Below are 72,089 nucleotides of genomic sequence, written 5' to 3' on the forward strand. Positions count from 1 at the left end.
TCCTGAAATTGGAGCACCTTGGAACGCTCCTACTCATGACCACAGAATGTGAGCTCAGATCTACAGGGATGCAGAGGTCACATAGGCTCCTAAGCTGAATATGGGCCCCAGACCAGATCATATTGATGGGGTTTACAGTTGTTGGTGTGCTTCTAGTTCTGCTTCTGGGATCCCTTCTGTTACATTGCTTGACCTTGTGGTCAATTTACATGGTCATTCTGTTACATTGGTTTGGTTTCACTCCCCCTGCCTTCTGGAGATTTTGTTTTAGTCTTTGCCTTTTTATGCTTCTTGCTTCTCCCTGCCCCCTGCCCTACGTACTTCCTTGGTTCTGGATTCTGCAGCCGAAGGAGAAAGATAGAGGAGTCCATTGTGTGGTGATTAGGTTGTTGGACTGCTTGCCCACTCCTAAATAAAGATTAAACTGCGTTCTCAGCTCAGTCACGAGTTTCTGGTCATCTATGTCTCCCACCCGTGAAGCCAGCCCGGCGAAAACAACATACAGTCAACAATAAATTATACACCTTTCCCATATTTGGGGGCTACTCTCTTCACTGATCCAATTTTCAGGTCGTTTTTAAAGCCATGACATCTTCTCCCCAGACAATAACTTGGATCCACCTGCATATCAGATGTCAGGCTCAGAAAAAAAGAAAAAAAAATAGTATAGACATGGGCCCTCTTGGAATATTACTAAAATAGGCCTACTAACTATCTAAAAATGGAGACCCCCAACTCTTCATCTGAACTAGTCCAACCTTTAGGCTAATAATTAATCAACAATTTGTTTGGCTTTATATGTTAACTCTTTTCTCCACCACCAGGTTCCAGATGCTACCATGATGTCAACCGGATTTTCCTGGGCAGACGACCCCACCAGTATGTCCTGGAGCCCCACTTTCCCAGAGCCCCACCCCACTAGGGGAAGAGAGAGACAGGCTGGGAGTATGGATAAACCTGCCCAAGCCCATGTTCATCTGGGAAGCAATTACAGAAGCCAGACCTTCCACCTTCTGCACCCCAAAATGACCCTGGGTCCATACTCCCAGAGGGATAAACAGTAGGAAAGCTATCAGGGAAGGGGATGAGATATAGAATTTTGGTGGTGGGAGTTGTGTGGAGTTGTACTCCTCTTATCCTATGGTTTTTGTCAGTGTTCCCTTCCTATAAATAAAAATTTAAAAAATGAAAAATATAAATAATAAATCTATTTTAAGTTATGCAAAAATCATAATATTTAAAAAGCAATAGAAAAAGCTGCACATGACACTGTTTATATTATCCTTCCTTATGTAAAGTTCATTGTAACCTTGTACATACATACACATACAGTATGTCTGTTTATGATAAGAATCACACTAAAAATGTATAAAAATGTATAATACATTGTATTATACATTGTATAAAAATGTATAAAAATGTATAATACATTGTCCACTATGGGAAAAATAAAAGTTTAAAGAATTCAAAAAGAGAAGAGAAGATTTACTTTTCTCTGGTAACATTATGTTATTTTCCCTATAAATGCAAAAACAAAACAAATCCATGAAATAGACTACATGAATATAGAAATTATGTTTCTCTTACAGTGGTGATATTTTCCTGTTGATTTTTCATTAAAGTGGATATGCTATAATAATAAGGTATTAGAGAAATGGAAAAGAAAAGTTCTATTGAAGTTTCAAGTTTCTTTTTTTTTTCCTTTTGCCTCCAGGGTTATTGCTGGGGCTTGGTGCTTCTGGAGGCCATTTTTTTTCTATTTTGTTGTTGTAGTTACTGTTGCCTTTATTGTTGTCATTGTTGCTGGACAGGACAGAAAGAAATTGAGAGAAAAGGAGAGACAGAGAGAAGGAGAGAAAGATAGACACCTGCAGACCTTCTTTACCGCTTTTGAGGCGACCTCCCCCCACACACCAGCATCCTTGAGCAGGTCCTTGTGCTTCATACCACTGTGCTTAACCTATGGCCCAGCCCCTGAAGTTTTCATGTTTCTTTTTTTATTTATAAAAAGGAATCATTAAAAAAAAAAAACTGTAGGATAAGAGGGGTACAACTCCACACAATTCCCACCGCCAGAACTATGTATCCCATCCCCTCTCCTGATAGCTTTCCTATTCTTTAACCCTGTGGGAGCATGGACCCAAGATCATTGTGGGTTGCAGAAGGTAGAAGGTCTGGCTTCTGTAATTGCTTCCCAGCTGAACATGGACATTGACAGGTCGATCCATAATCCTAGCCTGCCTCTCTCTTTTCCTAGTGGGGAGAGGTTCTGGGGAAGCAGGGCTCCAGGACACGTTAGTGGGTTGTCTGTCCAGGGAAGTCTAATTGTCATCATGGTGGCATTTGGAAACTGGTGGCTGAAAAAAGAGTTAACATATAAAGCCAAAAAAACTGTTGACCAGTCATGAACCTAAAGGCTGAAATACTGCAGATGAAGAGTTGGGGGGGGTCCTCCATTTTGTAGATAGCTAGTAGGCATATTTTAGTTATATTTCAAAGGGTATGTGGCTATACTAGTTTCTTTTCTTTTTTTTTTTTTACATTTTGTTTTAGACTGGAGAATGCTCACTCAATTCAGCAGGTGTCTTCGTGTGAGATCCGGGGTCAAACCACAGACACCGCATTGGGAGTACTATTGCTGGCAGACTGGAGAATTTCCACTAATGGTAGAGTTATATTGAGGTCTCTCTCTATCTTTCTCCCTTTCCCCACCTCCTCTTCCTTTACTCTTTATCACTTAAAAAAAACTGCAAAATAAAAGGCTCTGGAGGTTGCTCAGCAACATTGCAGATGCATGAGACATTATGTTCATTTTTCCATCATATATATATATATATATATATATATATATAATTCCAAAGCACATTTTCTAATGTTCCTTATGAACTTAAAATTATTCTTAATGCAAATTAATAGAACACTTATAAAATACAAATGTCAGATAAAAGAGAATGAAAGCTTTTTATAATATTCACCAGTGGGAACCGGATAAAACATTCATCTATTTCTTGCTAATAGCGCTTGATGTGCAAATACATGACCCAGACTTGTTTTCAAGTTTTGTAAACAATGCAACAAGAACATTTTCATACCTGATGCTCACATTTAATCACTCTTTACATTTCTATTTGTGAATAATGACTTACCATTTTTGTTTCAGAAAAATCAGTTTTCCATTTTCCCTAAACTGTCCATGCTTAGATGTTCATTTTATGTGCTCTCAAAGAAGTTATTTATGCCATTCAAAGCAACTTCCTAGAAAAGGAAGCATAAGGTACCAAGATAAAGACACAATCACTTGAGAAAAAGTCCTAGCAAGTTCAGCTCAATAGAAGCAGTTACAAAAGTAATCACACTATAAAAATGTTACAGAGTAAACAACTCTTATAGGAAATCTATATAGAAATTACTAGGTAACAAAATTTTGTAATCTTGCAAGATATATCAACAAAAAGTCTTTTGAAATGCTTCGAACTCATATTCAGTTTGGTGATTTTATCTCCAAAAATGAGCAATGCATGCAGACATGTTTGGGGACTAGGTTTGCATTGCAGGGGATGTACTGATTCTCTGCCATGAAAAGCTTTTGGGCATGTATTCTAGACATTAAGTTATGGTAATTGAAATGTGAAAATGTCTGTAGCCTTCCTCAATGTGTTTGGGTTAGTTGCACATGAACATCTGCTTTCCCTTTATAATTTGAGACTGGAGAATAGCATCAATTTGCAGGCATTAACAACTTCTGTTCACAAAATAGCAGAACTCTGTTGGAATAGCACACCATCGAGTGTGCTCAGGGAATAGTCTCTAAGTGCTTATACCAGTGTCAAGTCAAAGAATGTGCTTGCTGCAAAGGAAATGATTCTTGTTCACCCATCTTGCGTCTGGCTTTCTTACTTCTTCTTTTGAATAATTAGTGTACGCTCATTGAATGGAAGCAAAAGTGCATGCTATAGTGAATTGAAATCATAGATTACAAGTCATTAAAAATAAATTTAAGTATATATATATATTAATTCAGCAAAAAATAAATAATTCACCGTATCTTCCAAGCCTCTCTTATTCTACTTCTTTTTTTCCCTTTTTTATTTAAGAAAGGATTAATTAACAAAACCATAGAGTAGGAGGGGTACAATCCCACACAATTCCCACCACCCAATCTCCATATCCCACCCCCTCCCCTGATAGCTTTCCCATTCTCTATCCCTCTGGGAGCATGGACCCAGGGTCATTGTGGGTTGCAGAAGGTAGAAGGTCTGGCTTCTGTAATTTCTTCCCCGCTGAACATGGGTGTTGACTGGTTGGTCCATACTCCCAGTCTGCTTCTCTCTTTCCCTAGTAGGGTGGGTCTCTGGGGAAGCGGAGCTCCAGGACACATTGGTGGGGTCTTCAGTCCAGGGAAGCCTGGCCAGCATCCTGATGACATCTGGAACCTTTCCTTTCATAGTATACTCTAATTCCATCTCGGGTGGTTCACTTTCTAACAAAGTCCCAAAACCTAGATATACACCAGTTTCTGTGAGAGAGAGCATATGTTCACACGTATCCGTAAACTACTACAAAATATATACCTGAAAGCAGGAGTACACTAGAGTTTGCAGTGAGTACCCCTGCCCAACACTTCCTCTCCACTATTCCAAGCTTTGGGTCCATGATTGCTCAACAATTTGTTTGGCTTCGTATGTTAACTCTCTTTTCAGTCACCAGGTTATTCTACTTCTTATAAAAAGCATGGGTATTTTGGGCAGGGGTAGATAGCATAATAGTTATGCAAAGAAACTCTCATGACTGAGGCTGTGAAGTTCCAGGTTCTATCCCTCACACCATCATAAAGCAGACTTGAGCAGTGCTCTGGATATATATTTATATATATACAAAAGCACGCATATTTTCACACACATATATTCATAAGTACTTTTAAATGTAAAATCTGTATTTTTTTTCTTTCTTCTCATCTTTCCTTTTATGTCTGTAGGTTGAGGGCATGTTCATGTGTATTTCACAATACCTGTGCTGACATGTTCATTTAAATTTTTTTTTTTAATTTCAGACAGTGTAATGGAGAGGAAAAGGCAGAGAGAAGGAAAGATACTACTGTACGTTTACATTATCTGATGATATTATTTAAACGCTAGGGTGCTTCCATGTAGTCCTAGGGCTCAAATGATTGACCTTACTGAGCAAGCAATTTCAGGCTACATGGAATTCTATCTGTTTCATTTTTATAAGTCACATATGATGACATTTGTGTGGTAAATGTTACTATAGCATATCGTTTCAAAGGAGAGACACTATCCTAATTGAGGGCCTAAAGTAGTTATGCAACTAGTCTGTAGAAAATATTTTCATAATATTAAAATATTAAATATTTTTATCATCTAATATTCATAGTGTATTAATTTTAAGGAAATGAAAATATCAAGGGTATATGTATATGTAAATTCTATTGATTTATTCTTTTTTTGGTTCTTATTTTTTAAATTTTTATTTATAAAATGGAAATATAAAAAAGACTATAGGATAAGAGGGGTACATTTCTACACAAATCCTACTCCCAGAACTCCAATTCCAATCCCCTTCTCTGATAGCTTTCCTATTCTTTAACCCTCTGGGAGTATGATCTAGGATCATTATGGGCTGAGGAAGGAGGTCTGGCTTCTGTAATTGCTTCCCTGCTGAACTTGGCTATTGGCAGATCAATCCATAATCCCAGTTTATCTCTCCCCTTCCCTAGTAGGGCAGGGATCTGGGGAGGTGGGCTCCAAGACATGATATATTCTAAAGAATTGACTTTGACTGATATTACACTTATAGATTATGAGGATTTCTTTTAAATGTCTTCAACAAAATTGGGCACCAATGAGATAACTTACTTGTGTGAGTGGGAGATGCCTGCTTTGCTATTCTTGTAACTATCGATTTCCAGGAGTTCTGTGAACACTGATAAGAAACTTCTGCACCATACTGTATCTTCTCTCTATCTCTGAAAAAGTCAGCCTTTAATGATAAAACTCTGAACGTGACAACTTTGTTTATTATTGTCTACTTTTCAGGACTTTTTGACATATTGAGAGAAAATTATATTTTTTAATTTATATTTATGTATCTCTTACAAATTAGTCAGAATTGGCATTTCAGTAACCAGCCTAGTCATTTGAATTTCTACTGTTTACTTTTTCTTCATAGTCCTAAGCTATATATCTCATTAATATTAATGAATTACACTAAGAAAAACTTCAAACATTGTACTAGTGAGTAAATTTTCTATTTTGTTGACCATTATTTGTCTTCAAAATTCTTTAATGGTGTTAATGGAGTAAATACTTTGTGCTAAATCTTACTGGTTGCTATAGTTTACTCATGAAATTTCAGTAGATTTGTTAGAAGCTGTGCATACTATATGTGTCTGTTCACATATGTATGTGTGTATGCATGTTTATACAAGTGTGTGAATATATATTTCTCTCCATAGTTCACTCAATCATAAAGCAGGAATAATAATAGTAACACTAACAATTTGAGAACATAATTATAGAATCTTATTTATTTTTCTGATGGGGGACTACTTACTTGTATTAATTTATTAATAGTGTAGATTCCTCGGCATATTTTGTTATTATCTGTATTTATGTATTGGGTAGAGAGAGGTAGAAATTGAGAAGGATGGGGAGGAAGAGAGGCAGAGACAGAGAGACACCTGCAGCACTGCTTCACTTGTAAAGTTTTCCTTCTGCAGATGGGGACTGGGGGTTCGACCGGGGTCCTTGAGCTTTGTAACATATGCGCTCAGCAAGGTGCACCACCACCTGGTCCCTTTAATTTTTCTATACTATAAAAAGGTTTTGTAGCATCTTTTGTTTATATATGGATGCATATTTTATGTATTTTTAAATTCATTTAATTTTGTTTTGGTATAATACCTTGATAGTATATTCCCTTTTGCAGCATAGAAACTTTCTTATGGGGGGCTGGGTGGTGGCACACCTGGTTGAGTGCACATGTACAATGCGCAAGGACCCAGATTCAAGACCCCAGTTCCCACCTGAAGGGAGAAAGCTTCACAAGTGGTAAGGCAGTGCTGCAGGTGTTTCTCTGTTTTTGCCTGTTTTTTTTTATCTCTCTCTCTATCATCACCTTCTCTCTTGATTTCTGGCTGTCTTTAATAAATAAAGATAATAATAAGAAAAAAATTTAAAAAGGAAGTTAAAAAATGAAACTTTCTTATGTTTTTAGTTGCTTTACTTTTAAATAAGTAATTTAAAATGTTATTATTTATTTATTTATTCAATTTTGTTGCCCTTGTTTTATTGTTGTTGTAAGGTAATTTAAATTTTCTTATCTCTAAAATAAAGACCTACAAACAATGTTGGTATTTTTTAAAATCTATTCCCTTTTATTGCCTTTGTAGTTTTATTGTTGTAGTTATTATTGTTGTTGTTATTGATGTTGTCATTGTTGGATAGGATAGAGAGAAATCTAGAGAGGAGGGGAAGACAGAGCGAAGGAGAGAAAGATAGACACCTGCAGCTCTGCTTCACCACCTGTGAAGGGACTCCGTGGCAGGTGGGGAGCCAGGAGCTCAAACCGGGATCCTTATGCCAGTCCTTGCACTTTGCGCCAAGTGCGTTTAACCTGCTGTGCTACCGCCCGACTCCCATTGTTGGTATTTTTAAAACTCCTAATTTATTTTTCCCGTCACTATTTTTATTCTACCCCTCCTTTTCCGTTCTTTGTCTTTATGCTTATATTCCAACCATTATGTTAGAATCATTTTTATTTTTTAAAAGATATCAATGTTGATTTGTACGAAGGCTCTTACTTTAAATAAATAATATCGTGTTACAAACCTCATTCAATTTCTGAACTTTGTGCTTCATGTAAATGTGCATTATTCCTCACCTCTGTTTGGGAAATCATTTTGTGCACATTTCACATTTAATTTATGTTACTCTGAAATTAATACAAAAGCATTCCTCTAATTGTAGTTATTTAAATGCTTGAATAAAATTTATTAGCATGTTTCCTAGTGAAAAATATGTAGGGTTTTTCTAGTATGCCAAAGAAATTACTAAAATGTGAGCTGTGTGAAGGCATAGAGTACACACTCTAAGAAACCTGATGTACTCATTTCAAAATTTCATTAGCTTTAGAAGAAAAGATTTGTTTAGGGAGTCGGGCACAGCAGGTAGCACAGCAGGTTAAGCACAGGTGGCACAAAGTGCAAGTAATGGCACAAGGATCCAGGTTCGACCCCCCGGAACCCCACCTGCAAGGGAGTCACTTCATAAGTGGTGAAGCAGGTCTGCAAGTGTCTGGCTTTCTCTCCCCATGTCTTCCCCTCCTCTCTCTGTTTCTGTCTGTGCTATCCAACAACAATGACGTCAAGAACAACAGAAATAATAACTACAACAATAAAACAGCCAGGGCAATAAAAGGAAATAAATAAATATTTTAAAAAAAGGAAAAGAAAGATTTGTTTATGAGGATTTTCCTAGTATGGCTTGTATTTTGGATCAACTTCTAAAGTGCTTTAACACCTGTGACATTTGTTTTGGTGTAGAATTTTCAGTGTTTCTGTGTCCTCATTTTTAAGGCTTTAATAAAAGAGCATACTTTAATACATTGCTCCAAATAATTAAACACAGAGCAATTCTGTTAAATGTAAAGTATTGAGAGGAGAGTAGATAAGCTCCCTACGTAATATGGATTTAGAATAGGAAGACCCAACAGTAATGTATGCTTGGAAAAAAAAAATTCTTAAGTCAGTGTGTTTTCTTAGTAAACTTTTCAGTGATGCAAACAGTATATGTAAATTCTCAGCAGTGTCATTAAACAACATAGTTGTTGAACATTCAAACTAGCAAGCTCTGGAATGCTGTCCTATTGTCCATGTAATCATAAGACTATAAACAACAGTTTATGATGGATGCTTGCAGCATATGCATCAGCTGTTTCCTAGAGTTATCACCAGTCTTACATATATAGATGTTTATGACCTACTGAAGATTCTCTCTAGTAACTGTAGAAATTCCATCAAGTGCGACGGACCACTACAGCGGAAGAGCAGCAGGAAGGATCAGGGAACTCCAAAGGCGACCACCCGGTGGGTCAGGAGTCGGCGCAAGAGAGAACAGAATACACCACACTCTGTTGGAGGGTGAATCTGAGCTCAATTTTTATTCATCCAGTGAGAGTTTATATATCTTTCAGTCTTACATAAACAATATCTGAAACAGAAAGTAAAGCTCATTTCTTGGTTAAATGGCCTTGCGGTTTTACACAGAAATGTCGTACTTCATGGGGTGATGCATTTCTGAGTAATAGGCTTAGCAGATAGTATTTTATGTAGAGTTTTAACATATTTCATAAGAGTAGGTGAGTAAGTATTATTAAGAATTTATCCTAAAACTTTATGTATTTGATTACCCATAACTTTGTCCACCTCATTTCCTGTTCATCTGTATCTAATCTGGGAACAGGGGTTGTTCATCCTCGATTACATGGCATCATTACCATGTACATAATGAAAACAATAATCAGAGTTTCCAATTTAGATCTGCTCAGGATGCCAAGACCCACCCCTAGAATTCTTCTTCCTTGAAGAGAGTTTTCTGGGGTACTGACCCTGTCAGACCCATTGTTCTGGAGTTGAGTGGGGCGTGGCAGTTTTCTTTTTACTTTCACTTTACTGTTACATTCTTTTAGTTTTATCTACACACTCTCAAGTATGATTATCTCTCTTAACTCAATTTTACTTGATTGGAACTTCTTTTATACAGTTTCACAGTTACATAAACATTGGTACGAAACGAAAGCGAAACATAAGCATCGGAGTTTCTGGTTTTGCCTAGAATCATAGTTCCTGCTCTTTATTGTACATGTAGTGATATTTTCTTTTAGTTAATTTGTTTTCCCTTGACATTTGTATAGTCAGCTGGCTTATCAGTGACTTTATTGTTTGTCCTGCAAATTCTTTTGGCTTGGACTTTTGGAGCATGAGTCTTATGAGTGCACACCTAGTATGTTTGTGTGGGGGGTGCCATCTTCTAGTCTTAGGGGATTTATCATGCATAGGGGCTGCTTCTGGAAAGTTACCAGGTTCCCAAGCTACTACAGCTAGCTCAATCACCAGAATCATCAAAACATTCCAACATAGATTCCTTTTGCAGCGTCCTAGCCCATTCCCGGGGATGCAGCTTCCTTGAAGTCTGTCATCTTTATGGCTGTGGCAGCTGACCTTGTCAAGCTCCATGGGGGATCAAGGCATGGGGCGCCGCGACCAAGCAACTGTGCAGATTTCCATCTAATTTGAAAAAAATAGAAATACAATTTTCATGATCAATTGGCATTCATTTTCTAAACTGTAATGGGTTCAGTGAACTTTTACCAAGTTCCATATCTACAGTATCCTTAGACAGATGTAGTGTATAGTTCCTACTGTAAGGTCCTTGAGACCAAAAAAAAAACACATAAGATTATCATTTTATCATTTTATTAACTACATTCTTTTCCATGCTTCTTTTTATATGTATGTATCACTCGTGAACCCAATAGTTTTATTAAAACAAAAGAAGTGACTTTATAAAGTGCATATTAACATTGATATATTTGGTGGCAAAATATGTTCTTAGAAGTTTAGATATAATTAAAGAAAGCACAATGTAAAGGACAAAAGTGGTATAAGAAGGAAAAGACAAAACAAAACATATATAAGGATAAATGTTTTCAGCTTGCAAAGGCATGAAAAAGTTGATGAAAATATCTCATTATTCTACATGAGTAAGTATATTTCATATTTTCAGTACAGAGTATGTGGTTACTTCTCTCACTTCTCTAAACATCTGCTTCATTTAATATGTGATTGACACATATTTTTCTTTTGGTTAAATTAAAATAAGCATGCATATTAGATTTACTTAGTTATATATTTGGGAAAAAGAGGTTTTTATAATAATTGCTTTTACATCTATTTTCTTTTTTTTAAGACAATAAGTGTTAGGGCTAACGTATATAATAACTAATTTGAGGCTATTTTACTTCAGATATGAAAGGATTCAGAATATTTTTTTCTAGTAATGAAAATTTCACGGGTGTTATATAATCTGGGATTTCAAGTTTCACTTTTTGTCTTAATTTAATGTTTATTTAACTATACCAACATGGTTAGCAGTTGGTTTTATGTGTATCTATCTAGCTCCTAATTTGCTTTTGTAATTAAGAGTGAGCTTACATACCAAACTCATCCTCATGTCAGAGAAACATCTCGCTGGGTAGGATAACTCTCTCGCCATGTGTGCAGTCCTGGTTGAAACCCCAGACAAACATGGGGGTCCTGTGTCACCTACCAGCTCTCTCTATAGTATCACTCCTACACTTTCTCTATCTGAATGAAGAATCTTCCAGCAAGGAGTGAAGACATGTGTAAGCGAGGTATTGAACTATTGATAAAACAAAGTTAGTTTCCATCCCTTTCATCTATTTTTTGTTATTGTCAGCACTGAGTATTTTCAAAAGTTTTATTTTTGAAGTTCAGATACTTAATTCACAGATTTTTGTAGAAGAATAAATGCGGTTTACACCAGAGACATGACATAACAACACATTTTAGGATGCTAAACATTATCAGCTCTAAATTTATGTAGGATTACATGCTCTAAATCTGTACTGATAAGTTCAAGTGTAATAGATTTAAAGTTTGCTTTAAATTTGCTTTACACTGGCGATAATTTAGAATTTAACACAATTCATGTAGGCTCTTTTTGGATACACATATATATATTAAAATATGTAACATAATACTATAAGGTTTATGTAGCACTGTAACACAAAATTTCAGTTTCCTATAAGACCTATAGTTTCAATCTGTGTAAACATAAATACTGTTGATAATATTATAAAGTTAATGAAAGAATAAAATAATAGCAAGACATTACTTTTAGAATGTCAGTAAGTCCATAGAATATTGCACATTTCAAATTTATTGAGATTAATTCTTCTTCTAGCGTTTGCCCTTCTTCCGTAGCCAGTCAACAGGTCAGGTTGAAAGCTTTCAGGAGCTGCTTGTTGCTGGCTTTGAAAGTGACTGGGATCCATGTGGATTCAGTCGGCTAGGAAGGATCGTCAGTTTCCCCAGTGAATGGGTACTCACGGGATGCACCATGAGAAGGTCGATCCAATGCATCCCATTGAGATTAATAATAAAAATAATAAATAAATAAAAACTAGGGGTTAGGCTAAAAAGATAGCCCATCTGTTAAAGCACCTTTCTTGTCATGAGAGCCTAAGTCACATCCCATAGTTCTGAGAACTATGTGGGAAGATTTGGTGCTGAGATGTCTCCATTTCTCTCTATCTTTTTTAAAAAAAGTCTTTATTTACTGGAAAGAGATAAAGAGAAATTGAGAAGGGAGTGGTAGATAGAGAAGAAGAGAGACAGAGTGACACCTGTAGTCCTGATTCACCACTTGTGAAACTTTCCCCCTGCTGGTGGGGACCAGCAGCTTGAACCCAGGTTCTTGCACATTTTTATGTGTGTGCTTACCCTGGTGTGCCATCTCCAGGCTCCTCCTTCTCTTTCTTTCACTTTCTCTTTCACTGTCTTTCTCTCTGTCTGAAGAATTCAGTTCAAACAGTAGAATCACTCCAGCACAATGTACCTGTGAAGACCTACACAAACAGACAAACAGCAAAACACTTACCTTTAACCTCCACCACTACCTTTTGCTTCCTAACTCTCAGAAAGAAAAAAAAAATGTGTTCCTCTTTATGTTGGAAATTATTGTTCTATCTATATAACTATACTCATATATCAGGCTATCATGGAATGTAGATCATGTTTTTCTTGAATGGCAACAGAGAAGTAGAAGAGAGAGAGAGAGAGAGAGAGAGAAACAGAGAAACAGAGAGAGATGCCACAAAACTGAAGTTTTATTCAGTTCATTATGATAATGTACAATTTGATATGAGGTGAAATTGTAGACCAAATCAGTGCCAATCTTTCATTTTTAAATTATTTTATTGTATCTATTTCACTGGGTTTGCACTGTCCTAGGCTGATATTTTTCTGATAGAAGGAAAGACAGATTGAGAGAGACAGCACAATGCCACAGTACTCCCATCTGATGTAAGGAGGCACACATTTGGGTCAAACTCATGGGAAACTGAGTATCTTCCTCAATGAGCTGTCTCACCAACGACAAGAATATACAGTCTTAACAATAAAGATTATCTTTATACAGAGAGGCAGAAATATAAAGGGAGTCAAAGAGACCACAGCACATCTTTCAATTCTGTGAGGACAGGAATCAAATCTGGGTAGTGCACATGTCAAAGCAGCAGACTGTGCAAGTGAACTATTTTGACATACAGTCCTATAAAGCCAGGTTCTCTCAATGAAAAGTTTAAAATACAACTATATTGGGCATTGCTTTGTTCACAGTCTTTAACGGACTTTAATTGCAAACGAAATTTTCACTTTTAACTTCTTCTTTTTTTAACTTCTTTATTAGACCTAAACAACAAAGTCCAGCAGGACCTTCTGAGATAACTCCCTTCTCTTTTGACACTTATTTTTTGACTTCTCTTTTGACACCCAGGCCCTGACATTTTTGTCTGCTACTGTGAAGACTTTATTTTTTATGCTGTAATAATTCATTTCATTCTACCAAAATTTAGTCTTCAGTTATTTATTTTTCCCATTCAAAACATCCTCAGAAGAATTTTATTTTTTTCATCTCTGGCTGTGATGTCTATGACAACCCACAACAAGTTGAGAAGAAATGAGAAGAGTAGAGGGAAAGGAAGAATACATTTGAAGGTAAAATTTTAAATGGATTTAAATGTTCAAGTAAGTTGGAAGAGATTAGGATAGTGGGGAGAGACATACACTCAGACCAGTATGATGAATAAGGGCATGAGCATAGGCAGAAGAATTGCTAGTTTGGGAAAACGGCAGAATCATAGTTCAAAGTCAGACTCCATCAACTGGCCCCTTAAGGTTTATAAATATTTAAAGAAATTTATTCAAATTACACCTTCTGTTCAGAGAAAATATAATGTCTTCATTTTCTTTTAGGCTAATCAAGTTTTGTTTCAAGGCTTCACAAAATGACTGAGGGAATAATAATTCAATTTTCAGCACTATCATATTCAAAATTGCCAATTTAAATAGTTTCTTTTATATATTATCCAGTCATAAATAGAGGGAGAAAAATCACTGTATCAGAGATTCAATTTCCTAATGTCTACCTGGCTTTTTTCCAGGGTGGTATCTGTTACATGGAGGAATGTTTTTGTTTGAAAAGTGGCTGGTAAGACTGACTGTTTATAGTAAGCGGTGCTAGACTGAGGTGAAGGTCTATGAACGTCTAGTTGTTTCTTACCCTGTAGAGTCTGTGGCCATATTGTTTGTAGAATCTCAAGTGCAATCTATGGGTAGTTTAGAACTGAGAATTGTTTCCTGATAAAAATGTGCCCATCTTGTTCGTAATCTTTGAATAATTCACTGCTTTCATTTGGATACAGGTTTCTTTTAATGAAGAATACAAATGAGTACAAAAATATTACCTGCTTGGTAGCTTTTACTGAAGCCTTTACTGGGTACCATGGTAACTATGAGGTTAGTGAAATAGTGGTTTTACAGGTAGAACATAGACTTCAGGAGAAATAATTATGCTTAAATCCTGACACAAATTTATGTGTATTTGCATTTTTATGCTTCTTTTTTTAAAAAAATATTTATTTATTTTCCTTTTTGCTGCACTTGTTTTTTATTGTTGTTGTAGTTATTACTGTTGTTATTGATCTCGTCATTGTTAGATAGGACAGAGAGAAATGGAGAGAGGAAAGGAAGAGAGAGAAAGAGAGACACCTGCAGACCTGTTTCACTGCTTGTGAAGCAGCTCTCCAGCAGGTGGGGAGCCAGGGACTCAAATTGGAATTGTTGCTTTTTACTATGTTCTCTTAACCTGGTCTGCCACCTCTTGGCCCTCCTAGGTCATTCAATTTATAAATTTAAGATGATTATTTTATTCAAATAATCACCGGTTATAAATATCTGACATGAAGAGACTTCAAAGTAGTAAGTACTATACTCTGAAGTCAAATTTCTTATAACTGTGGCACAAATCCTGTTTCCTGATCAATGAGAGACAGAAATAGAGATAAAGAGAGAAAAGGGGAAGAGACCAAAGGGACCTCCTTGCTCCCTCCTCACTCTTTTTCATGTCCTTGACTCCCATGCCACAGACGTGTTCACTAAATTAACATTAATTTCATTCTTTGATTTCCTCAGATTCTACATTTACTTGTACTGAATGATTTATTTTAATTCAATAGTATTATCGTCTAACTATTCATTTTGTGATAAATTTATGTACAGTACCTATTTAAAATTTCATTTTTAAATATCTAAATATTATCTCATGGTATAACATATTTATTTCAAATTCCTGTATTTTGTGTATTTCTATCACATGTCACAGCTTTGCTTAAGAATCTAGCAACCATCAGTTGTCTACTGTATTAGGAAAGAAGTCCCAAATAACTGACTAGAAATTCTCAGTATAGGGAAAGAATTTTTCAGTAGCATGTGGCACTTTAATTTTTAAAGGCTGTCATACAGTTGTTTTCAAAATTTACAGATTTTTTATCGTTGGGATGGAATATTCCTCTGAGAAAATTCGTTAATTTTATTTATTTATTTTAATTAAATTTTTTTTTTATTTAAGAAAGGAAAAATTAACAAAACCATAGGGTTGGAGGGGTACAACTCCACACAATTCCCCACCCAATCTCCATATCCCTTCCTCTCCCCTGATAGCTTTCCCATTCTCTATCCCTCTGGGAGCATGGACCCAGGGTCATTGTGGGCTGCAGAAGGTGGAAGTTCTGGCTTCTATAATTGCTTCCTCGCTTCTTCTTCTAGCGTTTGACCTTCTTCCGTAGTCAGTCAACAGCGTCAGGTTGAGCCTGATGTAAAGTTTCGAGACGTCCTTTGAATCTGGAGAGGTGGCAGTCGTTGACTATGTGGGTCATAGTCTGTCTGTAGCCGCAGGGGCAGTTCAGGTCGTCTCTGGCTCCCCAGCGATGGAACATAGCGGCGCACCGGCCATGGCCTGTTCGATAGCGATTGAGGAGGGCCCAATCATAACGTGCTAGGTCAAAGCCAGGTTGACGCTTGCAGGGGTCTGTGATGAGGTGTTTGTTCTTTACCTCAGCTGACTGCCAGCTCTGTTTCCAAGAGACTGGAACAGAGAAGTTCAGTGTAGGCGTAGGGGACCAGACTGGATGAGGAGACGTCAAGCGTTGAACAGGGTGGGCGAAGATAACGCGTTTAGTGAAGGACAGCCCCTCAACATTAAGTTGGAGGACTCGAAGAGCAGGACCAACAGCTTGAAAGCTGTCAGGAGCTGCTTGTTGCTGGCTTTGAAAGTGACTGGGATCCATGTGGATTCAGTCGGCTAGGAAGGATCGTTAGTTTCCCAATGAATGGGTACTCACGGGATGCACCACGGGAAGGTCGATGCAATGCTTCCCCGCTGAACATGGGCATTGACTGGTCAGTCCATACTCCCAGTCTGCCTCTCTCTTTCCCTAGTAGGGTGGGTCTCTGGGGAAGCGGAGCTCCAGGACACATTGGTGGGGTCTTCAGTCCAGGGAAGCCTGGCCGGCATCCTGATGACATCTGGAACCTGGTGACTGAAAAGAGAGTTAACATACAAAGCCAAACAAATTGTTGAGCAATCATGGACCCAAAGCTTGGAATAGTGGAGAGAAAGTGTTGGGCAGGGGTACTCACTGCAAACTCTAGTGTACTCCTGCTTTCAGGTATATATTTTGCATTAGTTTATGGATATGTGTGAACATATGCTCTCTCTCACAGAACCTGGTCTATATCTAGGTTTTGGGACTTAGTTAGAAAGTGAACCACCTGGGATGGAATTAGAGAATAATATGGAAAGAAAGGTCTCACCTGTGTAATGAAGCTGAAGGGTTGTCATTCCACACCTGTAGTCTCTGGACACAGTCTGAGCTGGAGCACATTGAGGTGGCAACCGTTGAGTTGATTAGGTTGTGATAGGCAGATGCAATATTATTTGATATGGATTGGGAAAGGCATGCAGGAAAGTGGCCCTATCCTGAGGTTCGAGGACTGGGGGAAAGATATGCTTTATAGTGGAGATGTGAGGTTCCTGCTGTCTTAGGGTTCAAAAAGACAATGGATAGTTAATGTTATCATCACATTATTTGGTAGTTGGGTTAACTTTGAAAAGTCCTTTTGTTAGGGTTTGCTGTACAGTACCCAGTATCTTATATAGAGGTGTCACTGGTTGTTTCTGATCTACATGGTCTAGGCTTTTGAGAGAGTCCACATATCAAATACACAGCCTATATATTAAGAAGACTCAGTCTGTGTTTTAAAAACTTTGAGACATACAATTAATTTTCCCCCTCTCATATTAATTAACTAGTGATTTATATGACTACACTTTACTAGGAGTGTACATAAACACCATTCTCACCACCAAAAGACTATGTCCCATCCCACCCACCAGCCCAGGAAGCCGCATGTCCACCCTCCCCCTCACCACAGGGTTTTGACTTTGGCGCCCTACTTTCAATTTAGTCAGAACCTGCTTTTAGTTTCCCTTTCAGATCTTCTTTCTCAACTTCTGTTGATGAGTGGGATCATCCCATATTCATCTTTATCTTTCTGACTTAGCTCACTTAACATAATTCCTTCTAGCTCTGTCCAAGATGGGTCAGAGAAGGTTTATTAATTTTATGTCTGAAGGAAAGGGTCTTGAAATATAATGAAAACAAAACTGTGGAGAAAGACAAGATTTTTGTGAATCATAGCTCTTCAATTAGTCTTCCTGATTTTTAAAAATTTTACTTTTATTAGGGGGATTAAAGGTTTACAGTAAATACATTGTTGATTTCCCTCTTTTAGTGTAGCTTCCAAATCCCCCAGATGACCTGGTATCCCTTGGTTCAATTTCTTGGTTTCCATATCAACAAAAAGCAAGCTACCAGTCTTTACCTGAATTTTTCCCTCTCCTCTCCTCTCACCTCCTCTCCTCTCCTATACTCTTCTGTCCTCTTCTCTGTTCTCCTCCCCTCTTCTGTCTTCCTCCTCCCCCTCCTTCTCCTCTTCTTCTCCTTTTTCTCCTTTTCCTCCTTCCTCCTCCTCCTTCTTACGTTCCTTTTTTTTTTTTTTTTTTTTGCCTCCAGGGTTATTGCCAGGGCTCAGTGCCTGCACCAGGAATCCACTGTTCCTGGAGGCTATTTTTCCCTTTTGTTACGCTGGTTGTGTTACCATTGCTGTGATCATTATTATTGTTGTTATTGATAATTAGTAGCCCTATTTTAGTTATATTACAAAGGGCCCATGAGTGCTTATCTCTTTTATCTTATCTCACTTAACATGATTCCTTCAGATTCCATCAAAGATAAGGCAAAGGAGATGACATCAACTAACAGTTGAGTGTTCCATAGTGTATATTCCATAGTCCCACAATTTTCCTTGGACATCTGTATTGCAATATATATCAATTATAATATATATAATATTGTATTATATATATTATTGTCATTGTTGGATAGGACAGAGAAAAATGGAGAGAGGAGGGGAAGACAGAGAGGGGAATAGAAAGGCAGACACCTACAGAACTGCTTCACCGCCTGTAAAGCGACTCTCCTGCAGGTGGGGAGTTGGGGGCTCGAACCAGGATCCTACCGCTGGTCCTAGCGCTTTGCACCACATGTGCTTATCCCACTGCGCCACTGCCTGACCCCCCTTAAGTTCCTTCTAATTCTCCTTCTCCTTATTTAATGGTTTTGTCATAAGTTGTGCGTGCCCTTCAAGTAGTCCAGATACTGCATTGTAAATCACTATGTTAGATTGCTGGTTTACACATTAAAGTTTTAAATCCTTTATATTTTTCTACTTAACATAATTCCCAAGAGGAAGGCAATAATATATATATAATATATATAATTGCAATATATATTATAATTATAACATTACATATTATATATATCATAATTGATATATATTGCAATACAGATGTCCAAGGAAAATTGTGGGACTATGGAATATACACTATGGAATACTACTCAACTGTTAGTTGATGTCATCTCCTTTGCCTTATCTTTGATGGAATCTGAAGGAATCATGTTAAGTGAGATAAGATAAAAGAGATAAGCACTCATGGGCCTTTTGTAATATAACTAAAATAGGGCTACTAATTATCTACAAAATGGAGACCCCAAATCTTCTTCTGCAATATTCTAGCCTTTAGGTTCCTGATATGTATAGCTATACTAGGAGATGAGAGACAGGCTGGGGTATGGATTGACCTGTCAATGCCCATGTTCAGCAGGGAAGCAATTACAGAAGCCAGATCTCCTACCTTCTGCATCCCATAATGACCCTGAGTCCATACTCCCAAAGGGATACAGACTAGGAAAGCTATCAGGACAGGGGATGTGATATGGAGTTCTGGTGGTGGGAATTGTGTGGAATTGTACCACTCTTATCCTATGTTTTTTGTCAGTGTTTCCTTTTTGTAAATAAATTTAAAAAGAGATAAAAGGGAGCAACATGAATGTTGGATGATATCACTCAGGAAAAAATTAAGAAATAAAGACAGAAAGAAAAAACACAAAGTAAAACTCGCAGGGGCTTGATATATTGCATCAAAGCCAAGGACTATGAGGAAGAAGAGAAGGATTGAAAAGTGTATTGGTCTGGAATTGTATTGTCGGGGGTCCTGGTTCATGACGGAAAAAAGTGATCCAAATTAGTGGTAAAAATGCTTCTTTGCAGATATTTACCACAAGAGGATGACAAATTGTAACTATATGTGAATAACTATTCTGTGAACCTGACTCCCAATAAAGTTAAAAATAAAAAGATTCAAATGTATATTTTAGTTGGTACATTATTCTGCATTTGTGTTCATGATCTTTATTGTCTGGCCTAAGCCTGCTATAGAAGTGATGGTGAACATGAACTGATCAGATCAAAGCAGAACTTTATACAGCATAGGACCTAAGGCCAGCAGTCTTTTCAAGACCTCCAGTGAGTTTTAAGCAAATATTGTGCAGAGGATCTTAATATTATTGAGATAAGTATGACCCACATTAATGGAACATAAAGGAGAAGAAAAAGATTTTTCTAAAGTGATTAAAAAGAAAAAAAAATGTAAGCACTGGCACCAAGAGGAAAAAAAAAAAGGTTTTCATAGAAAGAGTTAACCTGATGTGCCCCAGAAAGGAAATTGCAGAATCAGTGCCAGATTGGTGCACAGCATGTTCTCTATAGTCTTCAAAGAAGTGCAGTCAAGGATCTAGGACCTTACACATATTTGCATTCTTAATCCAGCTTTCAGTTAGAGCTCTCCTTCTGTGAAGACAGGTGGAGAGAAGATTGTACTTGACTAAAATTCTAATAAGACATTACCAAGACCTCCTCATTGGCAGGGGGTGTAGGGAGCTCAAAACCAAAAACTATTTTGTCTGCTCACTGAGTTAATTTTCCACGTTCTCACTACTAACCTCTACTTTTCTTTTCCTTTTTTTTTTTTTTATTTATTAAAAGGAAACACTGACAAAACTAAAGGATGAGATAGGTAAAACTCCACACAATCCCCACCATCAAAAGTCATCCCATCCCATCCCCTGATAACGTTCCTATTCTTTAACCCTCTGGATATATGGACCCAAGTTCATTGTGGGGTTTACAAGGTCTGGCTTCTGTAATTGCTTCCCCGCTGAACATGGAGGTTGACAGGTCAATCCATATTCCCAGCCTGCCTCTCTCTTTCCCTTGAGGGGCTGGGTTCTGGGGAACTGGAGTTCCAGGACATATTGGTGGGGTTGTTAGTCCAGGGAAGTCTGGTTGGCATCATGCTACCATCTGGAACCTGGTGATTGAAAAGAGAGTTAACATATAAAGCCAAACAAATTGTTGATTAACCATGAGCTAAAGGCAGGAGCAGTGCAGACAAAGAGTTGGGGGGGTCCTCCATTTTGTAGATAGCTAATAGGCATATTTCAGTTATATTTCAAAGGGCCTGTGGCTATACTAGGTTTTGATTTTGATTTTTGTTTCTGCCCTGAGCCTGAAATCTGATATGCAGGTGGGTCCAAGTTATTGTCTGGGGAGATGATGGCATGGCTCCCAAATATGGGAAAGTTGTATAAATATTGTTAACTCATCAATCAATTTGATCTGATCTGAGGCCCATATTCAGCTAAGAAGTCTATGTGACCTCTGCATCCCTGTAGATCTGAGCCCACATACTGTGATCTTCCTCAGGTGTAGCATAGTCTGTGTAAGGCCTCCCTTTGGAGGATAGAACATTCTCTACCATCGTTAATACAAATTGAGGGCAAGGTCCTATGGGAGCTCAAGAGATAGCTCAAGACATTACAGTATAGGGCTTGTGTGCCTGAGGGCCAAGGTTTGATTCTTTTTGTTGGTTGTTTTATCTTCATTTGTTTAGTTTTAGCCATAAATTCAGAAGAATTGGGGTAGTAGAGAGGGAACATGATAGGGAGAGACCATCAACCCTACTTTACCATTCACCAAGCTTCCTCCTTCAGGTGTGGGTCAGGGGGGTCCTTGCTCATTGTAACATGTATGCTCAACCAGGTGTACAGCCCAGGGTCTGAATCTTCCAAACTGCCATATTCCTAAACTGAACAGTGCTCTTATCTCTTGTCTATCTCTCACTAAAAACAACAACAACAACAAAAAAAAGTCATAAACTAAGAAAGAAAAAAAAAAGTCTGGAGAATGATACGGCAATATCTTCACTTGGTTGCAGACTAGCAACTTGAGAGACTACTGATATAGTAAGAAAAGCTGAGTTGTCAAGTCAAAATCTGACCCTGACCATCTTGTAAAATCTCTGTGGCACTGACCTAATAAAGGCTCAGTAATGCTGAATGTTATTAAAGTCTATTATTAGAGTAGGGTGGCTTTCCCTCCACTCTGCTAGTTTTTATATGGACAGAGTTTTGTTAAGTGCACTCCTGGACTCTACTGATACCATTACTCACTTTGCAACCAAGTATTGTGTAGTGATTCTTGGAAAGTGAATATCAGAACAGGACTATGGTATGAATTACCCTACTCTTCCATTATCCCTCTTGAGAATAAGGTGCTTGCAGTGAAGTTAGTTGAAATGTTCTTCTATGTAGTTCTCTGACATTGGAAAAATTGTCCTAAAATAGCAAGACTTGCCCCAAGAAACATAAATTGTTTCCCCATTGTGTTGTGTTTCTGCATGACCTGTGTACAAAGATTAAAAATATGAAACTTAAAAATAGTGCAAGTCGTATGTTGACCGTTATTTTTCAGTCTTTTGTGGGAACAAAAATAATGGGAAACTAGAAGTGCATTTTATTTTTTATCATAATCCTAAGTAGCATTATAGAGGTAAACATACTAGCTTCTAAACTTTGTGTGTGCAGTGGAATATTGGACAAAATAGACTTTCTTAAATTATTCTCTATGATATAAATAGAACACTATTTGTTAGTTAAAGCAAGCACTATTTGTACGTATTCATTAAGGCATTTTAAAACTCAGTGCTGGCACTAAGAATCCACTGCTCCTGGCAGCCATATTTTTGTTTGTTTTTATTGGATAGGACAGAGAAATTGAGAAAGGAGAGGAAGAGAAAGATGGACACCTGTAGAGCTAATTCACCACTTGTGAAGCTACTCCCCTGCAAGTGGGGAACAGGGACTTGAACTGGATCCTTGCCTGGGTCTTTGCACTTAGTACTATCTACATATGCCACCACCTGGCCCCAATAACCATTCTTCTTTACATGAAAACAAACAAACAAAAACACAATGGTATTACAAAAGTGGCAACTTTTGTTAAGACTGTCAGAAAAATGAGGTAACAGAATAAGTGGCAATCCTAAAAAGTAGTGTGAAAGATTAAAACTGAGAACCACAATTCACTAGTGTAGAAACTCAACTATAAGGATAGAACGGTCAGTTGGAGGCTCAGCTTGGACAAGATGGTGCTACACATTGGTGGTGGAGAAGGGTCTAGGACTCCACGCTTCTCTCAGTTGCTTCCAGGATTCCAAACAGATTTTGGTGGCAGAGACTAGGAGACAAAACAAAAACTGATGTCTCAGCACAAGGAGGGGGGAAAGTAACTATATTGAAATTTACAGGCACATTTAATTCTTACTAACAAAATCTTCAACTCCAAAGACATTCTTTCAGCAGATTCTAATTGACTTGGATTTTATCAGGGAAAAGTAAATTCAATAGAGAAAGAATAGTCTCCTTGCCAAATACAACTGAACGTTACAGTGCTAAAACAATGATTCTGACCATTTTTCACACATATACACAAATTAACTCAGGATAATTTTAAGATTAAACAAGATTTTAATTTGAATCCTATTGATAGAAATCTATTTTGCTATATTTATTCAAAACAAATAACAAAGATAAGACACTGTATATATGTGAACAAATAGTTTTAAATAATTGTCTGGAATCTGTGTACAAAAGCAGTTTATATTGTCATGCTAAAAGTCAATGATTTGTCTTTTAATTACCCTCTCTTTAATAGTCTAAAAGGTGAATATATTTTATTAATGAAATTGTATGTGTGGTTGTAAATGCGATGAATTGCCTATGCAATGCTCTTCTTAATTGCTAACCAGGAAGCAGAAAGCTTCATTAGTTTTTAAACTTCAGTCTGTCGCCACATCCTATTAAAACTCCATTTCAAGTGGTATACTTCTTAACATAACATCAAAACCTAGATAGAGACCAGGGCCCATGAGATAGAGCATTTGTACAAGTGTATCCATAAGTTAGGGGAAAGTATATATACCTTAAAGCAAAAGTGCACAATAATTTGCAGTGAGTCAATAAATGAAGCAAGCAAGTAGAAAGACTAAAAAAGAAGGGGTCGGGCAGTAGCACCGTACATGGCACAAAGCCTCAAGGACTCATGTAAGGATACTGGTTTGAACCCCGGCTCCCGAACTGCAGGGGAGTTGCTTCACAGGCAGTGAATCAGGTCTATAGGTCTTTCTTTCTCTCCCTGTCTCTGTCTTCCCCTCCTCTCTCCATTTCTCTCTGTCCTATCTAACAACAACAACAACAATGATAAAACAACAAGGGCAACAAAAGGGAAAATAAATAATAAAAAAACTAAAGACCCAAAAAGAAACCTTAAAGTACCTAATGAAACAATTTATATTTAGACCTAGATACCCTCCTCACCTACCTCCTATTACACATCCCCCAATCGCCCCAGAGCTAACCTTGTCAGACAAAGTAAGGACTACAAAGGTTGAATTAGAGCAAGAGACTGGCAGACTTTAATGATGACTTTTTAGTCATTACCAGGCCACCCCATCACTTTGGGGCCCTAGTCAAGGAGCCTTGGGTTTCCCACACAGACATGATGGACTTAGAGCTCTAACAGATTCCTCCTTCCACGGTCACTGGACACTTCCATCAGGAACAACAGTATGGACCTTTTTGTGGGCCCCCAGAGGACCTTGCCCTCAACATGGATTAATAATGATAGGGAATGTTCCATTTTCTAAAGAGAGATTGGACAACATACTCTACTTACTACCTGAGGAAGATAGATCCCGAAATCAGTGCAGCCTGGAATGTGAACTCAGACCTACAGGCATGCAGGGGTTACACAGGTTCCTGTGCTGAATATGGGCCCCAAATCAAATCGATGGGGCTTAGAGTTAATATTTATATACTTTTACCATATTTGGCAGCTACTGTGTTCCCTAATCCAGTTTTCTGGTCCTTTTTCCAATTATGACACCATCTCCCCAGATAATAACCTGGGTCCACCTGCATATTAGATGTCAGGCTCAGGAAAAAACTAGTAAAGTTATGGGCCTCTCTGAAATATACCTAAAATAGGCCTACTGACTTTTTTTTTTTTTTTTTTTACAAAATGGAGACCCGAAATCTTCATCTGCAATATTCTTGCCTTTAGGTTCATGATTGGTCAACAATTTCTTCTGTTTTATATTTTAACTCCTTTTCAGCCACCAGGTTCTAGATGATACCATGATGCCAATCAGACTTCTTTGGACAGAAGACCCCACCGTGTGTCTTGGAGCCCCACCTTCCCAGATCCCTACCCCACTATGGAAATAGAGAGACAGGTTGGGAGTATGGATTGACCTTTCAATGCCCGAGTTCAGAGGAGAAGCAATTTCAGAGGCCAGCCTCTCACCTTCTGCACCCCATAATGATCCTGGGTCCATAATCCCAGAGGGATAAAGAATAAGGAAGCTATCAAGGGAAGGAATTAGATATGGAGCTCTAGTGGTGGGCATTGTGTGGAAATGGACACCTCTTGTCCTATAGTCTTGTCAATATTTCCATTTTATTAATAAAAATTTAAAAAGAAATAAAATAAAATAAAATAGTAAAGTTTTATAAATAACAGAAAAAAATATACTCTGCCTTTCCGGACTTCTCAATACATTTATTTATTTATTTATTTATTCTTTTTTTTTGCTCTGTTTTATTTTTGTATTTATTATTATTGTTGTTACTGATGTCATTGCTGTTGGATAGGACAGAGAGAAATGGAGAGAGGAGGTGAAGACAGAGAGGGGGAGAGAAAGATAGACACCTGCAGACCTGCTTCACTGCTTGTGAAGTGACCCCCTTGCAGGTGAGGAGCTGGGGCTAGAACCAGGATCCCTATCTGGTCCTTGCACTTTGTGCCTTGTGCTCTTAACCCACTGTGCTACTGCCTGACCCCCTATTGTTAATTTTAAAAAATATTCATTTATTTTTTTATTCCCTTTTGTTGCCCTTCTTGTTTTTGTATTGTTGTTGTTATTGGTGCTATTGTTGTATAGGACAGAAAGAAATGGAGAGGGGAAGGGAAGACAGAGAGGGGGAGAGAAAGATAGACACCTACAGACCTGCTTCACTGCTTGTGAAGTCATCCCCCCAACCCCCGCAGGTGGGGAGCTTGAGACTCAAAACAGGGATCCTTGCACTGGTCCTTGTGCTTTGTGCCACCTGAGCTTAACCTGCTGCACTACTTCCTGGACTTCTCAATACTTTTAAACCTACTTCTGCAGCTTCACCTCAGGCAGGCAAAGCTCCTCTTTATTTCAATTTTCTTAAAAAAAAAAAAAAAAAAGAAAGAAAGAAAAGAAAAACTCTTCTTTTATCACCTTGATAAATCTTTAGAGTTTCTGAAACTGAAAGATCTTCTTGTAATTAATTCATTAATTGAGCATATTGGTAGTAGAAATACTTCTCCTCCACCCAATCTTAATTGAGATATTAATATTTCACCTTACAGGAAGACTAAAACTGTAAACTTTTTCTTTGAATATGTAATTGCATCTAAAATAATTGAATAAGTTGACTCATTTAACTTGAAATATATATTCTTGAAAAATATCTGACCAAATTAAAAAAAATCTATCTTCAGATAGGTAATTTATATCTAGTAGATTATTACATCTCTTCATGTAGGTATGTATATAATTTCTCATTTTAAGAATAATATATAGAAAGCAATCTTGTTATAGGACCCTTGTCTCAGATAATATATTGAAGAAATTAGTAGAATTATAAAACTTATTGATTAGAAGTGACTCACCTAATTTAACTGACTGCCTCATGGATTGATGCCTTCTAAAAAGTTCAGAAACAGATATTGTGCAGTTTCTTCCTGAATTTCTCTGGAGAAAGGAAACTCAGTCTTGGTCCAATAAGGCTTTTCACTTTTGGTGAAGATTATAGTTATAAAGGCCTTTATAATCTTAAGGCTTATTTTGTGACTCAAAGTTAGATGTCCTATATCTTGATAAATGATACCATTCTTGTCATAGCTTTCAAACTGGAATCAAAACATACATCAAAGGACCTCATTGTGAAAGAATAATATTGAGTCACAAAGGTTGGTTACATTTGACATTACTCACTTTTAAGACTGAAGCTTTTATTTTTCCTATTTCTCTCCTCTTTTCTTCCCTCCTTTGATACTTTCTTACTTCTTCTTTGAAAGTAGAGATTATGGTGAGCTAGTGACCTTGCTATACATAGATATTTACACTCCCTGTTATACCGTAACTATCTGTGGGCTAGAACAACAATTGGACTTCACAGAGATTTAAACAATCAGGTTGAGGAATATCCCAGTCAAATAATATGTAGCTATAGTTGTGTAAGATAAAATAAATGTTTTATCTATGTGAATGTGTTTGGTAAGGTGTTTATTGGTGGCCTGAAAATTTTTCTATGTGTATGATGTGTACAAAAGGAGTGAAAAACAGATTTTTAACTAGTTGATTCTACCTTGAATTAGTCTTTGCTTTTATTTGACTATACAAGTGCAAAACAGAAATTTATAAGCATCTCTCAGAGAATTATATGACATGTATTCTCTTGGTTCCTTTCCGCCAAAGTTCTCTCTGGATTTGATCTAATGTATGTATGTATGTATCAGTATTACATATGATTCTCTGAGAGATGCTTATGAATTTCTGTTTTGTGCTTTTATAGTCAAATAAATCCAAAGATTAATTCAAGAATCAAATGACTTATGAAACAACCCCCACCTCTGCAGGTGGGGAGCCGGGGTCTTGAACTAGGATCCTTGCACTTTGTACTGTGTGAGCTTAACCAGGTGCGCAACTCTGGACCCTGATTTTATTTACTTATTCATTTATTTTTTTTTCTGTTCTGGATAGAGATTGAGAGACATTGAGAACAAAGAAAGGTAGAGAGAGAAACCTGTAGCACTGTGTCACTTGAACCAAAGCACCTGCACAATGTAATGTTTGTGTGCATTCAATCAGGTGTGTCTCTACCTGGACCTCTTCTGGGGAAACTGATACATGCAGAATAAATACGAACTCACTTTTATATCATAGTTCAATAAAATGTCCTTAAAATCCTGGCCATATATAATATTCCTGGACCTAGTTTTTGTTGCTGTTGTTTGTTTGTTTTTTTTAGTTGACACCAGGGCTATTGTTGGGACTCAGTTGCCTGAACTACAAATATACCACTCTATATAACCATTTTTTCTTTATTCTATTTTATTTGATGGGAAAGAGAGAAATTTAGATGGGTGGGCAGAAAAAGAGAGAGGAAGATAAATACCTGCAGACTTATTTCACTGCTCCTGTACCCTTTCCCCCATCTTCAGGTGGGGAGCAGGGACCTGGCACACATTAATGGGTACACTCCACCTGGAATGCCACCTCTCAGCCCTTTATTCATTAACTTTTAAATATTTTGGCATCTATTATATGATAAATGAAATGTTTTATATGCAAAATATAAAGATGTAGATAATAGGCCTTGTGAGCAGATAATGTTGCAGTTTGGACACCAAGTTTGAGGTTCTACAGATAATATCTATAAAATTGTAATTGTATATTGATTCGATAATTAAAGAATAAAACTGAGGAAGCCTTGAAAACAATACTGCTAACTTTGCTAATTAAAGCTCTCTATATAAATCAGTGGAGGCTAAGATATAGGACTTCTAAAATGCATTGATTTGACAAAAGCAAAGATCTTATCGTCTGCTTGGTTCTATTTTTTTGCTAAAACTACCAGGAATCTTAGATATTGTGTCCATTTCATGATTTTGATTATAGAAAATTAAATTATACTTACAAAAATGATAATTTCAATTTAGTTTTGTCTTCTCCATTGTCTGAGTTTATGCTGTTGTATACAATTTATAGATATTTTGGATATTAAAGACAAATTAAAATAATATATTTAAAAATATAGACATTAGAGTGACTTTTTCTTGTACTCTATTCAAAATTTTGTTTCTGCTGCAAAAAAGCTTCAGTTATATGTCTTGGAACTGATAGTTTCTGATGAGTTCTGGTGGTGGGAATTGTGTGGTGCTGTACCCCTCTTATCCTATGGTTTTTTCAGTATTTCCTTTCTATAAATAAAATAAAAAGAACCAAATAAATAAACATCCTGACTTATCAGGACTCAGGTGTCAAAAAAATTTTTCTATACTGGAGTTCTATGCTATTTTATTATTTTTTTTGGGGGGTTACTTAGCCACAATCATCTGTATGAGTTGGATGTAAATCCTGAAAAATAAATATTAATTAAAATATTAAAAATTAAAACATTTCCATATATGTGGGACTCTTGCAAATGAATAACTGAGAGGCAAATAACTAGTTGTTTTGAAGGTGCAAAACAAGAGACACTTTTAAAAATATTAAAAATGTTGCAGCAGTCATCATATAAAACTGTTCAATGTATGCATTCGATAGGAGAATGCAAATTTAAAAAAACAGTAAATGTTGTTGTCTAAACCTTTGACTAGTCTTGCAAAGAGGTTTCAGAGAGCACGAATAAACTGAATCAAAAATCAAAAATGAGAAGTTACTGCAGGTACTACAGAGATACAAAGAATTATAAGAAAATGCTATCAGCAATTATACTACAACAAATTAACTAGCCTAGTAGAACTGTAAAATACCTTTTTCCAGTTTATTGGGGCTGAGTAGTAGTTTGCCACACAATTTTTTACACATAGATATAAACTTCATCTTCCCATTGTAAGTGTCTGCCACTCTCTCTGTCAACATGTCCTTTTCCATCATCACACACAAGGACCTGGAGGCTCTCTGTCCCATAGCTTTCCTCCCTCACACCCTTTTGCTTTAGTGCAATATACCCCACACATTCTCTGTTTTGAAATGCCAAGTTTTTGAAGCAATCCATATTCCAAGACTGAATCTGTGTAAAATAGAACAGATTAATTAGCAGTAACAAAACTGAAGCAGCAATCAAAACCCCTTGGTTGAATAACTTCAAGAGCAAATTTTACTAAGCTTTAAAAATGTATTAATATCTGGTTTTGTCACATGTTCTATAAAATTAGAAAAGAGGAACAGCTTCAACATTTTATAATATCAACATTACCCTAATTCTGATTCTGAAACAAAACAGGGGCATCACAAAAGAGAAAACTTCTTATCAAAATAGAAAATATCTCAGCAAAATGCTAACAAACCAAATCCAACAATAGTTTCTATGAGTCACATGCCATAAAATGTGGATTGCATTTTCAGGAGTGCTGAGGAGAATAAAAGTGATACACCACATAAAAGAAGTGACAAGAGTATGACTACAGTTTCTGACTTTCTCTCGGCAAAGCAGGCTCTGAAGAGCTGGGAATATAGAGTGTGGGCAGGGAAAGCAGATTAGCATAAGTAGAAAGCAGAATTAGCCAGACATAGGATTAGTTAGAGAAAACTAAGAAGGAGGTAAAAGAGCTAAAAAATATATTGAAAGATAGTGAAAACAACAACATATGTATATGGGATAATCTCAGAATAAGTAACATTTGCATAGTTGGCCTACCAGAGGAAGAAAGAGAGGAAGGGGAAACATCCTAGAGGAAATAATAGAGGAAAACTTCTCAGCCCTAAACAACAAAAAGAACATTGATGCCCAGAGAATCCCAACTTAGACCTGAAGACACCAACACACCTCATAGTTACAGTGAAAAGAAGTAAGGATTAAAGAAAGGATCTTAAGTCTGCAAAAGAAAAACGAAAAGTCACCTACAGGGGAAAAACCCATAAGACTATCAGCAGACTTCTCCACTCAAACTCTAAAAGCCAGAAGAGAATGGCAAGATATCTATCAAACCCTCAATGAAAAAGGATTTCAAGTAAGAATACTATATCCTGCTAGACTTTTATTCAGACTAGATGGAAGGATAAAACCCTTCTCAGACAAGCAACAGTTGGAGTAGGCAACTATAACCAAGCCTTCCCTGAAAAAGGTTCTAAGAGGCCTTCTGTAAACAATAACATTGCCAAAATAATAGCCATTTATTAAATAAAATGCAAACTTGTTGTATGGCACTGTAATAAATTAAACCTATAATATCAATAAATGTCAATGGCTTAAATTCATCTATTAAAAGGCACAGAGTGGATAGATGGATCAGAAAACACAACCCAACCTTATGCTACTTGCTAGAACACCACCTGACCCAACAAGACAAACATAGACTTAAAGTGAAAGGATGGAAAACTATCATACAGGCTAATGGACCACAAAAACTGGCAGGAACCCTAAACCTAACCCTAACTCAGGTGAGAACTTTCCTTTCTCATAGGAATCTCTAACCCCATTTCAGGTGGTTTACTACCTACCAAAGCCCCTAAACCTAGATATAGTCCAAATCCCATGAGATAGGGCATATGTACGCATGTACCCATAAATTAGGACAAAATATATACCTGAAAGCAAAAGTTCACTGTAGTCTGCAGTGAGTCAATAAATGAAGCAAATAAGTAGAAAAACAGAAAAACACACCATACAGTTCCTGATAAAATAGTTTCTACTTAGACCTAGGTACCTAGACCTCCTCATCTAATTCCTATTACACTTCCCCCTGTCATTCCAAAACTAACCTTGTCAGACAAAGTAAGGACTATAAAAACTGAATAAGGGCAAGAGACTGGTATACTATAATGATGACTCTAGTCACTATCAGGCCACCCCATCAGTTGGGGCCCTAGTCAGGGAGTCCTGAGATTCCCAAACAGATGTGATGGGCCTAGACCTCAAATAGATCCCTCTCTCCATTGCCACTGGTTATGTCCATCAGGGACAACATAATGGACCACTTTTGGGGCCCCCATAAGACCTTGCCCTCATCTAGATCAACAGTGGTAGAGAATGTTCCATCCTCCAAAGGGATAACAGGATCTATCTACCACCTAAAGAAGATGGGTCCTGAAATTGTTGCAACTTGGAATGTTCCTACTGATGACCACTGAATGCAAGTTCGGACCTACAGGGATGTAGAGGTTACATAGGCTCCTATGCTGAATATGGGCCCCAAATCAAATCAATGGGATTTATAGTAAAAAATATTTATACACTCCACTGAATGCAAGTTCGGACCTACAGGGATGTAGAGGTTACATAGGCTCCTATGCTGAATATGGGCCCCAAATCAAATCAATGGGATTTATAGTAAAAAATATTTATACACTTTTCCCTTATTAGGGAGCTACTTTCTTCCCTGTTCCAGGTTTCTAGCCCTTTTTTACAGCCATGATATCATCTGCCCAGACAAGAACTTGGGTCTACCTGCATATCAGAGGTCAGGCTCAGGAAAAAAACTAGTATAGTCATGGGTCCTTTGGAACATAACCAACATATTCCTCCTAGCTATCTTCAAAATGGAGAGCCCCAAATCTTCATCTGCAATATTCCACCATTTAGGTTCATAGTAAGTCAACAGCTTATTTGGCTTTATATGTTAACTCTTCTTTCAGCCACCAGATTCCAAGATGCTACCACGATGCCAACTGGACTTCCCTGGGCATATGACCCCACCAATGTGTTCATGAGACTTGCTTCCCGAGACCCTTGCTCCACTAAGGAAAGAGAGAGACAGGTTGGGAGTATGGATTGAACTGACAACACCCATGTTCAGCAGTTAAGCAATTACAGAAGCCAGACCTTCCACCTTCTGTACCCCATAATGACTCTGGGTCCATGCTCCCAGAAAGATAAAGAATAGGAAAGCTACCAAGGGAGGGGATGGGATACGAAATTCTGGTGGTAGGAACTGTGTGGAGTTGTACCCCTCTTATCCTATAGTTTTTTCAGTGTTTCCTTTTAAAAATTAAAAAAAAAAATGTTTTCCAGCCAATTGAAGATCTCCTATTCTCTGACCTTTTTCAATCTATTTACTACAATTTAAAATTTTTTCACCTGAAAATTTACTCTAATATAACTGTATTTTATTTGTTCACATTTATTTTCCATCAGTTCTCCAGTGTATATGTCAAGTATACATTCTATGTATAAGTTATCCCACTACTTACAATTATTATATCTTTTTTGTGTTGTGTTCTTTTTCTTCACTGTAATTTCCTTATTCGCAAGTCTCCAAAGACAGGAATGTGGTCATATTATTGAGCTTTTTTATTGGGAGGTTAATGATTTTCAATACAGTTGTTGATACATAGATATAATTTCTAATTTCTCCATGGTAGGTGTCTGCAAAATAACTCTCACCCCAAATGTGAATCCTTTTCTATCATGTACCAGGACCTCGAAGCTCCCTGTTCTCTCACATCTCTCTCTGTCCTTTTTTCTCAGATTCCTTTATTTTGGTGCAATAAAACAAACCATTATAAGTTTTACTTGGTGTTTTCACTTTCTGTTCTTGATTCTTAAATTCTTTCCATGAATGAGATAGTTCATATTCATCTCTTTCTTTCTGTTTTATCCATGTAACATGATTCCTTCAAGCTCCATCCAAGATGAGATGAAAAAGGTGACTTCATCACTTTGAATACCTAAGTAGTATTCCATTATGTATACAGACTGCACCTTTCTTAGTCATATATTTGTTTTTAGACACCGAGATTTTTCCCAAGGGATTTTTTTAATCTAAAAAAATAATAATAAGCAACTACTTTTCGTCTTTATGCTTCACTTTACTATGCTTAACAAAATTAGGGGTATCAATAAAGTGTTGAGTTGGTTAAAAGATTTAAATACATATTTAAATATTTTAAATGTATTTATTATAGAAAAAGGCAGGGAAATTGAGAAGGAAAGAGTAAATAGAGAAGGAGAAAGAGAATATCTGCATCACTGCTCCACCACTTGTAATACTTGTAAAACTCTCGTATGTCATCTCCACTACATATGAGAGTTGAAGACTTGAATCTAGATCTGTGTGCATGTGTGCTCTACCAGGTGCACTACCACCTAAAATCTAGTTACTAAGAAATTTCTGGAGACCGGGCAGTAGCATGATGAGGTTAAGCGCACATGGTGCAAAGCACTCAGACTGGCATAAGGGTCCCGTTTAGAGCACCTCCTGCTCCCAAACTGCAAGGGGGTCACTTCAAAAGCGGTGAAGCAGGTCTGCAGGTGGCTATCTTTCTTTCCCCTCTCTGTCTTCTCTTCTCTCCATTTCTTTCTGTCCTTCCAACAATAATGTCAGAATGACAGTAATAGCTTTCGGGTTATCTCTCTCCCTCTCTGGCGGGGTGGTTTCCAGGGGAAAGGTAAAGATTAAACTGCAGCTTCTTGGCCCAGCCATGTGTCCCTGAGTCTCTGTCTCTGTCTACCGCCGTGACGCTAGCCCGGCCTGCTGGAGCCTCCGAACTTTAACAACAATTTTTGTTTTAATCTTCCTTGGCATTGGATTTGGATGCCTATAAAATTTAGATGGAAAAGAGTTCTGTCAATTTTTTCCTCTAAGTATTTGATAGTTTCTGGTCTAATATCCAATTCCTTGATCAATCTAAAGTTTACTTTTGTTTGTGGTGAAATGGTTTAGTTTCATCCTTTTGCACATTTCAGCCCAATGTTCCCAACATTGTTTATTTAAGGGACTCTCCTTTTTTGTTTAATAGTTTGGGCCCCCTTTTGGTATCTCTCTCTCTGGTTCGGGGTGGTCTCCAGGGGAAAAGTAACGGGCTGGTTCTTTCTTGCTCATGACAGGGGTGACACGTAGTAAAAGACACCAGGGGACTCTTAGCGTGCCTAGAATCCTAGAATCCATAGAATCCGTTTATTAGCAAAGTGGAATGAGTTAAATAGAAAAAAAATGAAGGGAATATTACTGAAATATGTCAGAAATTACAGGTTTCTTAACGGCCGGCATGCCCCTAAGGTAGGGGGCTGGTATAACTGGAATTGATGAGATACAAGACAGTTATTCTCCATGATGCAAGAAACTTAATTATCCAAAAGTATTTGAGAGAAGCATAGGGGTTAAACCCATAGGGTGAGACAGAGAGAAGATGGATATCAAAAGGCCATATAGTTTGGAATTTCTCTTGTCTGGGGTCTGAGGTGTGTGATGAAGTGTGTGATAAGGTGTGTTCTTCTGTGATCAGAAGGTGACTTTGAATAAGTGAATCTGTGGCCATGTGGCCTGCAGTTAATGGAGGGAAGTACTGGGGTTTCTGTGGGCCTGAGAGTCAAGAAGGAAAGAACCAAGTCTGAGTTTCCCCCCTTATGCTCACCTCGGTTGAGAGAGACTTACAAAGAGGTTATCTTCTCAGACACCCATCCAAAGATGGGGGTGGTTCTCCCTAAGCTCTATCAGGCTTACACATGTTCCCAACAAATAACAACAACAATAAACAACAAGGTCAACAAAAGGGAAAAAGTAGCCTCGAGGAGCAGTGGATTCATGGTGCAGGCACTGAGCCCCACCAATAATCCTGGAGACAAAAAAGAAAGAAAGAAAGAAAGAAAGAAAGAAAGAAAGAGAGAGAGAGAGAGAGAGAGAGAAAGAAAGAAAGAAAGAAAGAAAGAAAGAAAGAAAGAAAGAAAGAAAGGAAGGAAGGAAGGAAGGAAGAAAGAAAGAAAGGGAGGGAGGAAGGGAAGGAAGAGAGGGAGGAAGGGAGGAAGGGAGGAAGAAAGGAAGAAAGAAAGAAAGAAAGAAAGAGAGAAATAAATTTCTATACTGTTTACAATGAGAGCAACAAGATACCTTATTTCCATAAACTATATATTATAAGCAGTGACTAGAGCCTTGTAGTGTAAATTAGCCATCAATCTCTATTATTGTGCATATACCTAAATTCCTTGTTTCTTTTCCCCTTTCCCTGGTGTTTACCTTTCAATCCATATCAGATAGCACAGTCTTAGGATAAGGTTGAATGTTTTCTATTTCAATAATTTAATGGGTATCTTAGAAGAGTATAATAGCATTTCTCCCATTGGAATTGAGATCTTTTGAATAGACCAATGCTTAATGGTATTTCTAAATGACCCTTGCTATTTTGTGGCCTTTAATTCTTTTCAAAATTGAAATAGCTGTCTATCTCAGTTTGAGATAACAAAATCAGCTATTTTCATTAATTTTCTATTCAAGGATTTCATTTGAAGAAAATTAAATGTTGAATGCTTGATGTTTGGGGACAATCTAGTAGAGCTGTTGTTATCTAGTAATGTTATTAAGCTTAATATAGTTTTCTCCTATTTTCCTACCTTTTTTTGGTATCCTAATTGTTAAAAATATTTTTATTTATTTATTATTGGATAGAGACTAAGAGAAATCGAGAGGGAAAGAGACAGAGGGAAACCTGGAGCCTTGCTTCACCACTCATGTTTGGAAAGAATTTGAAAACACTTCTAATGAACATTTGAAGTAATGCAATGGTTTTAGGAACAACACATTGTTGTCCTATTTAGTTTGCTTCTCTTTCAACTAATTCTAAATCCTCTAAACTTATTAAGCAATTTCCCTTAATGAATTTAGAGTTTTAAGCATCTAACAATAATTCTTAAAGATAATTCCAGGTCACCAAAGAAAACACAACTGCCTAGATCCCTACTTCTATTTTTATTCATGAGGATAAATAAAATCATTGCAGAAAAAGTCTAGTAAAAAGAAAGAAGAAAACCAAGCAGCAAATTATCAGAAAATAAAAATAGGGAAATCGGGAGTTGGGCTATAGTACAGCGGGTTAAGTGCAGGTGGCACTAAGCACAAGGACCAGCAAAAGGATCCTGGTACAAGCCCTGGCTCCCCACCTGCAGGGGAGTCACTTTACAAGTGGTGAAGCAGGTTTGCAGGTGTCTGTCTTTCTCTCCCACTCCCTGTCTTCCCCTTTATCTCTCCATTTCTCTCTGTCCTATCGAACAACAATGACAACAATAATAACTACAATAATAAAACAACAAGGGCAACAAAAGGGTATAAATAAATAAAATAAATATTTTTCAAAAATAGAGAAATAATACTCAGTTATGGTACGTGACCTCTAATGTCTTCAGTTCATACTTGCTTGTGTTTTGAGGCAAGAAAACCATATAGACCAACAGGAATACAGAGAATAAACAATAGGGTCTATGTTTGTTGTAAAGGTTTATTTACCCAAAGTATGAAAATACTTAGTATTTCAATTTAGTGTTGATCAATACAGAGGGTGTATGTTTTGCTTCATGGGGCAGGGGTGGGTGTGGTGGGGTGGGATGGGACACAATCTTTTGGTGGTGGGAATGGTGTTTATGTACACTCCTAAAATAATAAATATGAAAACAAGGAAATAAATTTAAGATAAGGAAGACATTTTTAATAACACATGAAACTTGACTGAATAACTGTAGCTTTTGAAGGAGAAAAATGGGATATTGTGAATTGTAATATATTTCAAAATTTGGTAGAGAAAAGGTAACAACATAAAATATACTCCTTAAAGGCAAAAATATTTAAAAATACAAGAGATCAAACTTTCTACCATCATAAAAACTAAGAAATAAAACAGACCATGGAAATCTTTTAACTGTTTATATTTACAGAGAAGATTTGGTTCAAAATATTTACTTTTTAAAAATATGTTTGTTTATTTATTGATTTTAGTCTAACTTCATCAGATAAACTTAGGACTACAAAAACTGGATAAGGGTAAGAGGCTAGAAGACTTTAATGATGGCCTTTTTGGTCACCTTCAAGTCACTTCATCATCTGGAACCCTAAGTCAGGGTTCCCTAGTCAGGGAATCCTTTGACTTCTTCATTGATATAATGGACCTAGACCTCTAATAGATTTCTTTCTTCACCATCACTGGTCATTTCCATTAAAAATTATTCACTCGTGGGCTTGTCTAGGACTTTGCCCTCACTCTAGATCAGCAGTTATAGGGACTGCCTCATGCTCTAAGGGAATTTGGGTCAACCTACTCTTCCACTAGAGGAAGAATGGTCGTGAAATGAGTGCAGCCTAGAATCTTCCTAGCTGTGACCATGGACTGTAAGTCTAAAATAACAGGGACTCCTAGTTTACACAGCCCCCCATACTAAATTTAAATAAACATGGTTCCTAGGTCATATTTACTTTATCTTTTAACATTTTTTAATTGAAGGGGTTAATGCATTGTAGTGTACTCATTGTCACATGCATATGATTTCATTATGTACCCAGCCCCCATAGTTCACTTCTACTTCTCCCTAACCCAACATTTTTTCCCAGATCTCCTAGCTTTGGTGAAATACACTGTTGGCTGCAATGCAGAGGAGAGAGAGAGAGGAGATCTGGGGCGGAGAGGGAACACAATTCTTTATTAGCACAGACACCTCAGAGTTGGGTGAGAGCCCAGTGGTTCGGGCCATGTGGAGCTAGCCAAAATGGCCGCCTCACACAGCAACCTTCCCTGCATCTAATTACCGAAGTGAAAAGCGGGCAAGAGAGAGAGCAAGAGAGTGGGCAAGAGAGCAGGAGGAAGAAGAATGGCTTTATATGGCAAAAACCGCGAGTGAGGAGCCTGGACAGGATTGGTTGGGAAGGGCACTTCGAGAATATCATATTAACTCTCACAGGAACTGGCACTAGCCTGAGGGGACATCTGCACAGCAATACACCATGTCTAATTCATGTTTTCACTTTGTTTTCTTCTTCCCACTTCCTAATTATTAGGTCCCACTTAGAGATGAAACCCATTTGGTATTCATCCTTTCCTTTTTGGCTTCTCTCATTTAACATGATGACTTCTAGTTTTATCCAAGGTGTCACAAAGGAGGCAAATTAATTGTTTTTAACAGCTGAACAGTATCCCATTGTGTATATGTACGACAGATTTTTTTTATTTAGGACATCTGGGTTCTGCATAAATCAATTTACTTCTGAAGCCTTCTACCTGATCTTGTGCTGGACTCAAAGTGTCTTTTGCTCCCTAAAATTCTGTATGAAGTTTTTCTTTCATGATTCCTAACTGCTTAGTAAACTCTTATTAAAGTTTTTCTTTTTTCTGATTTCTTAGAAAACTTTGGGGTTCTTCTAATATGTTTCCTAATTCCTCAGTGAAATATTGATGAAATATTGAATATGCTTCTCCATACTATGCTTAAAGTCTTGGAAAATCCTCATCATGAGCTTTCTATAGTCTTTCTTTGATGGTCCCCCTATGTCTATAATTTTTTGGAGTCCTTCTGTTTAATTTCTGTTGACTTTATTTGTCACATTTGGGACATTTATTTGCATAATTTTTTCTGTTGATGTGTTTATTGTGATGGTTATTACTGGACAGCTGGTGGTGCTATTATTGTTGGTGGTGATCACTGAGCTTCACTTTTTTGCTGCATGCTGGGGGGTTGGGGTTATGTTTCTTATAATGTCCTTGTTCTGTACTCTGTGTGGAGCAAAATATGGTTTCCCTGTCTCACAGCAAGCTTTGTGTATTGTCTACACTGTGTGTAGAAGGAAAATGGTACCATCCTCTGCCAGATCTCTTTACTCCTTTTTGTATGTTTGATTTCACTCAAACACTGTGGGGAACTGTGAAGCTGAGGTTGAGCATGGTGTGGACCACCTGTGACAAAAAACAGGTGTCTGGAGGTGTAACCACCCTGTCAGTCTCCCCCACTCCGGTTGAGCAGGAGGGGCCTTGGACTCCAGGATTTTGCCCCCCTGTCATACTCCCTCACCCCATAAGGGCCCTACATTCTTTATGGCAATAGTTCACTTCCTTGTTCCCAAACCAGTTGGTCCACTTACTCTACAGTTACTAGAAGCCCCCTTACACTTCCCTGTCTCTCATTTCTTTTGACCATATATGGCCCGATTCCCCCTGCTCACGCAAAGACACCCCCCCCCCATGTACCTGAAGATAATCTCACTTCCTCATTCCCAAACCAGCCAGACCACCCACCTAAGGATTACTGGGAGAACCCCCACCCTTTCTCAACCTCCTGGTGCTTTAAGTATATAAGGTAAAACAAACTGCTTTCTCCTACCACCCTTTGCATCCCCCTACCACCCTTTAAAAACTCTGTTCTGTGGCTCAATAAACAGCTTATCCACTGCCATAGCCCCCTGGGGTGATCTTTGGTCTCGTCTCTTGCTGAGGGTCTCAAAGAGGTACCCCAGCATGCCCACCCCTGCTGCCTCTGGACAAGTTCTTGTCTGCACCCTTCTCTGGTAGCCAACAGGATGTTCACACAGAGAGAACTGGACCTGAGATAGGCCCCCCATGAGAGCCCAACAAAATATCCTTTCTTATTGCAACCCACCTGAGCACAAGCACCCACCTGAATCTGCAGTGTTTCTACAAATAACAGCAATAGCTGAGGATGTCTACTGAGTTTGTATACACTTGCTTTTTTTGGGGTGGGGGGAGACATTGGGAGTCTATGAGCTAGGAAAGGTCTCACCAGAGTAATGAAGGTGAAGGGGTGACATTCCACACCTAGCATTTCTGAACACAGTCCATAGTGAAACATGTCGAGGTTGTACTTGTTGCAGCGATTTGTTTGAGCTTAGTCAACGCAGTATCAAATGATATGGATCTAGAGAATCATGTAAGAAAACAAAGCTATGCTCCAGAGGTTCCAGGACTGGGAGATATATGGGTTTTATAGAGAATTGAGAAGGTTCTTGTGGTCATAGAGTTTAAGAAGGCAAGAGATATTATTATAGCCAAGTTATTTGAGAATTTGGTTGACTTTGAAAATCACATGGTTAGGATTAGCTATATTATATAAGACCTCACAATATTTTATGTCATTAGCTATTTACATATAGCTCTACCCTTTTATGCAAACACTAAGTCAGAAGAGGAGGGAATCCAGAAACACTCTTATTCACTGTTGCAGTAAAATCATTAAAATATCTAGGAATAACGCTCATTGAAGAAGTGAAAGACTTGCATACTGAAAACTGTAAGTCGCTATTCAAGGAACTAGAAAATGATACAAAGAAATGTAAAGATATGGGGGTTTCCATTTTGTAGATACCTAGTAGGATTATTTTAGTTATATCCAAAGAGCCCATGACTATAGTAGTTTTTTTTTTTTTTTTTTTTTTTGAGCCTGACATCTGATATGCAGGTGGATCCAAGTTATTGTCTGGGAAGGTGATGTCATGGCTAGAAAAGGGCTAGAAAGTTGGATCAGAGTAGCTCCCTAATATGGGGAAAGGGTATAAATATTGTTGACTGTAAACCTCATCAATTTGATTTGATCTGGGGCCCATATTCAGCTTAGGATCTTATGTAGCCTGTGCATCCTTGTAGATCTGAGCTCACACTCTGTGGTATCAGTAGGAACATTCCAAGCTGCCCCAATTTCAGGACCCATCTTCCTCAGGTGGACGATAGAGTATGTTGTCCAGCCTCCCTTCAAAGGATGGAACATTCCCTACCATTGTTGACCCCACATTGAAGGCAAGGTTCTATGGAGACCCACAAAGGGATCTATTTGTGTTGTTCCTGATAGAGATGACTGGTAACAATGGAGAAAGGGACTTATTTGAGGTCTACGCTCATCATGTCTGTTTGGGAATCTCAGGACTCCCCGAATAGGGCCCCAACTGATGGGGTGGCCTGATAGTGACTAGAGAATCATTAAAGTATACCAGTCTCTTGCCCTTATTCAACTTTTGTAGTCCTTACTTTGATAAGGTTAACTTTGGAGTGACTAATGAAAGTGTAATAGGAAGTAAGTCTAAGTAGAAACTATTTCATTAGGAACTTTATGGTGTCTTTTTAGGCTTTTCTACTTGTTTGCTGCATATATTGACTGTCTGAAGACTACCATGCATTTTTGCTTCCAGTTATATATACTGGCCTTAATTTATGGATACATGTGAACATATGCACTATCTCATGGGACCTGGTCTATATCTAGGTTTTGGAACTTTGTTAGGAAGTGAACCATCAGAAATGGAATAAAATCTTCATCTGCACTATTTCAGCCTTTAGGTTCATGATTAGTCAATATTTTTTGACTTTATATGATAACTCTTCTTTCAGCCTCCAGGTTCCAGAGGTTACCATGATGCCAAATGGACTTCCCTGGGCAAATGACCCTACCAATATGTCCTGGAACCCTGCTTCCCCAGACCCCTGCAGCACTAGGGAAAGAAAGAGGCAAGGTGCAAGTATGGATAGACCTGTCGATAACCATATGCAGTGGAGAAGCAATTACAAAAGCCAGACTTTCCACCTTCTGTACACCATAATGACCTGGGATCCATACTCCCAGAGGGATAAAGAATAGGAAAGCTATCAGGGGAGGGGATGGAGTATGGAGTTGGTAGGAATTATGTGGAGTTGTACCCCTCTTATCCTATGGTTTTGTCAGTGTTTTATTTTAATAAATAAAAATTATAAAAAAAGAAGAAATGGAAAGATACCCCATGCTCATGGATTGGAAGAATCAATATCATCAAAATGAATTTTCTACCCAGAGCCATATATAAATTTAGTGCAATAACCCTCAAAGTCCCACCAAGTTTCTTTAAGAGGATAGAACAAAAATTACAATCATTTATCTGCAACCAGGAAACGCCAAATTGCTAAAAACAGTCTTGAGGAAAAGAAACAGAAATGGAGGCATCATATTTCCAGATCTCAAACTGTATTTTAACGCCATCACCATCAAACCAGTCTGATATTGAACAGAAATAGATGCATGAACCAGTGGAACTGAAAGTCCAGAACTAAACCCCCACACCTATGGATATCTAATGTTTGGTAAAGTGGCCCAAAATAACAAATGGAGGAAGGAGATTCTCTTCAATAAATGGTGATAGGAAAACGGGCTTGAAATGTGCAGAAGAAAGAAACTGAACCACTTTATCTCACCAGAAACAAAAGTCAATTCCAAATGGATCAAGGACCTGGATGTCAGACCAGAAACTATCAAATACTTAGAGGAAGCCATGGGCAGAACACTTACCCACCTAAACCTCAGGGACATCCTTGACGACACAAACCCAATTACAAGGAAGATAATCAAAAACAAATCAATGGGACTAGATAAAATTGAAAAGCTTCTACACAGCAAAAGAAACCATCACCCAAACAAAGAGACCCCTCACAGAATGGGAGAAGATCTTTACAGCTTAAATATTTTTAAAGATAAATGTCTCTCCCATTCATCTCAATTAATTTATATCTATATCAAAAAAACCTTAGAAAATCATTAATAATAAAGAGTTTGCTTACCCAATAATTTTCTATAGTCCCTATCTCTGATGATAAGGGTATCTTTCCATCTCTGGGCAAGGGGCACACCTATTACAGAAATATCTAGCATAAAAGGAAATTCCTATTTTTAGGGAGAAGGAAGGTTTACAGTATCATTCAATGATTGGTTATGTACTTAATTAAAAGTAATCAATATGTTACTTTAGCACTTCTTAGGCAATCTTATCTGCAAACTACTACTAGCAAATCACATGGCAATTAAAGGGGAAGCTTCAATAAATACTTGGAATACTGAACACAATTCACGTGCCTCTAAGCAAAATTAGAAAACTTTACAACTATGTTAGGGAGAAGTCTATTTGGAATGTTATGGCTGCTGCAACCATTATAAATAATAGGTAGGGGAGGAAAATGAGTCAAAACAGAGAAGGGATTAAAGTAAAGACATTTCTCTCCTGGGACAAAGGAGAGAAACACTTGGCTCAAGAGATCAAATGGCCTTGGGGCTGGGTTGTGGTGGGCTTGGTTAAGTGCACACATTACTACACACAAGGACCTGGTTTAAACCCATGGTCCCCATCTGCAATGGGAAGAAACACAAGTGGTGACACATGGCTGCAGATATCTCTCTGTCCCTATCTCCCTTCCCTCTCAATTTCCTTTGTTCTATTCAAGTTTTCTTTTTCTTTTTTTTTTTTTAAAGAAAATAACTAAAATGGCCTTGAGGACAATATATTAGGGCTTTAAACAGTAGAAAGAGAAATATATGATAGCGAAGGGGAAGGGAAGTGTAGAAATATCTTTGTTTTGAAGTCCTATAGAGAAGCTATAAGAGCCATTTGATACACAGTTTAGCCTTGTCGCTATCTTGGATGAGTGCAGGTAGGTGCCAGTTTTGACAGACAGTTCTGAGTTATGGTGCTGGGGACAGCAAGACCAGGCAGTTTTACAAGGGGCTTCTTTATGGGGGACTTCTATGATGGCAGGCTCCTTATCTCTTACCTGGCAGATTCCTCTTTCTTGTTCAGCAGGGGTGAGGGGCTATCAAGGATATGCTGGGGAAGAGGAACAAAATGATTAAGGCAAACTTTCTTCTAGGGACTAGATAACCTCACTGATAAGAGTTTCTCCTGCCAAGAGAGAAAGGGCAGTATACAAAAAGCAATTTTTTTTTTTCAGTCTCACATGATAGTACTGAAAGTCCCACTTCAGTTTCACCCCAACAAACTAAAAAAGCTAAGATGTGTCAGACCATCTAAGAATAGTTTATTTTTAGCAAGAGCAATGCTGGTTCACAGAAGACTGCTTTGAATCAAATTCAGCAGGTTTTACCACTAAGTGAACCAAATGTCATTGTAATTACCAAGACTACTTCAGACCTTGCCTTTCAAAAAAACTATTGCCACTAGGGTTATCACTGGGGTTCACTGTCTGAACAACAAATGCATCACTACTAGTGGTCAACTTTTTCATTTCTGTATTTAAATTTTAAAGAAAAAATGAGAGTGGAAGAAGAAATAAAGAAGGGGGAGGGGAGAGATGAGAGAGACGCCTGCAGATATGCTTTACAATGTGGTAACCAGTGCACTCAATCGAAGGTGCCGCTTACTGTCAGACCCAGATTTTGCTCTTTTTCATCTAACAGCTATTTGTTTTCACTGATGTTAGCAAACTGAGCACCTCCAAGAATCCTCTCCTAACCCTAGTCCTGTTGAAGCTAATATCTATATTAATAGCCAAAGTCTGTGAAACAGAGTGTCAGACCTAATATTATTTACTACACATACACTAAGCATACTATGTCTATGTAAGCAAAATGGTGTTAGCATGTATATAATATAAACCTGATATTAATTTTCAACAATAATTCACTGAAAACTTCCCACATCATCCTTAAGTGTAAGAGTAAACTATAGTATTTCTATGAAGCTTTATTTTTCCACATTTCCCAAGTCCATTTTTTTTTGTATGTATCTCTTGTCTTACATTGTCTGGGTTTTTGAATGAGCACTTCTTGTTTGTTACAACATCTACATTCCATTCTTATTATATAACGAGAGGATAATGTATTCTTTTAAACATTGTTTCCTATTATCTGTATTTATTTATTGGATAGAGATAGCCAGAAATCAAGAGGCAAGGAGATGGCAGAGAGGGAGAGACACCTGCAGCACTACTTCTCCACTTGCAAAGTTTTCCCCCTGCAGGTAGGGATGGGGGCTCACACCTGAATCCTTGTGCACTGGAATGTGTGCACTCAACCCGACGCGCCACCACCTGGCCTCCTAATGTATTCTTTAAATATGAGAATTAGGAGCCAGGTGGTGTCGCACCTAGTTTAGCACATATATTACAATGTGCAAGGACCTGAGTTCAAGTCCCCGTCCCCACCTGCAGGGGAGAAGCCTCATAAGTGATGAAGCAGGGCTGCAGGTGTCTGCTGCCTCTTTACCTCCTCCTTCTTCTCAATTTCTGACGGTTTCTATCCAATAAATAAATAAAGATAATAAAGAAAAAACTAAAAATTATGAGAATTAACCCAAGAAATTCAGGAAAAATTGCACAAAATATCCCATATGTGTGTTGAGGTTAAAAGTATAAATAAAATGCTTGGCAATAAAACATTATTATACTGTCATGATTTAAATTTTGTAAATGTTAGATTTTGCTTCATAAATATCAATCTTACAATTAATTTTAAAGCCTTTTCCCTATGGATTTAAATAGTATTATTTATCTAGTTATAATTTTTTTATGTTGAACACAAATAGAAAAATCACATAAATTTTGTTAAGCAAAAAACAAAATTTAGAGATACAGTCCCTTTCCTCTGAGTCATAGTTACCCATCACCAATTTGCTACCACTAGTGAACATAAATATTACAAAGCTCCATATAATCTTCAAAAATAGTAGCCAAACTAGCTCAAAGAATAAGACTTTATGAGAATTACAGAAGTTAGAATGAGAGGTGGGGGTAGCACTGAACTTTGGTGGCAGGTACAATGTGAAACAGTACCCTGGTAATCTTATAATATTATAAACCATTATTAAGTAACCAGTAAAATAAATCAATTAATGAGAAAAAATTAATTAATAGGAAAATAGCAACCAAAACGTGAGCAAAAAGATCTGAGTGAAGATTTCTTTCTTTCTTTGTCCTTTTTTTTTTTTTTTCCTCCAAGTGGTGAACCACCAGCTTCTGGGGAGGACAGGCTTTGAACCTGAAGCTCTGTCTGCCTCAGGGTCCATGGGCAAAGCCACTACACCAGCTCGGCAGGCAGTCTATGCTTTTTTTTTTTAATTCTTTCATAAAAATACTGGCAAAAAATTAAAAGAAACTATTTAAGAACTCGAGTTCTGAAGGAAAGAGCACAGATTTAGAAACCATTGATTTAAGAAAAGCTACTGAAATTCTTAAGAGAATATTGTTGTGTTTAAGTATGGACAACCCAAAGAACTTTTGAATCCCCCATATTTTTGTGGTCAGTAGCTCTGAAAACTAATGGTCTCTTATTTATTTATTTATTTATTTATTTATTTATTTATTTATTTATGTTTTGCCACCAGTGTTACTCCTGGTGTTCAGTGCCTACACAATTAATCTGCTATTTCTGGAAGCCATTTCCTTTCCTTCTCCCTCCCTCCTGCTTCCCCTCCCCCTCTCTTTTTAGCAAATACTAAGAGCAATTGAGTTGGAATAGGGAACAGGAGAGAGTGAGAGAAAGAGAGGCACTTGTAACAGTGTTTCACCACCTGGGAAGAAGCTTCTTTCCTGCAGTTGTAAACTAGGGGTCCTTGAGCATGGTGAAGTGTGAGCTCAATCAGGTGTCCCTGACCCTGAGGGAATGCTGCTTTCAAGTCTGTTGTCTCTAAGAGTCAGTTTTACATCTCATTAAAATCTGTATTATCCCACCACAACCAATACCCAAGTGCTACCTCTCCACACCCAAGGGCATTGGGCTCCCCGTATTCTTGCCTCAGTAATCTCAGATCTGCAGATTTAAGCCAAGAATTTATGTGTTTTACAATGTTCCTATGAACCTCCTTTGGAATTCCGTTACAAGACCTATCCTGTAATAATGGTAATCATTTCCAAGAACTTCATTTCCGAGAGATATGTGACTCTTTGACAGGAATCAAGACCCATTTCAGAGTTTGGGAAGGGGATTTTTATTTCCAGGTATTACTGAAAACTGTAACAATCCACTTGCAACATTACAAATGTTTATGTTGATTTTAGTTGTTATAAACAGAAGACTAAAACTTCACCAAATATATTAAAAGATAGAAGTAAGGGAAGGTATCAGATGAGAGCTCTCCCCCTACGCAAAAGCTGTTATTCTCAAAATATCCCTCTTTATATGCAGATGATTTTATACAAAGGGAGACGAAGCCCTTGAGGATCTATGAGTCATTATTACTCTCCTTGTCAAAATGAGCACCACTTAATAAGCCATTGTCTTTTTCAGATCTAAAAGAAAACAGTTATTATTTCTTAAGACCTCTTTCTGTCTTATGCTTTGAGTGTTTCCACTTCCTCCAGACCTCTGAGGATTTAATTGTGAATTAAATTATTATTAATAATAATTAACTTAATTATAGGGGGAAATAGAGAGGAAGAGAGACAGAGAGACGTCTGCTGATCTTCTTAACCACTCGTGATTCCTTTCACCTGCAGTTGGAGAGTGGGGGTTTGAATCTGGGTCCTTGTCCATTGTAATATGTGCAGTCAGTCAACCATGTAGGCCATTACTGAGCCCCTAAATATAACTTCTTTACTTCCTTGTTGAGGGCAGTACTTTAGAATCACTGTAACTGCCCCTCCAACAGATGCATATTAGTAAGTTTTCATGCATTTCTACTTCTTTAGTTTTTTTCTATTATTTCTCTACTTATTGGATACAGACAGAAACAGACGAGGGAGGTAGAGAGAAAAAGAAAGATAAATGCATCTACAACTCTGCTTCACCACTTGTGAAGTTTTTCCCATGCAGGTGGGAACCAGGGGGTTGGACTCTGATCATTTGGCATTGTAACGTGTTTTCAACCAAGTGTGCCATCCCCTCAGCCCTGTATTTCTTCCTCCCTTTCTTTCTTTCTTTCTTTCTTTCTTTCTTTCTTTCTTTCTCTCTCTCTCTCTCTCTCTTTCTCTCTTTCTTCCTTCCTTCCTTCCTTCCTTCCTTCCTTCCTTCCTTCCTTCCTTCCTTTCCTTCCCTCCCTCCCTCCCTCCTTCCTTCCTTCCTTCTTTCTTCCTTTCCTTTCCTTTCCTTTCCTTTCCTTCCCTTCCCTTTCCTTTTCTTTTTTTTTTTTCTTTTCTCAGTATCAACCCTACTATTGGGGGCCAGAGGCTTAAACCCATATCCCTTGTGCATGGTAAGTGGTAACACGTTTTCTCAGCTGATTGTATCACTGCTTTGACCCTACCTTTACACATTCTTGTGTTCCTTATCACTGGGGTCATTAAAAGTTGTGAAGGGAAATGATTCATCTGGATAGTGCATCTGCTTTGCCATGAGTGTGATGATTCAGGTTTGAGTCAGGCTCCAAATAGACTGGTGGAAGCTCCCAAACTATAGTGTTTCCCTATCCTGACCTCTGTTTCTGTTTCTTTCTGTGTGAAAAAGAAAAATCATCCTAGAGCAGTGAAACCTCAGCAATGACAAAAAAAAAAAAAAGAGTTATATATAACCATGTGATTCTATAGTTTAGGAATAATTGCACACTAAGCACAAAGAACACCAGAATTAATTATGTCTAACATTAACTCTGATTTACTTTAAAATGGATGATATTTTTAAATTATCACCAGGGTTATCGCTGGGGCACGGTAACTACATGACGTATCCTCCCTTCCTGGTGGCCATTTTCTTCCTATTCCACTCCCCCTCCCCCTTATTTTATTTGATAGAACAAAGTGAAACATGAAGGCATGGGGAGATAGAGAGTGAAAGCAAGACACCTGCAATGCTGCTTCACAGATCAAGAAGCTTCCCCCTACAAACGGGAACTGGAGGCTTGAACTGAGACCATTGAACATAGCAACATGTGTGCTCTACCAGTGCCCAAACTATACTACACTCTATTTTCACTAAGGTACAATGTTATATAATATTATTAAATTACTATTTATGTATTTATTTATTTGTTTATCTTATCACCACCAGGATTATCACTGGGGATTAGTGGCTGCACAGAGAAGTCACCATGACCAGTGAGTATTTCATTTCTTTTCTTATTTTTTATAAAGAGAAAGAGATATTGTGAAATGTAAATAAGAGACAAACAGAGACACCTGCAACACTGGTCCATCCCAGTCCCCACAAGTATGGACCAGGGGATTGAACCTGAGTTCCTGTATATGATAACATGATGTATGTTCTATCAGATGAGCCACTATCCAGCCCCAATAGTTTTTTTTTTTTTTTTTTAGTTTTTTAGATACTTTATTTATTTACTTTGTAGACCTTTCTATTTGGTACTGTTTGGGAGAAAAATACTATACTTTTTCCTATGCATGAAGCATAATTTTTGGTGGGTTTTGTACGTTTATTTTATTAACTCATTTTGGGTAGAGATAGAAATTAATAGGGAAAGGGAGATATGTGTAAAGAGGGACAGATAAAAAGACTCAACTGCACGTATCCACTCAGCCTTTTATGAGTTTTATACATTTAAACAACTCTGCCATCAGAGCTTCCATGACTTGTTCTTAGGGATATTTATCTTTGTGGTTATTTTTCTTTTTCACTTTAATATTTCTAGTTACTCTTCTAAATGAACTTTATATATTCTGCAATATATACCTACTGAATTTTTCTGATAACTTTAAAACATCTTTGATTTCCATAATTTTGTCTTACTTTAAATAGTTCACCAAGGACATTATACATATTTTTTCTATTTTATTAGTGTTTTAATATTTATTTATAAAACTATGTGATAACAAGGGTATCATTCTACTCCATTCTACCACCAGAGTTCTGTGTCCCCATTCCCTCCATTACTGTCTAATATACTGAGGAAAATCCATATGGCAAGAATGTAAGTATATAATTCAGTTGGTGGTAAAAGATGGGCAGATACAAACAACTAAGGAAATAACTGAAAATGCTATAGCGTTCATGTCCTAAATTTATTTTATAACATCAGTACCTCGTGGTGGAGGTAGCAGCTTCTCTGGGCAGAATAACTGGTGACCTTTGCCAAAATCTGGAGGACACTTTACAGACCTATGAACAGGACATTTAAAAGCATCTCAGATTACCTCAATGCAGCTCTGCATCTATGTTGTTTTCAGAGGTGTATTCTCAGGACTACCTGTCAGTTTTATTTTGGACTTGACCTCTTCAGCATAGCTAAGCTTTATGTATCCTTGCCTCTAGAACTTCATTTTACCAATGTTCTTATAAACAACTGGCTGCTTTAATTGATAGCATAAGCTACTTAATTTTAATGAGGCCCTTTTCTCATCCCTCGGGTCATTTATACTTTTACTATAAAAATAGAAATTCAGTGTTCAGTTATTAAATGATTGTTTTATCTTTAAAGTCTTGCCTACTTTGCAAAGAGCTCTGCAGAAGGGCAGGACTTCAGGCAGTTTATATGGCATTTCAGTTTTTGTTTCTTACTTGGATAAAGTCTAATAGTCACTCAGAGGGGTGTGACAGCATAACGGTTATGCAAACAGACTCTCATGCCTGAGGCTTTGAGGTCCCAGGTTCAATCCCCATACCACCTATAATCCAGAGCTGTGCAGTGCTCTGGTAAAATAATAATAATAAAAATTTAAAAAATGGTCACTCAGAAATGAACCTTTTCCCATCCACCCCATTTCTATTCTAGAAAAAAAAAATGTGCTACAAAGTTTCAGGAATATTGGAACTGTATTTATGAAATTTAGTCAGTAGCCTATGAGATATAATTTGAATGGATTTATAAAAGTTAATGTATTTGAGGAATTTTTCTTTGCCCAAAAAAGATCTTCTGGAGATGTCTTGGTCAGCCTATGACAGAGTAATTTGCAATTACTACCCAATTCCTGTGGTCTATATGTCAAACTGCATTGTGCACTACATTTTACTACCATATGAAGTCAGTCATTACTTTATTAGGGAAATAGTGATATATAAGATAATTGCTATCACATGGTTATGATTCCTTATCTTTCTGTGGTTGCTGTCTTCACACCATTTTCAACAATTTAGAATTAGTGTGTGTGTGAAATAGTTTTTCTCATACAAGTTTCACACACTATTGGCAATGTTATTGTTAGTTTTAGCATGGGATGCTCCTGGCAAGAGTTTTACATTTTTTTATGAAAGAAAGAAAGAAAGAAAGAAAGAAAGAAAGAAAGAAAGAAAGAAAGAAAGAGAGGGAGGAAGGAAGGAAGGAAGGAAGGAAGGAAGAAAGATAGGTGATAGACGACAGATGGATAGACAGACAGACAGACAGACAGACAGACAGATAGATAGAGACAGACATAGATAAAGACAGAGGCTGAGAGAGAAGGACAGTCTGTTTATCATTGCTTCACCATCTGTGGAGTTTCCCTCAGCGCTCTGGTGTTCTCTTGTGGTAAGGACTTCTAACTTGGGGGATGAAGGATTCTCACAAAGTAGGGCCCCATCTCTTAGAAGTACATGCAATTATATATATGCAGTAGTTCAAGTACAGTTTGTCAGGAAAAAAATGCTGATATTGTAAGTGCTAAGATATCTTAAGCTCCTCCCTACTTATGCTCATCAGTTATAAAATTGGATTATAGGAACTTAAAAATGAATAGGTTTGAGTGACTGTGAGCTGATAACTCACTTGAAATTAAGTAAAACAGAAGATAAGATTCAGTAATACAGAAAAATTGAGATGCCAGTTTAGTGGATTTATGACTTAAATATGCCTCCAAAGAGTATTATTTGAAGGCTATTTTTTTGTTTTCATTTTTGTTTTTGCCTCCAGGGTTATAGCTAGGGCTCAGTGCTAGCCCTACAAATCCACACTGCTCCTGGGGGGGGGGGGTACTTTTTCTGTTTTATTTGATAAGACAGAGAGAAAATGAAAGGGAGGGCACATGGAGAGGGAGAGAGAAAGACACCTGCAGACCTTCTTCATGATTTGTGAAGGTGTCTTTCCTCCCCTCCCCTTTTGTAGTCTAGGAGAGTTGTAAGATGACAGAAACATAATGTCTCTTAATGCTTCTTATTGTTTAATGTGAATGTTAGATGTCTTCATAGACACTTGGGAAAATTAAATCATTTCACTCAGTCCCAAATCAATTAAAAAAGTTGAATACATCCTTAAGAATATGACAAATGACAACACAAATGTTAAGTGTAATATTTTCACAAAGAAGGAGATTAATATTTGAACAACAGTAGCAGTCTATCACTGACTGTTCACTTAAGAAAAAAGTAATTTATCACTTCACCTATAAAATGGGTCTATTTGAAACAATAACCAAAGTGCCAGACAGTAGCATGTTAGGTTAAGTGTATATTACAATTTGCAAGCATCCAAATTTGCAAGCCAGACAGTAGCATGTTAGGTTAAGTGTATATTACAATTTGCAAGCATCCAAATTCAAGTCACTGGCACCTATCTGCAGAGGAAAAGTATCAGGAGTGGTGAAGCAATGCTGTAAGAATATCTCTTTTTCTCTCCCTCCCCATCTTTCCTCCCCTCTCAATGTCTCTCTGTCTTATCAAGTAAAGGTAAAAAGTGTCTGCCAGTAGCAGACACTTTTTACCTTTACTTGATAGGACAGAGAGAAATTGAATTCACCATGCAGTTACAGAACCCCAGCAACAACACTGGTATATAATAAATAAACAAAGAAAGAAGAAAGAAAGAAGGAATTTAAGTCTTAGGGTGAGACACATAAAACTTTCTCAAATGGGTGGTCAACTTCCCATTGTGTAGCTTTTGAGCAATGCTTAGTAAAAAGGATCATCTTCTTCCCACCCCCATTAGTGGGATAAAAATATTACTTCCCTTTGGAGATGCAAAGTATGTTAAGTCCTATGTGTTGCTACTTCTACATGTGTGAAAACTCTTTGAGCCTACTTATTTAAGTAGGCTCTTTTAAGTAGGATATATTATAATTGTTTATAATTTTACAGTATTTAGTATATTAAATGATATCTAATTCTGTCTAATTATATTTGTTATTATCTTTAAACTATGTTTACCCAACTTGATAGTATTTTGAGGCCAAGGATATCAATGGTATCTCATGTATTCTTTCCAAGGTATTGAGATTTCTTTATTCATTTAAAATATTTCTGTTTACAATGCCTATTAATTTGGAATTATGCTAATGTGACTAACCTCATATGAATTCAGATATATTTCTATATTTATGATGTTATATGTGAAATATTCCTGACATATGCTTCATTGTAATTTTTTATGTTTTCAGTTCTTTCATTGAAAGGTAGTATTTCTTCTTAATACTAAATTAAGAATATTAAAGAAGAATTTGACCAATTTTGATCTTGTTCTAATTGAACAGTGAAGTCTGGTGAAAACTATGACTGGGAAACATATACTGTAAATAAAAAGTATTTTGCATAACAATTTCATATTTTATGGAAAGTATTCAATAATAATCAAAGAATCAATGAATTATGCTTCTGTGGGCTTTCTCACAACCCTCCAAACAAACCCACAACACATACTAAGAGCTAAAACATAAGTGCTAAAGTGTGAATTCGTAAGCAGGACATGGCAAGGCAAATGAATTACTTCCAATAACGTTAATGGAAACCATAGAGTTACATCCTTTTTTAATTTGTCTCAAAATGAAGCCCTAAGCAAGTTTTGCAAAAAAGCAAGTCTTGCAAATAGCAAGGGAAATAACCATTTAGTCATGAACCTACTGTGCTTAGTGTTAATGTACTGATTCATTACTCCAACATTGTTCTCTGATTAAACTGTAAATGATTTCTAAGCCAAATGCCTGATATGATGAAAATAAAAAATTTGACTGTTTGCTTCTTTTGTGTTAATTCTTAAATAAATACTCTGAGTCAGGGGGTTATGGCATAATGGTTATGAAAACAGGTTCTCATGCCTGAGGCTCTGAGGTCCTAGCTTCAGTCCCCCATTGTACCAAAAACTAGAGCTGAGTAGTTCTCTGGTAAAAATACATACATACACACATACATACACACATACATACATACATACATACATACATACATACATACATGCATGTTCTGTATTAACTACTTTTTGCATTAACCATTTTTCAAAATCTTTTTGTGTTAAGTACTTCTTAGTTTTATTTTTATGATTTGTTTTCCTGCCCATAAAATAATCTCTTACTCTCACACTCATGAATTATACAAACCTGAAATGGGACCCACACTAGACTTAGGTCCCTTTATATTTTCTTGGGCTAATGAGAACACTGTGACTGAGCAGCAAAAAATTTAACATTATTTTGTGAATACATAAGTGAACCACTCCCTTGATTAATACATTCTGTGATTTTTAGGGAAGGGATAGGAGCACAGGGTCAGTTTCATGAATGAATGACTTATTTAGTTACATTGGGCCCTGATTAAAGTGACGTGGTATTTGGTCTAATGTTTTACTATTACCATCTTGAAATTTTTCTTTTTTTAAAAGAAGTAATTCATAACTATAATATAAGCTAAAACTTGATGTTATTATGAAGTTAAGTGTACCTATATCAATGGATATAGTTAACTGGTTTGGAAAGTGTTTACATTTTAAAATATTGAGGTTTTGAGTGTAAAAAGAAAATAGTAACTTAAAGATATAATGGGTATTTTATTAAAGCAAAAATTCAAGATAACACAAGTCTTTGGACTATACACTAAATCAGAGGTTGGCATCAATGCTCCCAATAGCTACATTACAGTATGAGATAAATCACTGTTTTTTTTTTTTTCTCTATACTCCCAGAGGGGGAGAAATGTTAGGGGAAGATGACCAGAGGTCTGTGACTTCAATTCCATCATTACCCAGAGAGAGAATAGGAAAAAAGAAGGACATATGGCAGTAGCAATACATGTAGGTGCAACTTAGAAATGAAGAGAAGGCAAGAGCATAGAAAATAAGGGGGCAACTATATATAAATATAGATTGTTATAGAAATAATAGTCAATCCTTACCTTTGACCTTAGGGAGAATTACTGCAATTTCCTTTGGAGGGAATGGGGATATAGACAACTCTGGTTGTGGGAACAATGTGGACTTACACCCTTGTTGTCTCTTAATTTTACAAATCACTAATGAAAAAAATGCAATTTGGAAATATAAGACCAAATTTTTTCATATACAGCAGAGTTGAGTCTAAACTTTCTTTAAAGAGAAGCAGAAGACTTATATTTTTGTCAACTTAAATTTTGTTTTAAGATTTATTTATTTATTTATTCTTTGTGTGTTTGATAGAGAAAGACCAGAACATTAATGAGAAAGATGAGACACACAGAGAGAACCAGGTCAGAACATTATTCCAGCAATCTGACCTGAATTTTAAGTTCAACTAGATCAGGCTGCATTCTATCTTCATTTATAATATGACTCATCTAAAGTTGATATATCTTGTTTCCACTTTATTATGCCATCTATAGTTTTGTATAATATGTATTATTTTATTAAAAATTATATGAACAAGACTAAAAATAAATGTACCAAGATTTGTATTATGACTTATTCTAAACCTTAGATATTTGACTAGTGATAATGCTTTGTCAACTTATAAGTATTTTTTTGCATTTTAATAATTAAAATATATTAAAATAATCACTCACTTATTAAATACAATTTACATTTAATATGTAAAATGTCATAGGTACTTTATATTTTTACATTTATTAAGCACTCATAAAAGCTCTGGGTAAATGAAAACATTGTTATCCAGTTTAAACAACTGGAGGCCAAGAAATATTAAATTATCCTCAAAGTTGTAAGTATTAGACATTAAGTTATAACACTGATATGACTTATTTTGCCTACGAGATAAACATTTTGCATTTTCCAACAACTAAAAGGACCAATTAATTCAGACAAAGTTGAAAATCTAGTTGTTTTCTCTGTATGTTGCCTTAGGATTGAAAAAGCAGTTTTTATCTGAAACATATTTACATTAATGAATTTCCTTTCTCTTTTGTTTCTTTTCAGTAATAATGTAAAATATAAGGTTGGGGGAGTATTGAGAAAGGATTTAATATCAACATTGGCTAAAGCAGATAAAATAATTATAGAAAGATCTAAGTGTGTTTTTATTTATAATAAAAAATCACTACTTATGGTTTCTATTTAGATGTTAAATACAATTTAATTTCATCTGATATATGTAAGAAATGATTTCAACTTGAACCCTGTCCATGAAGATGAATTCTGCTCCTAAAAGTTCAATTATTTTCTATAAAAGTTTTTTTTGTTTGTTTAACTTTTTCTTTAAATTATCTTTACTTATTTATTGGATAGACACAGCCAGAAATTGAGAGGGAAGGGTTGATAGAGAGGGAGAGAGACAGAGAGATAACGTGCAGCCTGGCTTTATCATTTGCAAAGCTTTTCCCCTGAAGGTGGGAACTGGGGCATTGAACCTGGGTAAAAGTTTCTACTTGTCATCTCCATCAGAAACATTGTAATGAAACCCTTTGGGGGACCCCATAGGACCTTTCCCACAATGTGGATCAATAATGGTAGAGATTATTCCATCCTTCAAAAGGAGGAGGCTGGATAACATATTCTATCTACCACCTGAGGAAGGTGGGTCCTGAAATTGAAGCAGCTTGGAAGGTTCCTAATGATGACCACAGAATGTGAGCTCAGACCTACAAGGATGCAGAGGTTACTCAGGCTCCTAAGCTGAATATGGGCCCCAGATCACATCAAATTGATGGGGTTTACAGTCAACAATATTTATACACCTTTCCAATATTAGGGAGCTACTCTCTTCCCTGATCCAGCTTTCTGGTTCTTTTCCCAGCCATAAAGTCAGTAGTCTTCCTTCCTTCCTTCCTTCCTTCCTTCCTTCCTTCCTTCCTTCCTTCCTTCCTTCCTTCCTTCCTTTATTTTAAAAAGGAGACATTAACAAAACCATAGGATAGGAGGGGTACAACTCCACACGACTCCGACCACCACCACCAGATCTCTATATCCCATCCCCTCCCCTGATAGCTTCCCTATTCTTTATCCCTCTAGGAGTATGGACCCAAGGTCATTGTGGGTTGCAGAAGATAGAAGGTCTGGCTTCTATAATTGTTTCCCCGCTGAACATGGACATTGACTGGTCAATCCATACTTCCAGTCTGCCTCTCTCTTTCCCTAGTAGGGTGGGTCTCTGGGGAAGTGGAGCTCCAGGACACATTGATGGGGTCCAGGGAAGTCTGGTTGAGTTTTCCTTTTATTAAAAAAATTAAAATCAGGTATAAACAGAGAAATCGAGAGGGTAGGGGGAGATACACAGGAAGAGAGACAGAGAAAGACATGCATCCCTGCTCACCACTCAGGAATATTTCCCCCCTGCAGCTATAAGACTTCCTTTTTCCTTTCTATGGTAATGACTTGACCTCCTATAGCCATATCTTCACCACTTCTGAACCAACTTTGCAGTCCGGCAGGCAGAGAGATTAAGGGGTTACAGCAATGGAGTTTGCCCAGTATCAGTGGTGTCTCCATGTGGCTCCAAATTTAATCCATATCATGCACATGGTAAGAAAATGATTCCCAGACAGGTGAAGTTCCCAACACAGTACCTAAATTATGGTAAAAACAAACAACCTCTCTTTTGTGATACTAATGTATTATCACTGGGTAAAGAGTGTTTCTGACTTTCTTGACATTGGCAATTCAATGGGGCTTTGTTGTTGTCTTTGTTGCTATCTCTCTTTGCAACAGGTGTTTTTCCTTCACGCTCAATAGTTATTTCAATTAGACCCTCAGAATGTGTTTCACACTTCCTAAGTTTTGGCATCTTTCAGAAGAATGAATGCAAAAAACCTGTTATAAGGCAGTTTGAGGAGCTTGCAATGGACATATAATACTTTTAATATCAGGATCCTAAATAAATATCACTAAATTTATTTCTAAGTAGGTTATTAGAAAAAGCAAACATTTCTTTCTCATTATTCATGCATTTAAACTCAATTTCAACAGGGACAGAAAGTAAAGGACATTAGGTTTTGCTTTGTAAGCTCTTTTAGAAATGAATTACGTTGTCCTCTTGAAATGGCTCCTAGTCATCACTTTCAAAGACATTTAATGATTGTACTAGATCTAAATCATAACTTATATGTGCATTGATACTTGCTAGCTGTATTAAGGCCTGAGTCAGCACTGGCCATGGCTGAACAAGATCAGTTTATTTGGTGGCTTCCACCCAGCTGGAACATGGTTGCAGCTCTCACTCTGACTATGACAAACCACTCTGTCTTTTGGCTTGATAGTAGAGACATATCGTATTATTAGTTGTGTATACTTCTGAAAGTTTGATTTCAGTTGTGAGTGTAAATATTAACCTTTACTATTAAAATTAATCTAATAAGTTTGTCTTTAAAGAAACTGGGAGATTGTATGACCTAATGACTGATATTAAAAATAGGGCTCTCAGGTATGTAACAGTATGACTGCACAGTGTCATAAAATTTGCTCGTAGTCCAAGTTGGGATAAAAACACGTGTTTCCAGAAAATAATTCCTTCACTACATTGGCTGAACTTCACTGCATTAAGAAACATAATTTAGTAGTTCATTACAATAAAGTGAAACGAACAGAAGGAGAAAGTCAGATCTGAGAATAACTCTAGTGTCCTATGTAAGTTTAAAGTTGCCTACAAGGTATTTCATGAAGTTATAATGTGTTTGTTTTCCTAAGCAGTATCAATAATATCAATAAACTCACAAAAGAGACAGAAATTAATTAATGGGAAGCAAGTTCAATAATTCTTATTGAGCAAATATCCCATCCCTCTTTAATCCATATTTTCTTTCTCTTCAACAGTATGGCTACTGTCCTAAATTATTTAGGTATAGATACTTAACTAATAAAATTTTGGAATTAAATATGAAGATGGCAGAATAATTCTTCTATTAGGTGTTGTTTAGATTAAGAAAGTTTTGAGCCCTAGCTCCCAACCTACAGAAGGAATGTTTCATGAACAGTGGCCAGGTCTGCAAGTTTCTATATTTTCTTTCTTTCTTTTCTTTCTTTCTTTCTTTCTTTCTTTCTTTCTTTCTTTCTTTCTTTCTTTCTGTCTCCCATCTATCTATATATCTCCCCCCTCTCCCTCAATTTCTCTTTGTACTACTAAACAAAATAGAAAGAAATAAAAGAGGGGAAAATGGCTACTGAGTGTGGTGGATTTATAGATCAATCACCGAGCACCAATGATAACCCTGATGGCAGTGAAAGAAATAATGAAAAAAAGGAAGAAGGAAGGAAGGAAGGAAGGAAGGAAGGAAGGAAGAAAGGAAGGAAGTAAAGAAGGAAGGAATGATAGCAGGAAGGAAAGGAGAAGGGGGGGGAAGGAAGGAAGGCAGATTATATACATAACCTTCATGAAATTAACCTGTATACTTCAATAACTAGTTCAAGAGGGATGTATGAAATGAACAAAATTAGTGTTAAAGATAAATTTGAAATGTTACAACCTAGAAGAATAATGATACAATGAACAAATATTAAGAAATCAGTTAAGTAGAACAATCTAGAAAAGAGGCTATGGGATAATTTTTTTTCTAGCTATATTACGGTTATGGATAATAGTTTCTCTTAAATTTCAATTTGCACTTATCTTGTCAGGTGCATTATTTCTGGCTGATGAGCATTATATATCTTTAATAATGTGCTATTAGAAACAATAAAAGGAAGTGACCTTCTGGAGGGAAGAAGTCATAATACCAGGAATATCTCTATGGAAACAGTGAAAAAGGTAATCTAGTGAAAGGACAAGAGAATATATACAATATGAAACAAATCAGTGAGAACTTAGGATAAGGGGACCAGGACACAGGTTTAAGCCCCTGCTCCCCTCATTTCTGTGTGTGTGGGGGGGAGCATCACAAGTGATAAGCAGGGCTTTAAGTGTCTATCTCTTCATCTCCTTACCCCTCCCCCTCACATCTTCTTTCTGCCTCTATCAAATAGTAAGTAAAGTAAACTTTTTAAAAGAAGTGAATGTAAAAACATCCAAAAGAAAAATGAAGTTGAATATGGAAAGTGTGAATTGCTAGTTCTTAAAGCTCTTAAACTGAATATGGGCCCCAGATCAGATCAAATCAGTGAGGGTTAAAGTCAACAATATTTATACAACTTTCTCCTATTTGGGAGCTACTCTCTTCATTGATCTAGCTTTCTCGTCCTTTTTCCAGCCTTGACATCATCTCACCAGACAATAACCTGAGTCTTCCTGTATCAGATATCAGGCTCAGAAAAAAAAGAAAAGAAAAGAAAACACTGCTATAGTCATGAGCCCTTTGGAATGTAACTAAAATAGGCCTACTAACGATCTACAAAATGGAGATGCCCAAATATTCATTTCATTATTTTAAGCATACAAGTTTTTTATTTATTTTGTTAGTTTATTCCTATGTATTTGACACTTATTGCTGCTAAGTGGTAAATTTATGGTAAATAAGATTAATTTCTGAATTTCTTCATTTTTGATTTATTAATTGGGTAAAGGAATGTTACTATTTTTGTACATTAATTTTGAGACCTGCCACCTTAATTTATTGGTTAATACTTTCAGAAGTTTCCTTCTAGATTATTTAGAATTTTATTTTTTTAATTTTTTAAACATTTATTTATTTATTTTCCCTTTTGTTGTTATTTTTTATTATTATTGTAGTTATTGATATTGTTGTTGGATAGAACAGAGAGAAATAGAGAGTGGGGGGAGACAGAGAGGGACAGAAAAAGATAGACACCTGCAGACCTGCTTTACTGCCTGTGAAGCGACTCCCCTGCAGGTGGGGAGCTGAGGGCTGGAACCTGGATCCTTCAGCTGGTCCTTGCATTTTGCTCCACATGTGCTTAATGTGCTGTGCTACCGCCTGGCTCCCTATTTAGAATTTTTCTATATATGCTGTCATATAATTTACAAATAGTGACATTTTACTCTATCTCTCCAAACCCATATCTCATTATTACTTTCTCTTGCTTAACTGCTATGCCTTAGACTTCCAACACTATATTGAATAGTAATGGCAATAACGCAAATGCTGAATGGAGTAGAAATAGTTTCAATTTCTCACCATAGAGTACTATGGTGGCTGTAGGTTTACAGTATGTAGACTCAACTAGATTTAGGAATTTTCCATCTATTCTCATTTTTGTAGTCTTATGATAATATTGGAACTTGGTAAAATATTTCTCTGCACCTATTGAAATAATCATGTGGTTTCTTGTTTTTATTTTGAATCACATTTATTGATTTACCTATACTGAACCAGTCTTGCATCCAAGGGATAAATTCCACTAGGTCATGACATGTCATCTTTTTAATGACTGTTCTTTCCAGCTGGCTAGAAATTTATTCAATATTTTAGCATCTGCAGAAATATTGGTTTGTAGTTTCTTTTTTTCTTTATTTTCTCTCTCTTTCTCTGTCTGTTTTAGTATCTGCGTGATATGGTTTCATAAGGAATATTGCTGTGTTCTTGGTAGTTTGGAAGGTCTTAAAAAGTATGGTTATTAACTCTTCCTCAAAAAAATGTAGAATTTATATTGTAAATGCAGGGGCCTGAACTTTTATTGTTGGGAAGGTTCTTGATGGCTGCGTTAATATCTTTATCTGTCGTTTTCGACGGGTTAGGTTGTTTTCTCCGGGCTGGCTTCACGGGCAGGTAACAGACGACCAGGGACTCATAGTTGAGCTGTAGGCAGTATCTCTTTATTCATGCAGGACTCAGCACAATCTAAGCAGAGCTAAGCTAAACTCAAGGTAAAGTACTCTAAAACTCACAATGCTGTCTTTATATATACTTGCCAAGTAGGGTGGAAACAGGGTGTGACATAGAGAGGGTGGAGAGAAAAGTGACTGGTGACAATCAGAGTGTGACAAGGAGAGGATCAGGGTGTGACAAGGAGGGGGGGTGGAGCAAAAACATATCATGAAACAGTGGGGATTGAACCAATGCCCTGGAGGGAGGTACTTGTTAACAGCGGTTATATAAATAGAATGAAGTGGTTATATAAATAGAATAGTGTTAAGCAGGGGGGATTTAAACCAAATGAAACAGAAGGGGTCTCATGCATACCAACAATTCCCCCTTTCTTTTTAACTAATGGCCATTGCGGGGTGAACAGAAATGTATATTGTACAGGCGTTCTCAAAAGAACTGGCATATGACATGGAAAACAAAATAGGCGAGCAGCAATAACCAGTGTGATGCCAAGTGGAACTTCTCTTGCCTCAAAGGGCAAGGTCTAGCAGGCGAAAGGGAATTTCTTGCCTCTGGGGACGCTTCATGCCTCTGGGGGCATCTCTTGCCTCAAAGGGCGTTTCCTGCCTCTGTGGGCATCTCTTGCCTCTTGGGGTGCTTCATGCCTCTGTGGGCATAACCTAATAAGGAGGGGGAGTTTTCTGCCTCTGGGACAGAGCCTGCAGGCGAGGGGACATGGTCTATAAAGTCTCAAGGCAATTGGCTGAAGTTAGTCTTTGAGAAACACAGCAGCGTGTACCAGTAAGTCCGATGGAGGTGTCAGTCCAAAGTAGCTGACCACAGAAGAAAATGCCAAGGGATGAAACTGTACGTCTGTCTCGATGGGGAATGTCGGCCACCTGAATTCTGCTTTTCTGTAGAGAGTGATCTTTGGAGTCTGTGAATCTGTTTCTTCAGGTCGTGCCAGGTCTCATCATTGGTTTCCGGGGGCGATGTCAGAGAACAGGATCCAAATGGATTTCCACGAATTCTATTTGAATAGATGCTTTTTCTTTTTCTTTTTTTTTTTTTTCATTTTTTTTTTTTAATTTTTTATTTAAGAAAGGATTAGTGAACAAAGGCATAAGGTAGGAGGGGTACAACTCCACACAATTCCCACCACCCAATCCCCATAACCCAACCTCTCCCATGATAGCCTTCCCATTCTCTAGCCCTCTGGGAGCATGGACCCAGGGTCGTTGAGGGTTGCAGAAGGTAGAGGGTCTGGCTTCTGTAATTGCTTCCCCGCTGAACATGGGCGTTGACTGGTCGGTCCATACTCCCAGTCTGCCTCTCTCTTTCCCTAGTAAGGTGTGTCTCTGGGGAATCTGAGCTCCAGGACACATTGGTGGGGTCTTCAATCCAGGGAAGCCTAGCCAGCATCCTGGTGGCATCTGGAACCTGGTGATTGAAAAGAGAGTTAACATACAAAGCCAAACAATTTGTTGAGCAATCATGGATCCCAAGTTTGGAATAGTGGAGAGGAAGTGTTAGGGAGGTACTCACTGCAAACTCTAGTGTAATCCTGCTTTCAGGTATATATTTTGCAGTAGTTTATGGATATGTGTGAACATAAGCTCTCTCTCACAGAAACTGTTGTATGTCTAGGTTATGGGACTTTGTTAGAAAGTGAACTACCTGAGATGAAATTAGAGTGTACTATAAAAGGAAAGGTCTCACCCAAGTAATGAAGCTGAAGGGTTGTCATTCCACACGTGAAGTCTCTGGATACATTCTGAGGTGAAGCATGTTGAGATGGCAATCGTTGCTTTGGTTAGGTTGTGATCGGCGGATGCAATATTATTTGGTATGGATTGGGAGATGCATACGGGAAAGTGAGCCCTATCCAAGGGTGCCAGGACTGGGGGAAGTAGGGGCTCTATAGTGAAGATGTGAGGTTCCTGCTGTCTTAGGGTTCAAAAAGACAATCAGTAGTTAATATTATCATCACATTATTTGTTAATTGGGTTAACTTTGAAAAGTCCCTTTGTTATGGTTTGCTGGACAGTACCCAGTATCTTGTATATAGCTGTGCTATTGGAAGCTTCTAATCTACTTGGTCTAGGCTTTTGAGAGAGTCCGCATATCAAATACGTAGCCTATCTATTAAAAAGATTCAGTTTGTCTTTTGAGAACCTTTGAGACATACAATTGATTTCCCCCTCTCATATTAATTAACTACTGATTTATATGTATACATTTTGCTAGGAGTGTACATAAACACCATTCCCATCACCAAAGGACCGTGACCCATCCCTCCCGCCCACTCCCACCCCCCACTGGCCCAGGAAGCTACATGTCTACCCCTCACCACTGGGTTTTTACTTTGGTGCCCTACATACAATTTGATCAGGTCCTGCTTTTAGTTTCCCTTTCAGATCTTCTAAGTCAGCTTCTGTTGATGAGTGGGATCATCCCATACTCATCTTTAACTTTCTGACTTAGTTCACTTAACATAATTCCTTCTAGCTCTGTCCAAGATGGGTCAGAGAAGGTGGGTTCATTGTTCTTGATAGCTGCATAGTATTCCGTTGTGTATATATACCACAGCTTTCTTAGCCATTCATCTGTTGTTGGGCACCTGGGTTGCTTCCAGGTTTTAGCTATTATGAATTGTGCTGCTATGAACATAGGAGTACACACCTCTTTTTGGTTGGGTGTTATGGAGTCCTTGGGGTATAACCCCAGGAGAGGAATTATTGGGTCATATGGAAGGTCCATGTCTAGCCTTCTGAGAGTTTTCCAGACTGCTCTCCACAGAGGCTGGACCAATTTACATTCCCACCAGCAATGTAAAAGGGTTCCTCTGTCCCCACAGCCTCTCCAGCATTTGTTGCTGCTGTCCTTTTTGATGTATGCCATTCTTGCAGGAGTGAGGTGGTATCTTAGTGTTGTCTTAATTTGCATTTCTCTGACAATCAGTGACCTAGAGCAGTTTTTCATATGTTTGTTAGCCTTTTGGATCTCCTCTGTGGTGAATGTTTTGTTCATTTCCTCTGCCCATTTTTGGATGGGGTCATTTGCTTTTTTGCAGCTAAGTTTGCTGAGCTCTTTATATATTTTGGTGATTAGTTTCTTGTCTGATGTCTGGCATGTGAAGATCTTCTCCCATTCTGTGAGGGGTCTCTCTGTTTGTTTAATAGTTTCTTTGGATGTGCAGAAGCTTTTCAATTTGATGTAGTCCCATTGGTTTGTTTCTGCTTTGGTCTTCCTTGCAATTGGGTTTGATTCATCAAAGATGTCCTTGAGGTGTAGATGGGAAAGTGTTTTACCAATGTTTTCCTCTAAGTATTTGATTGTTTCTGGTCTGACATCTAGGTCTTTGATCCATTTGGAGTTGATTTTTGTTTCTGGTGAGATAAAGTGGTTGAATTTCATTCTTCTGCATGTTTCAACCCAGTTTTCCCAGCACCATTTATTGAAGAGAGCCTCCTTCTTCCATTTAATCCTTTGGGCCCCCTTATCAAAGATTAGATGTCCATAGGTGTTGGGATTTACTTCTGGGCTTTCAATTCTGTTCCACTGGTCTGTGTGCCTATTTTTGTTCCAGTACCATGCTGTTTTGATGATGATGGCTTTATAATATAGTTTAAGGTCTGGGAGTGTGATGCCTCCATTTCTGTTTCTTTTCCTTAGGATGTTTTTGGCAATTCTAGGTGTTTTCAGGTTCCAGATAAATGATTGTAGTGTTTGTTCTATTCTCTTAAAGAAGCTTGGTGGAACTTTGATGGGTATTGCATTAAATTTGTATATGGCTCTGGGGAGAATGTTCATTTTGATGATATTTATTCTTCCAATCCATGAGCATGGGATATCTTTCCATTTCTTGGTATCAGTTTCTATCTCCTTGAGTAGCGACTCATAGTTTTCAGCATACAAGTCTTTCACTTCTTTGGTCAACTTTATTCCTAGGTATTTGATTGATTTTGCTGAAACAGTAAATGGGAGTGATTTCTGGATGTCTTCTTCTTCAGATTTAGTGTTTGCATAAAGAAATGCCACTGATTTTTGAACATTGATTTTGTAGCCTGATACCTTGCTATATTGCCTAACAACTTCCAGTAATTTTCTACTGCATTCTTTAGGTCTTTCTATGTATACTATCATATCATCTGCAAATAGTGAGAGCTTGACTTCTTCCCTTCCAATCTGTATCCCTTTGATTTCTTTCTCTTGCCTGATTGCTATGGCAAGAACTTCCAATACTATGTTGAAGAGTAACGGTGACAGTGGGCAGCCCTGTCTAGTCCCTGATCTGAGGGGGAATGCTTTCAGCTTCTCTCCATTGAGTATGATGTTGGCTGTAGGTTTGCTATATATAGACTCCACTATCTTGAGGAATTTCCCATCTATTCCCATTTTTTGTAGAGTTTTGAGCATGAATGGGTGTTGGATTTTGTCAAAGGCTTTCTCTGCATCTATTGAGATAATCATGTGGTTTTTGGCTTTGCTTTTATTGATGTGATGAATGACATTGATTGATTTACGGATGTTGAACCAGCCTTGCATTCCTGGGATGAATCCCACTTGTTCATGATGAACAATCTTTTTGATGTGTTGCTGTATCCGGTTGGCCAAGATCTTGTTTAATATTTTGGCATCTATGTTCATCAGAGATATTGGTCTGTAGTTTTCCTTTTTTGTTCTGTCCCTATCAGCTTTTGGTATCAGGGTGATGTTGGCTTCATAAAAGGTGGAAGGGAGTATTCCTGTTTCTTCAATCTTATGAAATAGCTTAAGAAGTATGGGTATTAACTGTTTCCTGAAAGTTTTGTAGAATTCGTTTGTGAAGCCATCTGGTCCAGGACTTTTGTTGTTCGGGAGATTCTTAATAACGGTTTCAATTTCTTTGTCTGTGATTGGTGCATTTAGATTTTGTAGTTCTTCTTGGTTCAGTTTTGGAAGTGCATAGGTTTCTAGGAATTGTTCCATTTCTTCCAGATTCTCTAGCTTGGTGGCATATAGTTCTTTATAGAAGTTTCGCAGAATTCTCTGGATTTCTGTGGTGTCAGTTGTGATATCTCCTGTATCGTTTACAATTCTATTAATTTGAGTCTTCTCTCTTTTTTGTTTGGTGAGTCTGGCTAGGGGTTTGTCAATTTTGTTTAATCTTTCAAAGAACCAACATTTGGCTTCATTGATCTTTTGTATGGTTCTTTTATTTTCGATGTTGTTTATTTCTGCTCTAACTTTAGTGATTTCTGTCCTTCTGGTTGCTTTAGGGTTCCTTTGTTCCTCTTCCTCTAAGTCCTTGAGGTGTGTAGTAAGTTCGTTCATTTGGGCTTCTTCTTGGTGTTTAATATGTGATTGTATAGCTATAAGTTTCCCTCTCAGTACTGCTTTAGCTGTGTCCCAAATATTTTGATAGGTTGTGTCTTCATTTTCATTAGTTTCCAGGAACATTTGAATTTCCTGTTTGAGTGAGTGTCTGACCCAGTGGTTCTTAAGGAGCATGTTGTTTAGTTTCCAAATTCTATGTCTTTTAATAATTTTCCGTTTGTTGTTAAAAGTTAGTTTTACTCCACTGTGGTCTGAGAAGATACTTGGGATGATTTCAATGCTCTTGAATTTATTGATGCTGTCTTTGTGGCCTAACATGTGGTCTATCCTTGAGTATGTGTTGTGTGGATTTGAAAAGAAGGTGTATTCCAGTTTTTTGGGGTGGAGGAGTCTGAAAATGTCCAAGAGGTCTAGTCTGTCAATCTCTTCATTCAATTCTCTTGTATCTTTATTGGTTCTCTGCTTTGTTGATCTGTCTAAGTGTGAGAGTGGGGTATTGAAGTCTCCCACTATTATTGTATTACTATTGATGTATTTTTGAAATTCTTTCAATAGGTGTTTAATGTATTTAGATGGTCCCTCGTTGGGTGCATAGATGTTAATAATTGTTAAGTCTTCTTGGCTGATTGATCCTCTAATCATTATGTAATGTCCTTGCCTATCTTTTATTACTTTATTTAATTTAAAATCTATCGTGTCTGAGATGAGAATGGCTGTTCCTGCCCTTTTTTGTGGACCGTTAGCCTGTATGATAGTTTTCCATCCTTTCACTTTAAGTCTGTGTTTATCTTGTTGTGACAGATGGGATTCTTGCAAGCAGCATATGGTTGGGTTATGTTTTCTGATCCATCCCCCCACCCTGTGCCTTTTGATGGGTGAGTTTAAGCCATTGACATTTATTGATATTATGGATTTAATGTATTGTAGTGCCATTGTTCTAAAAAACAATTTGTTTACTCTGATATATTACAAGTATTATAGTGATGTTCTTGTTTATAAGAGGTCTTTTAGTACCTCTTTCAGGGCCGGCTTGGTGATAGTTGCCTCCTTTAACTGTTGTTTGTCTAAGAAGGTTTTGATCCCTCCATCTAGCTTGAATGAAAGTCTAGCAGGATATATAATCCTTGGTTGAAACCCTTTTTCATTCAGGGCTCGATAGATATCTTGCCACTCCCTTCTGGCTTTTAGAGTTTGAGTTGAGAAATCTGCAGAAAGTCTTATGGGTTTTCCCCTGTATGTGACTTTTTGTTTCTCTCTTGCAGCCTTTAGGATCCTTTCTTTATCCTTACTTCTTCTCATTGTGACTATGATGTGTCTTGGTGTTTTCAGGTCTGGGTTGATTCTGTTTGGTACTCTCTGGGCCTCTTGCACCTTGATATCCTTTCTGTTATTCAGGTCTGGGAAATTTTCTTGTATTATTTCCTCTAGAATGTTTGCTTCCCCTTCCTCTCTTTCTTCCTCTGGCAGGCCAATTATACGAATGTTACTTCTTTTGAGATCATCCCATATGTCTCTGTTGTTGTTTTCAGTGTCTCTCAATCTCTTTTTAAGCTCTTTCACCTCTTTCCTAGTTTTCTCTAACTCATCCTCTGTCTGACTAATTCTGTTTTCTGCTTCTGTTAGTCTGCTTTCCCTTGCCTCAGCTTCTTTCTTCATTACAGCTATTTCAGCTTTCAGTTCTCTAATTGTCTCAAGAAAATCAGTATTTTCCTTGGGGGTCTCAACTGTTGTTTCCCTAATACTGCCATTTCTTTCCTCCAATGTTGTTTTAATTTCTGTGATTAATAAGTTTATTATTGCTTGCATACTTTTCTTATCTATGGTTACTTCTGACTGATTTGTGGTTTCTTCTGGGCTCTTGTCTTCATTCATTGGGGTAGCAGTTTTATTTGTTTTTAATCTACCCATTTTTTTTTTAATTTATGTGTTTCTCTCTCTCTTTTTTTTTTTTTTAATGCTCTGTTGTTCCTCAGTTGTTGTGTTTTGAGCACAAGTAACACTGTACTAAATACCTTTATGACAATTGCACTCACCAACCTCCGGAATAACAGTAGCAACTGAAGTAAGTATTGAAGGAGTTTAATCGTTACCAGTTAGCCAAACAATTTCTCCAGTCCGTGAAAAAATAGTAACCAAATCCCAGTGAAGAAAGAGAAAAGGAAGAGAGGATAGCAAGAATAGACAGTTATGCAAATCTACTATCCAGTGTATATTCTAGGGGTAACAAGAGTGTAAAGGGAACTAGAGCAGAGATAGACACATAGAGAGTCCACTCTGGGTCAGATTTCTTCCCCAAAGTAATTCACAAATTCAGAAAGGCAAAGAAGAAAGAAGTGTATGACAAGATTAAAAAAAAAAAAGAGAGAGAGAGATAGAGAGATAAGAGAGAGAAAAGGGAGAAGATAAGAAGAAGAGTTGTAATTAAAGAGCAGTGCGAGGAACTTCCCAAATGTGTATCAGTGAATAAAAAAAAAAACCCTGTTTGGTGGTATGGGGTATCCTGCTAGTAGCTGGTCCCAGGCACTGCTTACGTGGGGGGGGGGGGCGGCGGGAAGGATGTATGCTTGAAAATTAAAAGGAAGAAAAAAGAATTTTTTCCCCTACTCTAATTCTTAACCCAAATTAAGTTATAGACACATCCTTGGTATGACCGTTATGGCCCCTTATTGGCTGGCCTGCTAGAGGCAGAAAATCCTATTGTTTACAGGAGATGTGTCCGGAGCTCAAAGGCTAGCCGCTTCTCAATCGCCATCTTCCGGGAAACCCCGCCCTCCAGACTTTTTTAAAGGATTTCTCAAAAATGAAAACTAGCTCCAAGTCCTTTGATCCAATGAGAGCTATACTCAAGAAATCTTTGGATCCACCCTCAGGGTCGCGGTGGACCCTGGCGACTCCCAAGAGAAAGCCCCCGAGCTAAAGTGCTCTCTCCGGGTCCTCTGCCCGCCACGCTCTGCAACCGGCGGAGGAGCCGCCTTCCCGGGCGGGTGGAGGACAATGCCCGGCGCACTCGCCTTGCCTGGCGCCGCCTGGGAATTCTGGCGCCCCGCTAGTCCGTGTCACCTTTGTTCTAATTGTTAACCCAAATTAAACTGTAATCACTTCTTTGGTGCCCCCCCCTTATTGACTGGCCTGCTAAAGGCAGAAAATCCTACCGTTGCCGACGATGCTATCAGAGCACTCGCTGTTAGCGATTTCTCAGGGCGCCATCTTCCCCAGGACCTACCTGAATAGATGCTTTTTCATGTGAAGACTTTGACAGCTGAAATTCACTTACTTGTCAAACAAAACTTGTAGCAGATTAGAAGTTTACTATAATTGATAACTCCATTATAATTGGAAGTCCTTTCTAGTATGATTTTAAGGTTGTTTAAACAGTTTAAACTCAATAAAATGTGGAAAGGTAAACAGAAGAACCACGGTTAAAAGCCTCAGGCATGAGAATAATTAACATAATCATTGCACTATCTGCCCCACCCATAACTCATACAGTTTTCAGGATTAAACGTTTCAGATTCATGTCAAGACGTAAAAGAGAAATCAAAGGAGGAAAAAAACAATTTTTTGGATTGTTTCTGGATGTCTCTAGAAATCATGGCTGCATCCAGCATTTTTTTTAAGTCAATGTCAAACAAAAATTCAGTCATTCAAATCATTCTCTTATGAAACGCAACTTGAACCAGATTATCAAGATCTCACCATGTAGGATTAAGAGTTCCCGGAGGGCGTCCTAGCCCAAAAAGCTCCTCGAAATTCCATTTAGGGTGCTTCTGACTGTTCCTGCTGGATTGCTTCAGGCACCCATTTTTAAAAGTGTCTTCCCAACGAAGAAAGAATCCAATCAGGAGAGTAGAACTAACCACGTGTCTCCACACTTGGGAACTGCCAGGGTACTGGAGAATGCTCTTCAAATTAGAGTAGTCCTTCTCCATGGGAAACATTCGAGAAGAAGTCCAGAAAGTTCCAGGGGAAATCCCCATGCATATCCCAAGGTCTACGATAACAGTCATAAAGAACCAAACTGTGGCCTGGAGCAAAATGTAGTCCTTTTCCTCAGGAAACATGGGAGAGGGAATCCAGAAAGTCCAAGGAGAAATCTCCGTGCATCTCCCAAGCTCTATGATCCCGGTCATAAGAAACCAAAGTTCCCGGTGAGGGAACTGAAGTGTGGCCCAGAGTAAAATGTTCCAGAGACAGAGAAACTGTCTCATAATGAAACAGTAGAGGCTTTGGCAAACCTCTTCGTAAGTAAAAGAGAAGACCATAGTGCATAGGTAGGCAAAGTCTTCACTTATCTGGGAGTTGTGCAGGTCTGGTCCCACGTTGTGGCGTCATATGTTGTTTTCAACGGGCTAGGTTGTTTTCGCCGGGCTGGCTTCACGGGCAGGTAACAGACTACCAGGGACTCATAGTTGAGCTGTAGGCAGTATCTCTTTATTCATGCAGGACGCAGCACAATCTAAGACGAGCTAAGTTAAACTCAAAGTACAGTACAGTACTCTAAAACTCACAATGCTGTCTTTATATATACTTGCCAAGTAGGGTGGAAACAGGGTGTGACATAGAGAGGGTGGAGAGAAAAGTGACTGGTGACAATCAGAGTGTGACAAGGAGAGGATCAGGGTGTGACAAGGAGGGGGGGTGGAGCAAAAACATATCATGAAACAGTGGGGATTGAACCAATGCCCTGGAGGGAGGTACTTGTTAACAGCGGTTATATAAATAGAATGAAGTGGTTATGTAAATAGAATAGTGTTAAGCAGGGGGGATTTAAACCAAATGAAACAGAAGGGGTCTCATGCATACCAACATTTATCTGTTCATATTTTTCTACATCCTCCTGGTTCAGTTTTTGAAAGTTGTATGCTTCGAGGCACTTGCCCATCCCTGCTAGTTTCTCTAGTTTGGTGGCATACAGTTGTTTATAG

The sequence above is a fragment of the Erinaceus europaeus genome, chromosome 1 (genome assembly GCF_950295315.1).
Source record: "Erinaceus europaeus chromosome 1, mEriEur2.1, whole genome shotgun sequence".
NCBI lineage: Eukaryota > Metazoa > Chordata > Mammalia > Eulipotyphla > Erinaceidae > Erinaceus > Erinaceus europaeus.